The following is a 60,948-nucleotide window of genomic DNA, read 5'->3' on the forward strand; positions in this document are numbered from 1 at the left end:
CCCGGTCTTCATTCTGTGTCTGTCTCCAAGACTCCTCTTATTAAAGCACAAGCAAAAGGATGAGGGTCCACCCTGGTGACCTTTTTTAACCTTTATCACCAAATGAAAGATCCTATCTCTACACAACCATATTCCAAATCTTACTCCCAAGACTAAGATTTCAACTTGTGGATTTTAGGGAATCCAATCCAGCTGCTAATACCCAATGAACTATTATCAATCCTTGGATGTTAATGTTCCCTTACCGAGGAAAGAGTCAGATGACGCAAGTGTAGTTAAAACCTAAGGACACAGGAAGCTGGAGAGTGGAGACTGAACTCCACACATTCCCCTGCCCAGGTTCAGGGGCCACTTCAGCACCACAGGGGAAATAGAAACAAGAGGGTTTCTTCGTTCCTTTACACTCGTGGAGACAAAGTAGTCTACCCTAGATTCTGTGCCCAGTGGAAACATGTGTGAGTTATAAGGTCAAGTTAATCTTAACAATGGTAAGCATGTCCTAAAATCTATTATCTAAAGTGTAATTCACATCCCAGCTCTCTATGCTTCTTTAATTTTTGATAATGAGCATTTGGTGTTCAAGAGTATATAGCGTTGTAAATTGAGGCAGCTAATAACCCTAAGAGTCAGCTTTTCAAGACCAGTGACAGGAGTGCCCTCACAGGCATCCCTCCCCCAACACTCCTGACCTTGACGTTCCATAACTACAGAGACTGCTGATACATTTGATTTCCTAGATGATGGTTTTCCTTTAAGTGAGTCCCAAGAACAAAAGTCTGTCTCCGGGAATAGCCTCAGATGAAACACAGCACCTTCATCATCAATTCCTCAGAACCACTGCATCTCCCTCCTCTGCCTCCGATCCAAGAGCCTGGATCTACCTATGGGGTGGGCGGTAATGAAAGGGAGGAGAGGGAACTGTCCATTGCTAACATTACTTAACTGCACATTAATGGAATGGCCTCATCGCCAGTCCCTCAGCTTATCAAGGCTTTGCAGAAAAACTGGGTCCTCATAGATGCGTGCGTGCATATGTGTGTGTTTAACACCTGCGACCTCTCTGTTTTGCATTCACTCAGCAAATATGTATTGACCTAACAAAAGCCCTTGGATTAGCAGGAAGTAACAGAAGACTCTCCAGAGAGTGTAACCCAGCCGGGCAGTGGCGGCACATGCCTTTTATATCAGTACTTGAGAGGTAGAGGCCGGTGGATCTCTGTGAGTTTGAGGCCAGCCTGGTCTAAAAGAGCTAGTTCCAGGACAGTTTCCAAAGCTGCACAGAAAAACCCCTTCTCGAAAAACCAAGGGAGGGGGAGAGTAACCCAAAATGCAGTCAGTGACATCAGTCTTTTTTACTGTTAAGACTCCTAAGAAGTTGCCACCAGCCTTATGGGAGAGGGTGTCCACTCTGGCACAGGTAGAACCTGCTGTGCCCACCATGTCAGTATCGCTTTGAGCACTACCTTTTAAGTTCTTCAGGATCCTTCTCCAGGGCAGAACATGCTGTCTACAAACAAATGAATGCTTTCTTTATTCCAACTCTGCAAATGAAGTGTGTCTTCCCACTTCACTGTTTTGAGCCCCTGTTATGCCCCTAAAGTAATTTTGAGCCATTCCATTTAATTTCCATGACAGCAGATTTATGAATATTTACCAACAGCAATGGCTATAGGGAAGCCCCAGAAGAGGGCTCGACTCCCCTGAATTAGTTTTAACAATTATGAAAAGTTTCTCAGGAACCAGTGCACCTTCCTTACCTCATTATAAGTAACGTGGCCCAGCTTGAAAATTTCAAAGCAACTGACTGAAATAATAAGACATGAAAAAAAAAGTCGGTGGCGGGGGTGTCCTCTTCCTCTAGAAAAAAAATCATGAGTCCCAGAAGTTAGAAACATTGCCTACAGGTCAGAAAGCATGTGGGAGAGAGCAAAGATTGCAAGCCACTAGCGTCCCTTCCTGGAACCCCTTTAGTCCTTTGATCTGCGTCTTAATGTGGTTTTTCATTTATATGTAGATTTCTTTTGGTATGTAGATTTCTACTTCCAGTAGGTTTATAAGCAATCCCCAAATTTTCACTTACTTAGAATCCAAAACAGACTGTTGCTACTCTGCACATTTTGAGCACCTGCTTTTCCGTAACTCGGATGCAAACGCGCCCGAGAAGCTTGACTTCCCCAAACAACATCAAGATGCTATTTTTGTTGTCATACATTATCACCAAGAGTGAGTTTAAAAAGCTGAGAACTAAATAACCCACACACAATCGTGTGTGTGTGTGTGTGTGTGTGTGTGTGTGTGTGTGTGTGTGTGTGTTCGGTCCTGTCCATGTAGCACAGAGGACAGCCATAGGTGTCTTCCCTCAGGCACACTCACACACACACACACACACACACACACACACACACACATGCACGCACGCACGCACGCACACTCACACACCTTTCCTTTTTGTCTTGATTCTGAGTTTTTCACTGGCCTGGAACTTGTCAAGTAGGCTGGCTCCCCAGCAAATCCCAGGAATCCTCCTGTCTCTACAGAAATGAGATTGTATGCACAGGACCACAAACAGTGCTTTTTTTTTTTTTTTTTTTTTTTAATGTGTGTCCTAGGCCTCCAACTCAGGTCTCCATGTTTGTATAGCAAGCCCTTTGCTGACCAAGTTGTCTTTCTAGGCTCCAGTCAAGATCACTCTTAATTTAATGTTTACTTTATGAGTGTTGACTATATTCCAGGTACATTCCTAGATGCCAATGTACGGACGGAAATGAGTAGCCAACTAGAGATGACAGTCGGCACATTTTATACCCAATTGAAAGTCCAGACACTGAGACTACACCCAGGTATTATAAGACCTGAATGTAGCCTCAAGTGTCTCCAGAGCACAAGATTTTGGAAGCACAAACCACATCCTGACATCTCACTTGGCAACCGTAGGGAAGCTTCACAGAAGCAAAGAGTTTAACTGCAGCCAGTTAGCTGGAGGGGCTTCCACTCAAACAGGCAGTAAAAAAAGGCACTAAGATAAGTTAGCTGGGGTATCCTAACTTTGGGTTCCCAGAATAGAGTAATTTTCCACAGAATTCTCCATCAAGGAGATCAGATTCTTGTTAAACCTGAATTTTCAGTCCTCAATAAGAAGTCAAGATGGAGAAAACTTTGCACTGTCTTGCCCTGTCACGAGTCATTCTTTGGGCAGAGAAAAACTCTCACTTTTGAGAGCATACATTGGGAAGAGAGGGAGACGTGCTAAAATAAAAGCAAAGCAGGGGAAATGCCAGAAATGGGTTAAAAGAAAAAGAGCAGAAACACACAGAGATTCCCAAAGAACTGATCCATCCAGAACCCTGAACCTCTGAGTACAGCAATGACAAAACGCTGGTGTAGCAGAACCACATGGGTGGGCACTGCAGGAGCAAAAGAAACCAGAAGAACAAGAGGTCCGTATAGTTGGGCATTGCCACCACAGCTGAGGCTCTGTCTGGCCAGAACTCAGGGTCAGATGGAAGGCACTGGGGGTTGTGGAATGAGAAAATGCTCTGGCTGATCTTATAATTGAATTGTAAGCACTGGTCTCTTAGCATAGCTATGAAGCAATCCATCTACTTCCAACCTCAGGAAGAACAGGCTTCTAGAATATTCTCTGAACTCTCAAACAATACGTCACTGGTTACAGAACATGTCACTGTCACCAGATCTTGCTCTGGATTTCCTTCAGCTTTATGACCCTTGTGATCTCTATCCAAAGAATTTAACTGAGATACACAGAGCACGGGGTAGAAGATAGGCAACCTGTACCATTGAGGATGGGTTGGGGGAGCTCTCTCAAGGAGAGAGCGTGGACAATGGCTAAAGAGATCACTGTGGAGCAGAGCACACTCTCAAAGGTCATGGACAGTGACCAACGTGACAGTTGAACCTACCTCCATCTTTGATGGGTATTATACTACTTCTACCAACTCCAGAATACACAGTTTTCCTTGAGGGTCATTTTCTCTCCAGGAGATTAGCAGGTACATTTGGGTTAGCACTTATGGAAGAGAACAATGGCATGATTTTATTCCTTATCACAAGCCTCCAGTTCAATAGTAATCTTATAAGGTTTAGTGATCTATGAATGGCTCTCCGGGCAGTCCAGAACATCATATCTTTACCCAGGGCCAGAGATATCACTAGGCTCCCATTCTTTCAACCCGCCCTTGAGTCCTGCGGTTTGGATTTTCGGTTTTACAAGCTGCTGGTTATGAGTGAGTGATCCAACTGTCTCCAAGCCTGTTAATTTCTAACTAGCTACATAATAGCACCACTGGGGAACCGTGGCTGTGCCACCTCTGCAACTTCTCACAAGTCTATATCATTTTGTAATAAAGGGTTTACAATGAAATTCTTTCAAGAGCAATCACACAGCTGCCCTGAGCCCACTTTATTTTGTCCTAATGCCTTAAATCATCCCGAAGCAGCTATTTTTAGCCACCATTAGTCTTTGTAAGTGGTGGGGAGGCTTTGCGCCCTTTAAAACAAAACTGTTTCAAGACTCACTCTTTTTCCCCTTTATAAAATGAGATAGTGGATTTCATTGTGTTCCAGATGTCTCTCCATGGAAGTCCAAATTCTACACACTTATCTTCAAATAGGTTCGGACGCACTAAGAAACAGGATAGTACAGGCCTCCTGCATACACACACACACACACACTCTTCTCTGGCAGAAAGGTGGATGGATGAGATGGTTCATAAACACAGATAGAAAACCCATTAGCTGAATCACATTAGATTAGCCAAGCACTGTCATTGAGAGCATCCAAAAAGCCTCTAGTGCTAACGTCAGTGGACTATGCGTTAAGTGGAGGTGCAATACTAATGCCTAATAGGACAACTAAAAATTCTTTCATTATTTAAAACAAATCTATCCATATTTCTGCAGCAACTGCCTATTCTTCTGATCACACACAGGGAAAAAAAAACCTTTAGCTAAAGTAGCTGCTAAAGGTGAAGAGGCAGGTAGGCATGTGATAGTTTGGTGCCCAAGTCCCTGACTGAAATGACTCCCATTTGAGGATGCCCTGTGCTGAAAATTAGGTATTGCTTGGGGCGAAGTCATTATCTCTGTAAACGGCCTTTGCAAAGGCTAATAGCTTCGTTTAGCACATTAACTTCCCAAGCCCCGGTGCTGCACACTAGCTAGTAGAAACCTTGGCAAGCTGAGTCCTGAGGGAAAGTAATGGAAGCAGGCACCGACCCAGCAACACCAGTCTTTGGTAATTTTATTAATAATACCATTTATTGAGCTCTTACTTTGTGCCAGCTCCTAATCTTAGAACAGCCCAAAGGTAACTATTATTCTCTCATTAAAGAGGTTGAGTAAATCTCCCAAAGTCCAGAGCTTGTAAGTGCAGATCTGGAAGCAGACCCAGAATTAAGCATGGTGCTTGGCACTCCGAAGGTGCTCAAGAAATGATTCACAGATGAATGAATGACTCAATCAATCCAAGAAACTCAGACCCATCTGACTGTGAAGCTCAGACTCTTAGCCATGTGTATTTATGCTCTTCTTCACCGTTTTTAAGCATTTTCCCATTTTGTTGTGTTGGCTTCAGAGTTGGCCAACCCATGTATTATTGTCCCAAGAAAGTTGCCTTCTGTAAAACTTCCCCATTCCCATCTCGTTCTGTATGATTCTAGGATAGCATGGGGAGAGGATGAGAGGCATAAGCAATACCAGGACATGGCATTGCCTTGTGGAGCAGCATAAAGAAGGACAAGGGGCACCCATGCCACCATGAAAATCTGAAGCTGTGCTGACACCAGACTGGCACAGAAATGAAGGGTGCTCTAGTGATTAAATAGACAACCTCAAGAATCATTCAGCCCTGGGAGTATAGCTCAGTGGGAGTGCTTGTGCTTAGCCCATGCAGTTTCGGGGGTGTAGTCCCAGTACAAAAAAAAAAAAAAGAGTCACCCAAGTTTGGAATGTCACCAAGAGCTGTGTCTTACAAGCTGTGCAACTTAACCTCCCTGAACCTTGGGTGCTGCGTCTGTAAAGTGGAGATTGCTTGCCTCTAACACACTAATTAGTTGTATTTCTGTTTCCCTTTTACATCCTTAAGTCTGAGTAAGATTATGAAGATAAAATGTTCATTTGGATCACAGTTCTGCAGGCCCCAGAACATGGTATCGGATCCCCCAGCTTTGGCAAACAGCACCATAGGATTGGAGTGCATGAGAGGAAATAGTTACATCACTAGACCAGAAGCCAGAGCGTGAATGGGAACTAACTGAGGTCCTATGAGAACCACATTAATCCCTTCCAAGGACATGCCTCCACTGACCTAAGAACGTCCTGTTGGGCTGGACCTCTTAAAGTCCCCTCCCCTCAATGCTGTCATACTGAGGTCCAGACCTCCAATGGATGAACTGCAAGTGGTTTGCAGGACATACGACATCTAAACCACTGGTCATGAAATTGTATGAGCCAAAGTGTATAAAAAAACCAATGTTCGGTAAATAAAAATCTCAGTAAAAGCCACCATTAATATTGACTAGGAAGATGGCAAGTCTTGGGGACAAATTTGACCTGTGCTCCTCACCTGCAACCATAAACCACTGGAGTTACCACCCTTGAAGGTCTCTGTAGGAAATATCATCTTGACCTAAAAGACATGAAAATATTCACCATCCTGCAATCAGGAAGCAAATCAAATCTCTGCAGACATTACTACACCTTCCCGGGTGAACAAGTCCCAGTTTGCACAGCCCTGCTACTAAAGGAGGCAGACAGGTGACTGACTCCTCAGCCATCTCTCCTTCGGAGGGGTTTCATGCCACAGTTAATTCCACAGTCCTGAGTGCTCTTTCTATTATTCATGAACTCTCTGCAATTCAATTTTACAAAGCAAAGGAGGGCAAACACAAATATGGTTTCCCCTCTGAAAACAAAACAGTTTTGGCCCCCGTGGAACAGAAAGCCTATGTGTCAGATAAGTCTCATGTAGCCATAGCAGTTGGATTTCAGTACATTTCCTGAAGACAGCCAAAGCCAAGTGACGTGCCTATGTAGGAGAGGGGACATTTTCCATTGCACATCCATCCCTTTGTCAGCCTGTGCAATTCTCTAGAGTTTGCTCCACTTTTCTTTGTACTGTGGCCCTGCCCTGCTTCACGGGACAATCATAGGAGCTAGAGACACAAAGAAAGAAGAGGAGGTGCGCCAGGCAGTGGTGGCGCACGCCTTTAATCCCAGCACTTGGGAGGCAGAGGCAGGCGGATCTCTGAGTTCGAGGCCAGCCTAGTCCACAAGAGCTAGTTCGAGGACAGGCTCTAGAAACTACAGGGAAACCCTGTCTCGAAAAACCAAAAAAAAAAAAAAAAAGAGGAGGTGAGCCCCCTTCTCCATCTGTCAATGTGTCAGATTCCTTGAACCTTCCAACAACATGACTGCATTCCTTCATAACCAAGTGGGCCAAATATGTTGGTGCTAATGCGTGACTCGGTCATGTGGCTGCCATTTTGTTCTCTTTTTGTGACAGCCATGCAAAGTTCAATGGGACCCGTGCTCAACACAGAAAGGTCACATACACATTTGCTCTGGAGACAAACAGGAAGTCACCCCACACTGACTTTCACAGAGAAATAGCTTGACAATTGAAGAGGAAAACAGAAAGGGCCACCTCTTCCTCAAAGCTGATGCCATCTTGAGGCACAGGCTAGGTTTCAGCTCCACTCTTCCCGGTTAAACTGTGCAGGTTTCTCTGTCTTCAAGCCCACAAGATGACAATGACACTCTGTCACTCTTCCCCCAACATTTTCTCACCCAGACCTGGCCTCTGAGCCTGAAGCCACTGGTACATTTTAGGGACTGATTTGTGAGCACCTCATCTCATTCGGAAAACATAAACAGTGATTGAGCCCCCACACCCTTGCCTGCAAAGAGGTTGAATCACTGAAAACAAAAGGTATGACTTATGCCTGGGTGTCCATGTGGTCTGGTACATTTTTGTCACTGCAGAGTATGTGTAACATTCAGTACCTCAGCTCCCTTTCTGGGGTGTAAGCAGCAAAGACGTGTGGAGAATGTAGCTGCCATAATCACACACTTACATGAGCCAGAGTGTCTGGCTGAGTCACCTGGGAGCTGCCACAACCAGTTTATCATGTCTCACCTTGGAAACCAGACAAGCCATGGTAGCTGCATCCTCCCAGAGAATGTTGATAGGGATAAGTATTAGACCTGTCCCAAGAAAACCTTGCTGTTTGTTCCTTCAATATGATGGGAATCGTTTAAAATAAAGACAAGTTTCAGGAATAGGTGTGTCTGCCTCTAGCTGGTTAGGAAAAGTAAAAGGCTTTGGCCAAAATTAAGAGAAATAAGACCCATAGAAGTCTGTGGAAGGGTTGTCTTATTATGACCCAGAGACCTCTCCTCAGAAACTAGTGATAGACACTCCCCTATCACAGTCATATCTGAGGTAACCTGGGCTACATATGCCTGTTCAGTATTCCTGAGAAGCCAGATGGAATATCAGAATCAGTCAGCAGGAGCAAGCAGTGTCTTGCTACGGGGACAAGTCGCAGAGGGAACACTCCATCTTCAGAGACCTCCATTGACAGAAAAGGACACATCTTCCCAGTGGCGAACTTTCTTGACCAGTAACAGCCTTTAGCTTATTATAAAAGCTCAACAAAAGCCAACAGTGAACTGTTTGTCTGCTGTGGACAAAGCACAGCAGCAGGTGCTCTCCATCCTTAGCTCTGGAAGCCATTCTTCCCTTGCCCTGGCTTTCCACTCCCAAGGTGAGAGCTGTCAAGCCCCTTCTCCTTTCCCGAGACTCACTCCCTCCTCTCTCGGGCTGTGTCTGTTCTGTGCATTCCGCTGAAGTTGCTGAGTTAATAAATGACTCCATCGAGTTCTCCGCAAGGACCAAAACGTGCTGAGCATCATCCTGATGAGAGAGAGCAGCTCATGTTCAGCTGAACCCTCGGACAGAGGAGGCAAAATTAAGCTGAGTGTTTTAAAGAATTGAAATCCAGCCTTCAGAGTCAGGCATGCAACTCTGTTGATAGGAACTAACAACAATGGCTCCCTTGGGATCCCCTGCCTCGTTCATCATTCTCCTACCTTCTGGCCACCTCGCTTTCTCAGATCCCAGAGCTCCTAAACGACACCAAGAAAGAGAAATGAGAAGAAAAGCCCACAGACCAGGAAAGCAGCTGTGTTTATGTTCCTATCTCCCACAGAGCCCTCTTCCATCCCTTCACCACCTAGGTGAACACACACACAAATACACATGCATACAAATATACATATACACAAAGAGACAGAGACACACATATGCACATGTATACATAGACACATATACACAGAGATACCAAATACGTACATACATGGGTACACATTCACACACACACATATAATTAATTAGCACAAGCACGGTATTCAAGTCCTTTATCTCCCGGTCAGGGAAAATGGGGTCACTAACCCAAAATGCATTTTCAAATCTAGTTCCGTTCTATAGAAACAAATACTCGTTCCAGAAAAGCACCCTGTAATTCACCCAGCGTTATTACTATAGATAAATGAGAGGTTGTGATTTCAGCTCTCCCTCTGATTGCTCTATAAAGTGGCATCCCCACTGTTGCCCTGGCTACCCTGTTATTCTAACAATGTTTGAACCACCCTCTTTGCCCCTATTTTGGGGGCATTGAGATGCAAATGGCCATTGAGAAGCAAACAAAATAACTGTAAAACTTGACATTCCAAAATACGGTTGTTGTGCTTTGTGGGAATTAACTGCCTCATCGTGCAGGGAAACACCAGACAGCAAGAAAGAAAGCTTCTGTAACCGAGACACCCACTTCCAGTGGCATCCGAAAGGCTCCCATGGAAAGAGTCTCCCCACTCCCTTCAGCACCCCTCAAGGTCAGCAGTGTGCAGATGCCTCCAGGAAGGAGGGAATTCCTGGAACCTGGCCTCCTCACCTTTCACAGGGAGCCTCTGATTGGCACTAAAACATAATTGTGAGGAAAGGCAGAAATTAGAGTTATTCATTGGACTGGTGCCAAGCAAGCTATGAAAGGAAAGGGGGAAGCTGTTTTCCCCCTCAAATCATACCCCAGACTAAAGAATTAAAGCGCTTATTAATGCGCAAGTTATTTTCTAAAAAGAAAGCCGCGCCTGATGAAGAAACTGGGTCATTCCTGCCCATGCTGAGTGCAGCTCTGACTCCCCTATGGCCCAAAGCAATTGAGGATACCTCCCAGACGCAGACAACTCGGGGTTCTCTGGATCAGACCTGGGGACATGCAGGCTGAAAGCAGTGGCTCCAAAAGTCTGTGGCTGCATGTCCCCCTAAGCTGAAACCCAGGCACCTCTTCCTCCTGGGGAGGCGCTGCCCTCGGTTCCCCACAAACTGAGCTCTGCATAGAGAGGGACTAAAAGGTGCATACCTATAATTTGGCATAATAGTGGAGTGCCACAGCAAAGTCTGAATGCAACAACCACCTTAAATTCTCAAGTCAGGATCTAGCCACGCCTAGGCTGTTTGGAGCTTAAGACTGAAAGCTGGGCCCCCAGGGACAACTACCCTCCCACCCTTTCAGCCTGCTTTCACAAGTGGGAAAACACCAAAGGCTAGAAATATTTTCAGCAAGGATTCCCCTTGCCCTCCCCTCCTCACAGGTTGGCAAGAAGACCAGCCTGTGGCATCTTGACCTTGTGATCTTGGTGCCTGTTTGCTTCTCCTAAATGCCTGCCCTCAGCCTGGGTTCTCCTGCTGGGGGAAAAAGCAGAGCAGTAGGGAAGGGGACTTCTGATCTCCATCCTCCCTCTGCATCCCAGGGATGGAGGCAAAGTCAGTGACCAGGCCATCTTCAGAAGTCACACAATGCTAGGCAAATAGATGGGATGTTCGAGTCCCCTTTCAGGCTGACGAAAGCAGAAGCACTCAGAACCTGACTCTGTGTCCCCAGCCTCAGCTCCCCGAAACTGACCCCAGTTCATAGACCCCGGTGGGCTTAGAGAACTTACATTCAGCTAAAGATAGTTTCTAGATAACTTATGAATCTCAAGGGTGGGGATTAAGCCCAGACACTACTGTACCCCTCTTTCCAACACAATTGAGACCTAGAACCAAATCTGTTGGGGGGGGGGGAGGACAGAGAAAAAGAGATGAGCCAAAGAGAAAGAATATAGACATTAGACTTCTTCTCGGCAGAGAGAAGAATTTTTTCTAAGTTGCCCCCTGGCTTAAGTTTAAACTGTACAGCTTTCTCTAAAAATGTGCTCAGACCCCATCACCTTCATTCAAGCCCTCGCTAAAACTTTAAATGAGTTATTATGCACATTAAATTGTCATTTAATCGTAGCCAAGCACTGTCATAAAAGCAAATGGAGCAAGCCAAGCAGCACTGGGCTAAGAAATACTACACTGGTTACATTCTGAAAGCACAAGCTGAAAAATGCTTACTGTCATCCCCCACCAGGGCCTCCTGTCAGCACCAGGGAAATAAACAGCGGAGGAGATAGATGCTGCTCTTCCCTCCCTCTGGAGCGTGGGAGCCCCTGAGTGCCAACCAACAACAGGGTGGCTTGAAGCTGACTGGCCACAGCAGAACCTACTTTGATATCAGAGTGTTCTGTCCAGAGGACCCATTTAGAGAGAGGTCATAAGGTATGAAACCCAAAGCAAGCTCTCTCACATTCCTTCCCAATTAACAAGTAACAACAATCCCCTGGCTCAGAAATTCTTGGTAAAACACAGGTCCGGGATTGTCTTGAGTGTGTATTTAAATGCTCCCTAACCACCTCTGTGAGTGCGTTGAAAGATGAGAAAGACCAGAGACAAAAGTCACATCCCCCTATCTCCCAAAGGCTGAGTGGAGGTGAGAGAAAGTGGGAAACCTCTGGGATATTAAAGGCCTCCAGGGCCTTTGCAAAGAGGAAGTTTAGATGAGATGATTTTTACAAGATCATATACAAAAACAATCTCTTTTTCTTCAGCCTCGTGTTTTCATTGCCTTTGCTTATTTGTTTTGCTATAATTTTTGAGAACCTGCTCTCTTAAAGATTAATATTGCTTTTCAGATATTTTTAGAATTCCAAACAAGGGTACCGTGTTTTGCTTTGTCCTGTTTTTAATGTTACACCAGCCCATATAGTTGACTCCGCTTTTATGAGTGTGTTTGAGTTCTGTATCTGGTATTTCCTAAGAGTCATTTATTTGATTTACCTAATATCTGTTGAGTACAAAACACTCAGCCTCGCTTGTAGATACTTCAAAGATCACAAACAAAGGCACTGTGTCCAGGGAGCTAAACCCAGTATAACCATCATTTAAAGGCTGGCATAATTATAGTCAATTTAAAGCCAATACTCACTGAAAGGAAAACAGATTGAGTTGAACAAAAGCTCAAAATAGGGAGACTTCCAGCTAGAAAGTCTAAGAGATGGAGAACCACCAAGAATTAAGAAATGCTTCCTAAAGGTGGTAGCATGGGGAGTTTGTAGTGGCACTTCAACTGTATTAATAGAGACCGCCTGAAGATCTGAGACTAAAACAGTCTGGTCAGCCTTACAGACCAGGTTATGGTAACACACACCTTTAATCCCAGTAGCCACACTAGTTGCCATAGAAACCAGGTGGTGCATGCCTTTAACCCCAGCCCTGGAGAGGAATATTAGATGGGGGGGGGAGGGGGAGACAGCTCTCAGACACAGTCTCATTCCGAGATTCCTGGAGGCAGGAGAACAATTTCAGACTGAGGTCAGGGTAAGAGCCAGTGGCTGGCTATTTTGCTTTTTGGATATTCAGGTTAAACCCCAATTTCTGACCCTGGGTTTTTATTAATCATGCTTCAGGAATTGGACCTTATATGGTGGGTAGCTTTGGGACGGTAGTAAGGAAGGACCTTTGAGGTAGTTGGAAGGAAATTCCAAAACAAAAGGAAAATCCATACAAAGAAAGGGAGGAAGAAAAATATAGGCACTGTTTAAGTAAATGCTAAGAGGTCCTGTTTAATCAATACCACCTCTATGAGGGCAACTGTGGGTGGCAAGTGACATTAGAAGGGAGGATATGGGCCAAGGACTGAGGGCTGAAGATGCGGAGCTGGAAAACGGGATTTGACTACATCCGCATGGCAGGAAATACGGATAGAGAGTGGAGAATGGATTCCTAAGTCAACGCACTCTCCTGGCTTTGCGTTCAGGCCCAGCCTGTGCTTTGACACACTGCTGCACTGCTTTTCATGCGTGCTGCAGCTCTCTCAGCTTCTGCTGCTACTGAAACTGCCAGCCAGAACAAAGCCCTTCTCCCTTAAGTTGCTCTTGTCAGGGTGTTTTATCTCAGCCACAGGAAAAGAAAGGAAGGTGAAGTCGAAGCGCCGGACAGATGGCCTCCATTCACAAACGCGCACCAGTTAAGGGGCACCTAGGGCTCTAGAGCTATCTGCTAGGGCACATGAGGAAGGCCCATGGAGAACTCGTGCCTGTGCCGACATCATGGACTTCACCTTGGTAGAAGATAGCTTTCACCACTATGCCACTGCTCTCTAATTAGCAGCGTCTAGGAAGTTGCAGGTGCCACCGGCAACACTTTCTGAGCAGCTGTGTTATACTTGATCCTGGCTCTAGGGCAGGCAGAGATATCTCTTCTAGGTTGAGCAGAAAAGGCAACAATGACCTATCACAACATCCGGGAAGACTACTGTCTTCCTTTCTTTTCCTTTGGGTCAAGCGCAGTAGCAGAAGCTAAGGGAGCTGCTGCATGGCATAGTCATGTAGGTCAGGCAGCGAAGAAAGGGTGAATGCATTCCAGTGCTCAGCTTGCTTTCTCCATGTTATACGGTCTACAGTATGGCCTTGCCGGCGACTGTCATCAGTTGGCCCACAGAATCAGGTACTCAGGATCATCCTTCGCAGACACTGTCAGAGGCTAGCCTTTACCTAGATAACCCGTCATACCTGTGCCCCAAGCCTTACCTCCTGCACAGCTCGTGAACCATACCTACCACTGCAAATGGTTCATTTTCCAGAGGACAAGCTTGAGAGTGAAGACAGAGTCAGTAGTGGCTGGAAAATGATCACACCGAGAGTATCCCAATGAGAGCGAATATTAACATTGAAATAGCTCGCTTCCCAATACAAGACTGTATCTCTTGAATACACTAACATTTCACAGAAGGTGAAAGTTCATGATAAATACTCGTGGACAAACAGCCACCTGCACTGCCACAGCTGGTACGCATCCTTCTGGACAACTAAAAAGGAATTAGAAACCCTAAAGACCTCTGGTTCACCCACCTCCTTCCTTCCAGAACCTTTAGCACGGTAATGTGCAGATTCACCAGTGACCACCTCCCTAGAGCTCAGAGCTCTGCAGTTCCCATCCCACTGAGAAGGAGAGCAAGGAAGTTAAATTCCAGATGTAAAAAGATTTCGAAGGCAACTGATGGCCTGGCACGGTGGCATTTTAATCGAGTGGCTTATCTTTCGCTGCCTCCTGTGTATTCTTTTATTGAAGTTCATGAAAGAATCATAAGATCCCGAGGCTGGAAGGAAACCTGGAGCTCATCTAGCCCAACACCCAGAGGACCCTGCAGCCCACGGAGTTAAATAGCTTCTAGTTAGCAACACAGCAGAGATGGGAACTGTGCCTGTTCACCTTCAGCCAGAGTTGCAAACACCAACTGGCTCTTCTTTGAGCATTTGCATACTGATGACGTGTTCTGTGGATCTATAGAAGAGCTGAGGACTTAGTTCCACAATCCAGAAAGATTTAACCTGTCCTTCCTTCATTCTCCCAAGGAAACCAGTAGAGGCTGCTCAGTGGAAAACAGACGGCCACGGATCCAGGGAGCTCGGGCTCTAGACTGATCTCTATGAGGAGTTTTGCGGGATCTTTCTGTTTCAAGCCCTGCATCCGAGCTTCTTAGTGGAAAATGAAGGCGTTAAAGGAGAATCTGGTTTAGCAAACTCAGCAGAGTCCAGAAGGCCAAGTAGAACTGGGCAGCTGAGAGGCCAAGATCCCTTTAAAAAGGTATTCAAATCCAGCACTAAAAAAATAAAGCAAACAAGTGTGGAGGTGCACGTTCGTAACCCCGGCACTCAGGAGGCTGAGGGGGATCTATTGCCACAAGTCTGAGGCCATCCTGAGCTGTCTCAAAAATAAACAAATAAATTAATAGATAAAACTTTAAAATAAAAATGGGTATGTAGCTCAACACGGTCCACAGTTTGATGACATTATTCCTCTAAGACTTTGTTCTTTGATTCCCTGCTTCATGAAAAGTAAAATGTAGTGATCTAGAGTCAGCATTTTTATTAGAGTTTAAAGCATTCTGATTATCTTCAGATTATATATATATGTATATATATATATATATATATATATATATATGTATTAGTGCTTCTCTAATGCCAAAAATGCTTTGCAGCTCTACCAGCTTGCGGTGTAATTTCCACAGATTGCATGATTTCTCTACGCCACCATCTGTCAGGAGCTAAAGGAAAAGTGACTTGCTGGCCATTCTTATGCCGTGTGGCGTGAGCTCATTAGTTGATGCTGGGGTGTACCTGTTAAGGGTGTTCATTAGTAAACTCTATCTCGTGGGCATGTATCCTTCATGATGGTTGCCTCAATTGTTCTTCTTTTGGTATCAACTTTTATTGACTGGTCTACATAATTAAAACTCCAAGAAATTGATTTCAGAAGACCAGCAAGGGTGCGTGATACAGGTCTGCCAACACTAATGAAATAATTTAAGTCAGAACTAGACAAAGGGACAAATTAAACTCAGCAAATTACTCAAGGCCTAAGAAAGGCAGATTGTTCAAGTGTAATTAAAATATACAGCTGGAACAGTGGCAGCTAACAGAGTGAGCTGATCAATGAACACAGTAGCTGTAAAAATTTAATGCGGTGTGAGCAGCCTATTTTTTTTAAACGCAAATAATCAGCCCCGAATGCAGACGCCTCATAGGAGGCAGGCACGCAAACGGTAACAAGAACAGGGAAGTGGCGCTGATGGCTCAGAAGAAAGAGACCTAGCGTGAGAGATTATGAACGTTGCTCCCATCAGCAACACCAACAGGCAGAGAGCCTTGTTCATTTCCTTCCATCAGTTCTTCACTGGATAGCAGGCTGTGTGGTCACGTATGTAGTTACATACACCACCATGCTGTCCGTGTCACACCCCTGCCGGCACCCAGGCCACTTGCCACGGGCACCTGGATCTCCTCCTCTAACTTTGAAGTAGCAGAGGCACAAGCAACAGCTAGACTCAGAGTCCCAGACATGTCAACCCGAAGACCAGAAAAGACCAGTGGACTAGAGGGGGAACGGAATTTCAGGTCCTTCATTTCATTTCTGTAACATTTATTACAAATACGCAATCACCTTAATGACTGTCCCCAGACCTCACCAGGGAACAAGCGAGACCACATTGACCGTAACTGCCTACATTTCATTAGCTCCCAAGCCCTGCTTGCTAATAAAGAAACCCCAGGATTCCGCAGAATTTCCGTTCACTGCCCCCATCTCTGTCAGTTTCTTTGTGAGGCTAGATGGGCCACGATTGACGTGAAGATGCACCGGATGCCTCTTCAAAGCAAGGCTGAACAGCAATCGGTACCTGCAGAGTCTGTCCAGCATCACAGCCGTGTCACACAGGTGCCTGGCTTCCCAGCCCACAGCCAGTGACTAACAGATGGCAGGTGTCTATAAAGACCCCACCCTGGGATCCCACTGCAGACAACTCTGGCATTCTGCACCACACACAGAACTCCCAGAGGCCGGCTGACAGTGGGTTCCCCCCACTCCACATGGACATTTCACTTCTTGATCAGCCTGTTCCTGCTTTTTTCCCCTTCCTTCCACATGGACTGATAGCAAAAGAACATCCTGCACACCAAACTCCATCTTACCATCTGCTTCCAAACAATGCAGCGTGTGAGGAAAGTTCATCTTTCTGGTCACCGCTAGCAACAGACCCACGGGAGGGCTCTTTTGCTGGGCAAGATCTTCTTTGTCCTCCTCTGCACAACCCCACATCTCTGTGACTCACCCTGGAGGCCAGGCTTTCGATCCTCAACACCACGAGAGTCCTCAGCAGTTCCCTTTGATTCTGAAGGGGACTTCCTTCCTAACTGGGGGCTCCATTAGGGAACCCAGTACAGAATGTCTTTGGCCAGATATGACTCTCAGTTCACAAGCATCATGGTCACCATGACAGCAGTGCAGCCATTGTTACCAACCAGCACCCTGAACCTGGCACCCACTTCTCTCTAAACCTCAGGCATCCATCTTCTGTTCATGCCAGATTTGACTTCCCTTGTGGAAAATTTTCTCCCGACTCTCCCACTCTAAAAAAAATCCTCTAGGGATCTGGCATTTAGTTACACACGTATAACTACATCTACCCCACGAACTGCAACAGAACCCCACCATGGCAACTGCCAAGAGAATAGAAGGCTCCTGGTCTTCAATGAGTATAGTAAGTCCCTCTGTGAAACCCCACAAGAAAGGGGAACAATGGTTTTTCAATCCTAGAAATATGATTACTTGACAAATGTTTATACCTCAATTACCGCTGGCACCATTCTAAGTCCTTTTTCAACATATCCACTCCTGCAGTTCTGGAACAGCCCAGAGATAATCAAGTCCATGCCACACATAAGGAACTGAAGCACAAAGACACTTGGGGACATGAGATGATGAATAAGTTACGTGTTTAGAACCCATGGAGTAAGAGAAAATATTTGCCAACCACATATTTAATAAGGAATATTTGGCATGTACTTGGAAACATATTATCTAGAAGTAGACCTTATAGTCACTGAACAGCTTGGGGGAAATAAGGTATGCATGCAATAATGTCTCAAGCAAAATTAGTGGTTTAGAATTCATGTTGGGAATGACTAACGCAATAATAACTTCAGACAAAAGGACTTATGCCAGGAGATGATTATTTACAGTCACAGAAGGTAAAAACTGATCCATAATTACTGTGGATATTTTAATGGAACGTGATATTAACATTTGTGTGATAGGATTATGTTCTAAATGGATAATATTGTGTTGGCAATAGTTGACCTTTTGAAGAGTGTATAGTACTGTTGCAGGCTCCACAAGCCTCACAGCCAGCAGGAGACAATCCCCACAAGGCAAGGAATGAGTCAGGATCATCTTTGCAGGCACTGAGTCAAAATCTTCCAGAGACTGGCATGTATTTTATTCTTCTTACACGTGTGCACATAGTAAAACTTTAAGAAAAAGTTTCCTCTTGACAATTATCACAACAAAGCTTTAGGCATAGCTACAAAGAAACTAGCTATATAGCAAAGCCTCTGTGACCTTTTAATAAGAATGAATTCTATTGGCTGATAAGCAGAGATCAGGGCTAGGACCTAAAAGGAAAGATTCGTAACAAGAATGAGGATAGATTCTTTTGGTGGAGGATGGAAAACACATCATCTCATTCATAGAGATGAGTTCTGTTCACTGCGGGACAAAACCTAAATGATGCTCAGGATACTGGGGGGATTCAGGCAGAGGCTGGGTCCTAATAGAATAGCAAAGGATCGGCAGGTTAACAGACAACATTTACTCCATAATTCCAGGTAAAAAGGCATCTCTCATTTCCTTCTGTTGAAGAACATAGGCCTGGGTGTTTGACGAGCCTGTTTCTTTCAATGTTTTTATTAAGCTGAGCCTCCTATTTAGTACAAGTTATTTTTAAACCCAAATCAACCTCTTCTTTATCTCAATTCCCAATAAATGTAATAACACTTGAACTTAGCTCCTGCAAAAAAAAGGAGGGATCAATACCTAAAATGAATGTAAAAATTGGAAATTCCATAGCAAAAATGATGATACATGAATTTTTATTTTATATGTGGGATGTTTGCATGCATGCACGTATGTGTTCCATGTGTGTGCAGCGGAAGGCCTGTACAGGTGAAAAGAGGGCATCAGATCCCTTAGAACTGGAGATAAAGATGACTGTGAGCCACCATGTAAGTGCAAAGAACCGAACTGCAGTCCTCTGCAAGGAAAATAACCTCAATTTAATACCCTGATTAACTTAATACCTTCATACCCTGTTTTTTTTTTTTTTAAGTAATTGAAAGGACTAAACAGATATTTTTCCAGGCATACAAACAGCCTGTTGGAAGCTCCACCCCCAAGCCCGCCTCTAGAAACTCAGAGATAGCGGTTGCATCACCGTTAGCCTCCAAGCTCTCAGCACGTCTGCTGCCGCCACGAGCTCTCCCCATGCACACACACTGAACCCCTTTATAAAGCCAGTGCCTTCATGGCCTGCTGAAGCTGCTGTTTTTCTTTCTTTCTTTTTTTTTTCACCCTTACTCTTTGCTCTTTGGGTGACCTGCCTGCCGTCCAGCTCCCAAATAAATACACAGAGACTTATTGTTACTGAAAATTATCCAGCCTTAGCTTGGGTTGTTTCTAGCCAGCTTTTCTTAATTTAAATTTTCCCGTCTATCTTTTGCCTCTGGGCTTTTTCCTTTTTCTATTTCTGTATATCTTTTCTTTCCTTCTTATTCCATGTCTGGTTGTTTGACTGGGTGGATGGGCCCTGGCATCTTCCTCCTCCTTTTTTTACTTCCCCCTCTTTCTTCTTTTCCTTCTATTTATTCTCTCAGCCTGGTAGCCCCACCTACCCCTCTCTTCTTAAGTATTGGCCATTCAGCTCCTTTTTAGACCAATCGGATGTTTTAGGCAGGCACAGTAACACACACAGCTTCACAGAGTTAAACAAATGCAACATAAAAGAATGAGACACACCTTTGCATCATTAAACAAATACTCCACAGCATAAACAAATGTAACACATCTTCAACTAATATGCCACAGCAGCCTGTTTTCTTTCCTCCATCCTTACTGAGAGGCAGCCTTTCTAGACCCGCCCTACCTCACCCCCATAAATCTCACATGTGAGGCCTGATGCATGGTGTGACTTGTGGCATTCTTCGGCCCCAATCCATCAAGGTACCCTTCCTTCTGCCATGAAACTCTAACACAGCCAACATCCAGAACCACCAAATAAAAAATCAAAAGCACAGTGATATATTGTCTCACACGTGTTAGAAGGGTTATCGCCTAAGCAGAGGTAATAAGTATTGGTGAGAATGTGGCACAAAGGGCACCCTGGTCTGGTGGGACGATAAATGTGCAGGGCCATTAGGAAAATGAAAAGAAGGCTCAGAGAACTGAAGTCACAGCTACAATAAGATAGTCATTTCAATACTATCCAGCAAGGTCTCCTGTATCTATCCAACAGAAAGAGAACCAGTGTGTCAAAAAGGCCCCAGCATTCTCACACTCACTGTGTTATTTATTCACACGTTCTAAGACATGGGAGGCATCTGCGTGCCCACTGCTGGAGGGATAGGTAAGGAAAATTTGATGTATTATACACGGCACAATTTCTCATCTTTGCAAAGAAGGCATCTGGTCATTTTCAGCAACACTGATGAACCTGGAGGATATAATGTTAACAAGCCAGACACAAGAACTGCCTGATCTCACTAATGTGGGAAGTCCTAAACGGTCAAGTCACAGAGGCTGAGTGTGGGGGGAAGGGGAAGATGCTAGGCAAAGAATCTGAACCTTCAGTTAGATTAGATTCATGAATAGCATGGTGACTATATTTAATAACCATGTGTTTTATGTTTGGATGTTAATAGAGTAGACCTTGACTATTTTCTCTGACAAACACACAAAAATTGACATTGTGAAGTGATGGCTATGTTAATAGTTTGATCATGGTCATTTTTCTGTATATACATATATTAAAATATCACATGACACACACCTTAAATACATTTATTTTTATTTGTCAGTTATACCTCAAAGCTGAATGGGGGAGGGACATTGAGAGGATACTGTTTGAACCAAATGGCATGGCTCAAAACCCCTCCTGCTCTTAACCATGGTACTACGTCACTCTCCACCCACGGCCACCCCACTCTGGCACAGCAGTGGTATTATATGGGATGGGATGGTAGCGAATGGTGTGGAGACACAGGAACAATGACCCACTGAAAATGCCACATCCCTTTGTTCTCACGTCCCCCAGACAAATGGCCAAGGCTAAAGTCTTACTTTTCTGAGCACTGTCTGAACAAGTGTAGGCACCGGGATAAATCTAGACTGAGTAGATTGGGTTGTGACATATTTTAGACCATAAGGGAGGCTTAAGTAGGTCACTTGGGGGCAGCTGTGGTTTGAGGCCTGCCTGCTGCCTCTGGCCTTATCTGTAATGAAGCAGACGTTTCCTGGTGTAAAGTAATTCTCAGAGGTCCTTTCGAGGCAGCTGCAAGCTTGGCTGGAGCTAACACAATTCGTTAGGGAAGGAGGGGGGGTCCTCCAGAGCTGAGTAAATGCCTGCACAACTGGCACACTGATGCGATTCCAGCGGCCTCTTCTGCCCTGGCGCCTGCTTCCGAGGCTCTTTATTCCAGTTCATGCTCTGGACTTGGGCCTGTGCTGTTGTTGTACAGTGAAGAAAGGGACACAGAGGTAAAGTCAACTCTACTCCTTTAAAGCACCAAGGACGGGAAACAGTGCTGTAAACGAGACAGAAGACAACACAGCACCGGGGTTTATTGAGTACCTACTGTAGTCTGCAGGGAGACGGCAGGTGCTAACCCGGCTCACCCTTACGGCTATGTTATATACTGGTGTGCATTATGCAGAACTGTAACCGCTCTTCAGTTGAGGAAAACGAGTACAGTTCCATGACAAAGCTCATTTAAATCCAGGCCTTGTGATGATCCACTCTTGCTTTTCCCCACCACTTCAAACCGATTTCCTAAAGGACTGTAGCAAGTGACAAGGCCAAGGTGTAAAAGCTAACCAGAGCCCAAGGCAGAATTATACGCGGGGTGTAACAGAAAGTCGAAGTAGAAGGCAGAGGAAACAAGAAGTCATGACAACTAGCCTGGGACCGGGGACTGCCTTTTAACTAAAGCCTGAAAACCAAGTAGGCTGGGGAAGCTGGGTAAACAAAGAATGGAGTAATAGACGGGTGTGCAGCTGTTATAATCTATTTGCTGTTGCTGTAGCAGAAGAGACTAGCTAATTTAGAAAGAACAGAGGTTCGTTTGGGCTCATGCTATGAAGTACAGGTATGTGGTGAAGGTCTCGTATTGTAGCACAACATGGAAGCACAATGGAAAACCAAACAGTGCCACAGAAGAGAGAAAACACAAGACCCACCTTTACTTCATTTTATAACAACCCATTCTCACGGTAGCTAGTCTACCCCTATCAGAGCAAGAACTTAAGCTCCTTGATAATTAGCCTTATCCCTGGAACGTGACATTAGTCCTTTTCCCAAGCCTCTTAAATGTCTTATCTCCTTCCCACGTCATTGCACCAGAAATCAAGTTTCACTGTAGGATTTGGAGAGGAGTAGCACAGTCAAACCATTGCAGTGACAGAGTCTACCAACTGCTCCATCCTCCGCACTGTGACCAGATCCCAACCCCATCAACTCTTATTCAGTCAGCATGGCCACAGAGTGAACTATTCAAGCCATGGAAACAGCATCAGAAGTCCAGGACTGGAAACCTTACATGTAAGCTTGCTGAGCCTTTTTGGCCCTCTGTCTGTAACAAGGATGACTAGGTCAGATCTAGACAACGAGAGCATGAGTGGGTCTCAGGTTGCAGGGGAAGACGGTGCAGACAAGTATCTACAATAAAAGAGAGTAATATCATTAAAACCCTAGTCCTAGATAAAGACCTACAAGCAATTTATAGCTGCTGAGTGAGGTGGGTCAGTCTTCTCAGAGATTGAATTCCCTGATAGGTTGTTCAATCCCAAGGGGTTCATTTTAAACACATGTACATACTTGAGAGACATTAACTAGACTTATTAGGCTGTATTTACTTGTGGGGTGTGTGTGTGTGTGTGTATGTGTGTGTGTGTGTGTGTGTGTGTGTGTGTGTGCTAAAAGTTAAAGAAAAGGAGTGGAAAAGACATGGGAGAAGTTGGAGGGAGAAAGTGAGTGGTAAAGATAATGCAAATATAATAATACTTATACATGAAATTCTCAAAAACTGGTTTTAATTGAAAAAAAGGGAAACTTCATGCTCTATACTAGAGCAATCAGAAAGGTTCTCTGCATGTAGTAAAAGGAGCAGCGGGCTGCATCCCACCTGGCTCCCGGCTGCCCGGCTAGCTTAACCCCCAAAATAACCACACGGAATTCATTTAAACACTGCCTGGCCCATTAGCTCTAGCCTCTCATTGGCTAACTCTCACATCTTGATTCAACCCATTTTTAATAATCTGTATGTCACCACAAGGTCGTGGCTTACAGGGAAAGATTCAGCATGTCTGGAGTGTCAGCTTCATGGCGGGCAGCTCCCTGCCTTCCTCCTCCCAGCATCCAGTTCTCTTTTTCCCACCTGTCTAAGTTCTGCCCTATCAAAAGACCAAGGTAGTTTTCTTTATTCAACCAATGAAAGCAACACATAGAAAAAAGACCCTCCTACACCACCTGCAGGCCAGATGCCAACATTTGAAGACTCCAAATTATTAAATGCAAAGTAATTTGAATGGAGAGAGTATCTAAATATACCACCAAAGAGGTCCTCTGCCCTAAAGTGGCCACCTAGGCACTAAAAGGGCCTTGTAACTGCAGTCCAAAGAAGCCAGGCTATATCTCAAACTGGCAGGAGAATTTAGCAGGGTCATCCACATACTAATTTTGCAGGTATGAAAGATACAAGAATAAAGAGGGTTGCACCAATGTTCCAGGAAACTGCTGAATCCAGTATGTGACAGGCTCAGATTCCCTAAAAACAAAAAGAGAGAGAAAGAAACCACATGATGCTATTGAATGAAGCTGTGACGGTGAAGTCTAAATTGCAATGCAGATTTCAGGATGTTGGAGATGTCAGGACCATGATTCATCCATCTACTGATGAAAGATGCAGACACAGAGTGGAACCAGCTCAAGAAATGGTCACACACACTAAAAACTAGAACTGGAGGGCAGACTGCCCAAGGCTGTTGGTGCCCAGATGATTCCATCACAAGACCTAAATGCCAAACATGGAGCTGTAGTATTTGATTTTTTTCTCTGCTTTTAGAGTCTTAATTTGGCCCAATATTTCCTTTCTAGGCTTCTATTCTTCCCTTTTGAAACTGAATGTTTACTCTGTGCAGTGTATTTTAGAAAAAAAAGATAACTTGGTTTTTTCATTGTTGTTTAAAAAAAAAAAAAACCAGAGGCTCACAGTTAAAAGAGTGCCCAAATCTCAGTAGAATCTTTTCTTGAACTTTGCAATGATGCTATGAGATCATTAAGACTTTGGGAACTTTTATACATGGACTAAATATACTCTGCATTATGAGATAAACATAGGCTTTAGGAATAAAGGGTAAAAAGTTATGATTTAAAAGTGATGTTATTTGGGTATCAAAATGTCAAGAGGTAAAGTTGTGATGACTAATCTCGATTGTCAACTTACAGGTATTTAGAAACACCTAGGAAACAAACTTGAGCATGCCTGTAAGAGACGTCTAAGCACTCTGAGCACACCTGTGATTTAACTGAGACAAGAGCTACCCCAGGTATGGGTGGTGTCAGTCCATAAGTTAGAATCCCAAACTGAATAAAAAGAAGAAGGTAAACACCAATGCCACCATTCATCTCTCTCTGCTTCCTGACTGAAGATGTCATGTGACCAGCTGCCTCATGCTTCCACCACCATGCCTTCCCCCGTCATCTGCCTTTTACATTCCTTCGCAAATAATAAGCCAAATTAAATCCATCTTTCCTGAAGTTGCTTTTAACAGAAAATTTGTCACAAGAATAAAAAAAAAAAATTACTACACCAAGGTATCAGGACTTGTACCAGCTTGATTCTCTGATTGACCTTGTGGAGGAGACATCTGCCTCCCAAGATCTTGGACAGGCCAGAGTATGAAAAATCTCTGTAGTGTTGGAATGAGAGTACATTGTGGGGATTCTTGTTGTAGGAACTTCATTTTCCTAATTACTACAGGCAAAGGTTAAGAGGGAAAAGTGAAGGTGGGAGTGACCTTGACCTCTAAGCAGTAGCCAGAGGGGGCCAAGCTGAAGAACCGAGATTTCTTCCGGTAGTAGGAAGTTAAAATTCATTCATACTCCTACAAAACTAAGCTACACACTGGCAAATGTGTTTTGACAGCAATCCCTATGATCATCTGACATTAGCATAGACACCACCCTTGACAACCACTCCCTCATGTACAAAGGAGGGTCCTCTAGCAATGCAACCTGGGATCCTAGCTTTCTCTATTGTGTTAATTAACACTCATTTATTGCTTACATATTTTTGTTTCAGTTCTGACAATGAACACAAACATACTATAATGGGCATCTAATGACACAAAAGGATACCAGACTTAGAAATTCACAAATGCCCCAACTCTAAGGACAACTGAAGAATACACAGAAAAAAAATTTCAGTTGGCATTGTGCTATCAGAGAAAACAGAACGCTCCCTGAGATATTTCTATGTTCTTTCAAGCACACTTTTCTCAAAACTAGAAATGTGGCACACGGCCCAAGACAGACTGGAAATAAGAAGGATATAAAAACAATACAACAGGAAAAACAATAGGAAACTCATCTGAAACAAAAGGCGTGCTTGTTAGTCTGACCTTGCCTTTCTAAATCAACAGTTTCTCTCTCAGTGCAGCCTACAAGAAGAATGTTGGACATGGTCGAAATATTGTGACGGGGTGAGAAGAGGCAAGGGAGAAATGGCTTCTCAATTCAGAGGAGGCATGAAGCTGATTCCAAGAGCTCTAATGACAGAAGGCACCAAGAGAAGTGAGCCTGAACAGACAAACAACAGAGATAAATACATACACAGACTTTAGAAGGGCAAGCGATGTGAAGGGGTTCAGGAAGTAAATGAAGACAGTGAACGAGCAGGACAAATCAGGTACCCACACAGAGAGGGTAGGGAGTGTCGTCTGACTCTGTGTTCCAAGAAAAGTTGGACCTTTACGAATAAGCTGCAGCCCCTGCTGAATCCTAAGACTCTAACCCTTTGCTCACATCTGCGACAGCACGAAACCGTCTATCCCTTTCCTCCGTTTCTACACAAGCACTAGTCAACGCGTAGTACTGAATAAACAGGTGTGACTGCAAATGCCAGGCTTTCCGATGCAGAGAGGAAGCAGGAGACTTGATGCCAGCCCCAAAGCATATTATTATGTGTCATGTTACAGACACTAAACAAAGGAAAATAAGATCTAGGAAATCCAGACGCTACTGGCTGAACTTTTCTAAAAGGGCAACACTATGAGATCTGACATGAGACGGATGATTTCTCCGTAACGGGATTGCTAGAACACAGTTGCCGCAGTGAGTCTCTGGCAGACAGGAGAGAAAGGAGACAGAACACAGCTTTTTTTTTTTTTAATGCACAGCCCAAATTTGTGTAATGATTTCCTCTCTCATCCCATTGACCAAAACCAAGTCACATGATCGATTCTACCTACAAGAAGGCTAGAAAGTGTGACCTTTTCTTCACCAGTCAGAACTGATTATTATAATTTATTTATCACAATTTATGACTAGCCAGAGTTTATGACAATTAAAAGGAAGAAAATGAGTATTGGAATTTATTATGTGTGGACCTCAAAAGAACTCACAAAGTTTCCTTTTGTAAATAGTAATAGCTGGTCAGCCTGATGCATGGAAAATCATGGAAACTTTCTGGCTTGATGTTCTCCGAGGCAGAACTTCATGTTTAGCTGGTAAAACCCGGCCTCTAGAAATAACTGCACAGAAGAGCAATGCACCATACAAAACAATATTGGGACCATCCATGAAGCTTCTTTTTAAACATGAGCATGCTCCTGTTGTAGGGGCGCGTGCTGGTGGGATATGCTGAAGAAGTAAAAGCAGGAGGATCACATGTTCGGGGCCAGCCTGGGACTGGAGAGATGTCTCAGTGGTTAAAAGCTCTTGTTACTCTTCCAGAGAATACATGTCCCACTCCCGGCACCCACATGGTGCCTCACAACCATTCATAACTCCAGTTCCTAGTCCTCTTCTGACCTCCTCGGGCACCGGGCACACACATATACACAGACATACATTCAAGCAAAACCTCATACATGTAAAATAAAACAGATAATCCCTTTTTAAATTCCTAAATGTGAAATTACAAGTTCTAAACATTCTTGTTCAGTAATTCCCAGTGATAGGTTAAGCATTTGATTATTTTAATCCCCAAGAAAAATTGGGAAACAGTGTCAGGATTTGAGACCAATGATATAGAAGAATTTGAAGATAAACTTCACATTTTAATTTTATATATATATATATATATATATATATATATATATTGTATACAATATTCTGTCCGTCTGTATGCCTGCAGGCCAGAAGAGGGCACCAGACCCCATTACAGATGGTTGGGAGCCACCATGTGGTTGCTGGGAATTGACCTCAGGACCTTTGGAAGAGCAGGCAATTCTCTTAACCTCTGAGCCATCTCTCCAGCCCTAAACTTCACATTTTGATCCTCTCCTAAAAGGCTAAGCAAGAAGTCTGATGTTTTGTTTTGTTTGTTGTTTTCTGAGACCAGATGCAGCTCTGGCTGTTCTGGAACTCTCTATATAGACCAGGCTGGCCTTGAACTCTATTAATTCACTTGCCTCTACCTCCCGAGTGCTAGGATTGAAGGCGTGCACCATCTAAGAAGGCTGAGTTTAAACAACAGAATGCAGTTAGGCTTCTCGAAGAGCCTAAATCAGAATAGTGTTAAATTATGGAAAGACTAGGGTTCAAGGTACATGATGTTGCTTCACACTTGTCCTTTATTTGCAAGATGAAGGACTGGCCAAAATGACTGCTTCCGGCACTCCAGGATCCCACTTGTTGCTGGCCGATTCTCCTTATTCCTTAGCATGTGCTATACAGATCATAATTAAAGTAAAATATTTAATACTTGATGAATGTTTATAGCACTCTTACTCTGTATTAGGCATGCAGTCAGAGAAAAGATAAATGCAGGCAGCTCCTTGAGGGCCTTACAAAACATCCTACTGAACACCCTGTAGTTGACCAGGGCTCTGTGAGTACACACCTTGCCATGAGAAAATCATCCTCCATTCCCTCTTCCCTCCCTTCCCCTCTCCCTCTCCTTTCTATTTTCTGCTTTCTTTTATTTAAATTCCAGTTTTTCTAAGGTAGGTATGTAACACTCCAATCATGGTGGAAAATTGATCTTACAACAGGCTTTTTATAAAAGGTGTTTTTGAAAGGCACATTCCAATTCTTGGTCTTTTGTGAGATCAGAAATGAGCATTATACAGACAGAGGCCTTTGACAGGTGGAGTTCCCCTCAAGCAGAGAGCAGCTGGGAAAGCTGTGCCCTCTGAAACTGCCTGGGTTCCGGGGCGGGAAATGTGGTCACAGAGATTTCACTCTGTGTGTGTGTGTGCACTTGAGGGCAAGGAGGACACGCGAGTGTGTGCATGTCCAATACGGAAAAGAACAATTTTTTTTAAAAAAAAAATGGGTTTGAAAGATGGTGAAGGACCAAGAAAATAAGAAAACAGTTCTCAGAAAATAATTAGCTCTTTTGTCTGTAAGCCAAACAGCCTTGATAATTGAGGTTTTGGAGGCAAAACCTACATTATTTTTCTCGGCTTTCTCTGGTAACCTTCACCTTGCCGAGGCTATTAAATGCTGAGAGGGTAACCACTGTTTGTTCCTTGGATACAAAGGCATTTCCTCTCTCTGAGTGCTTCTGTGTTTCAGCTACAGCCCTCCTCCCTGCCGGTGCTTGACAGCCCTGTGTGGAGGGCATCCTGACAGAGAGCATTCAGAGAACCAAGAGTCCGCGAGCTCAGGGACGTGATTATTATTATTTTCCCAGTTTCTTCTCTTTCCTCCACTATGTTTTGTTTAGGCTAAAGTACTTTGCATTTCCCAGCATGCACTGGATGAAGGGTGGAAGAAGCAGAGCCAAGAACAGGGGAAGGGACGGGCAAGGGGATGCTAAATCCAGAGTGTGTGCTTCCTTTCTGTAAAGGTCTTGCTGTGGACTCGTTAGCACCATTGACCTTGGAAACCCCTGAGAGATCTTAATATACTACTGTTGATTCTTGCTTATCAAAATGCCATGGAGATCATCATGGGATTTATTATTGAAACCTTTCTCTCTAGTAAATATTCAACGAAATCTGCATTCACCTCACCTGGTAAATCCGCATTCTCGCTGGTGACCTTACCCAACTAAGAAGGGGGAGAGTGCGTCTCCTCAGGTGCTGGGCTTTGTTGTCTTCCCTTCGTTCTTAATGGCCGTTGTGAACATGTGTCTAGCTCCTTATGTAGGAATGCGGTGTTCGTGTGCATCAAAAATAGGAATGTCATTAAATGTTTTGACATTATTATGTGTTGAAAGTGGAAATGCTTGACCCTGTGACAGACAGACAACAGAATGATGTAGTCACAGGGGAACAGAGTGATCTAAATCCTGGGTCCTCAAATGGAAATGATGCTGTCACTCAGAACATTTGTCCACAAGACAGAGACATTTTAATTTTCACAGATAGGGGAGGGGAGGTAAAGTGTCTGTGCCGAGCCAGAGACAATGCTAAATGTGGACCGTGAACAGATCCTCAGTCACCTGGCCCTAAAGTCACCAGTGCTAGAGTTGAGACCTATGCTCTCTAGGTCCCTTAGCATACGATTAAAGGATATAGGGACTATGTTTCATGTGTGTGGTCAGACAGTTCGCATATTCCAAATTAAGTTTAGTCATTATTCACCCTTCTATTTTCCTCGCTCACCCCCTGCCCTCTCCCTCGCCTCTCAAGTCTGCTGAATGTCCTCTTCGGCTATGTCTGTGCGCAGGCTGTCCAAGAGAGGCCATCAACACCACCCTCTCCTAACTGTTGCCTAACACGGCAGCACTTTTACCGGTCTCCAGTAATTTAGTGATTCTGAACTTGACAGTTTCTTCATCATTCCAACCATCAGCTGTTCTCATGACCTGCCTGTAACCACTTGGTAGACACACCAGAGAGAAGCATCTCCCCACCTCTCTGGGTGGCTTTGCTCTTCATGTCCGCCACAGATAAGAGGGCAAGAGGTTCTTAGATGTTTTATTTCATAGATGAGATCTGGTTTGGATTCTACAGCATCTGCCATACATGAGCTCCCCATGAAATCCACTCTGGGCTCCACATTCCTACTGTCTCGGCAAAGCGGTGTGTTCTGCCCGTGCGAGGAAACTTCTGCTTGTCACCCTCCCCCATGTGCTTGGATCGACAACTTAATATTCATGTGTCCCAGTTTCATCTGAAAAAAATGAAAACAATAGCCATTTTGTGGGATTCTGGCCCCCTCAAGATTATGTAGTCCTTGACACAGAAGCACCCCTAACGTGCTTTCTGTTAAGGATGGTGATACCGTTGCTACATGTGGTTGGATTTTTGCTCCCAAATCTCCCTCTTCCTTACCTTAAAAAAAAAATCATTTTGAAGTTAGATACCACTGGGCACAAATGATGGCAATGTCCCCACAAGCACAGACGTACAGAGAACCTCATCTGAGGACTGTGGCCCAATCTTTATCTCAGGCTCACGCTGCTGCCAGCACACTTCACTTCCCTCTCCTGCCACGCCAAGTGTGATTCCTTGAGGCAAGCTTCGAGAGCCTTCCTTGTGAATACTTGAAGCACTCCAGGGCTCACTCCAGGACTGTATGAATCTAAATAATTCATGAGAGTTATGCCTGCAATTGACAAGGACAAGGGAAATTGCATAAGAGCCGCTTATTCCGCACATGCCTTTATGCGGGCTCTGATAAGGCAGGCAGCTGGCAGAGAATTCTGTAATGAAAATGAGAACAAAACAAAGTTTTGGGGAAAAAAAAAAAACTCCAGAAAAGATTTTTAATGGACAGTTAAGTCCGAAGGGGTCGCAAAAGAAATAAGCACCCGGATAATAAAATAGGTGATGCCCTCCTCTTATTTAGTCTGGGTTGGAAATGGTCCCATTTCCTCTGATTTGAGTACTAGGGCATTTTCATGTTCAGGGTGTATGCTAAACAGAGAGTGGTCTTATGCACATAGACGCCAGAACGGTTTTTCAGTGCTGCCGATATGAGTGCTGATCAGCGCTTGCCGCCATGACGTGGTGAAGATATTCAACATTTCCGAATGCAATTTGAAAGCATTGTACCACAGAGAGAAGGGCCTTGCAACCACACTGGGTCTGTGCAGAAGACCAGACAGGTTGCAGTGACTCTTGTCTCCTTCAAATGCATCATATTGGCTTATGAAGGAAACAAGCTTGTGTCATAGGGCCAGCATGCTGTGTAAGCCAAATGCCTAGTCGCGTAACCTATTGGGACAGCCAAAACTGTGTTGCTGTTAAGCCATAAGCTCATTGCCTGCCCCACCCCCACCAGTGTGTGCGTCTGCGCGCGCCATCTGTCTGTCCATATAATGCACGTGTGAAGGCTAGACGTCAATGTTGGGACGTCTTGCTCAATCGTTCTCAACTTTATGTGAGGGGAGAGCACTCTATGATCATAGGCAGGCCCCACCATGCCCAGGTTAGTTCCCCGGATCCTGGAAGTCCAATCTCAGATCCTCATTTGAGTATCACAAACACCTTACCAACTGACTCATCTTGCCAGCCCCCATTGCCTAGTTCAAATTTACTTCAAATGGCTACATTTTCTTATCTCTAAGCATAGTGTTTCTGCTTTTGTTTACCCCAAACTATGTTCCCTCCATTTTTATCAAGCAAACACCTCTCTATCCGTTAAAGTTCAAGTCAAGTGTCATCTTTTAATGAAGGCTTTTTCGGAACCTTCCTCTCTAAACTCATATAATCATCCTGAGGAAATTCTAATAACACCTATTTTAACCTTTCCAGTGGTAATAATCACTCATACCTTGCCTGTAGTTATTTCTCAGGATTTTTTCATCAATTCTTACTTTCCTTGTATCCTATGAGCCTTCCTGAGACAGAGACTGTATCTTAATCCTCTCTACACCTCTTTTAATACCGGGCAGTGCTCCCTGTACTTAAAGATACTCAATAAAGATAGCGAAATTTATCAATAACACATTACCTCTGACCCTTGGGGACTTGCTATTCATCTTCATCTCATTCCTGCACTTCCTCTGTCATCCCAGCTCACAGGAGTCAACACAAAGTGACCTCAAATATCCCCTGAAAATACCAGGAGATCAGAGGTTAGAAATTTGACACTTTGTTTGTAAAAAGGTTGCCACCTTTCTTTCTCCTTAGGAGTTACGGGATTGGAAATCTCAGAAAGCACTTTCTATAATGCTTGAGTCTGGGGTTAAGTGAACTCCTCAAGGTCACATATCAAGTAAGGGACATCATAAGACCGAAAATTTAAGATGACGGTGAACTAGCTCTTGTGTTGATCAATCTGCCATTATAGGTAACGTTAAAGTTTTTCTCTTTGGGAGGTCTTCGGTTGGTTTACTCTAGAAATGTGACATCTTTTAAAGTATAAGCCTAAAATATCAATCTCTCCAAACAGTAATATTTATAAGAAATCTCAGATCCACTTACACATTTGCTTAAACAGCCTACACCTTCTACCTATGGTAACCCAAACACCCCATGATGAGTGGATCAGATTCCAACACACACAAACCCAGCCTTTTTCATAACAAAAACTCTCCAGGTTCTGTTAGTGCTGTCGCAGATATCCTTAGGAAAAAAAAAAAAAAAAACTGGAGTTCAAGAAGAAAAAAGCAGTGTTTTGCTGATTTTATTCTCAGTAGAACTCAAACCATAAGCCAAAGTCATAGATGAATAATACTTCAAATGAACCGAAAGTAATGAATCAATAACGTGACCGCAAATCCTGGGGAAGGAAGCGGAGTTCTGAAAACTCCTCACAGAGGCTTTCCTTCCGGGGAGCCATCTCAGCATCAAAATGTATTTATTACGGACTCACTGCAATTTCTGTGGAGTAGAAACTAAGCAAGACCCTTTCAGCTCAGTTCCATTTTTCATGTGGCTGGGTCTGCTCTCCTATCCTCTAGTTAAAGTACAACCGAAAGCGTATGTTCTGCGGGGTAAATGAAGAGATTTCTATACCCTATCATTTGCTGATTAATACAGCATCCCTAAACTCCAAAGTCACGACGACCTTATGCTTCAGGGAATTTATTTACTAAGTTGAATCTCTTGGTGATGCCTTGAGACGTGCGGCACTCTCTCTCCTAAAGGTGACTGCCAGGCGGGTGAGCATGACTTAGCACTGTACCTCACTCCTCCCATTTTATGAAGTTCAATACCAAATGCTGACTATTGTACTTGATTTTAATAAAAGCCATTGGAACTTCTTAACACAAGCTCCCATAGACCTACACAGTCAAAGAGAAGTGAAAGCCCTTCTGTTGTGTGCTCAATCCAGAAGCCTGACTCCACAAAGTCAAGGAGAGTCAAGTGACGGCGGGCTTATCTTTCCAGACATCTGTAGAGAATGAGAGGCCATGCAAAAAACTCTCCCCATTTTGGAATAGATGAAATTCGATGATGAAATTGTGCAACTATCTTCAGTGTCAGTGTAAAGAGATGTAAATGCTGGTTGAAGCATATATTATTCCCACAAAGTGGATCTGCTTATCCTAATATATATATATATATATATATATATATGTATATGTGTGTGTGTGTATATATATATATATATATATATATATCTTCATTTATGATTGGTTTCAGGAGCAAACCCTGTCAAATCCATGAACTTTTTAAGGTGGCCTGCTTCTTGACAGGTAAAAGCACACAGAGCAGGAACTAAGGCATTCCTCATGCCCTCTCATTATCTAAGAGATCTTTTTCAGAAAAAGGATTACATGGACATGACCAAGTCACAGAATCAACCATCTTTCTGCTCGGCTCTTGTCCTTGTTTGAGGGAGCAAGCAGTCACCCTGGGAAGGCTGACTAGCAAGGAGCCAACGGTAGCCTGTAACTCACAGGCCATGCTTGAGAAAAGCCATCCCGATAAAGGTCTGAGCAATGTTCCTGATAACTGTAAGAGCTCTAAGCATTCCAATGAGACCCAGAGCTAAAGAGAACCTAATGAAGCCAAGTGCAGACTCCTGACTCACAGGAACTGAGATAGGAAGCGTGTGGCTTTATTCAGGAGATGTTAGGGTCATGTTTATTATGCGGTAATCCTCCTCAAAGCCATGACTCCAATAATCCAAAGACTTCCCCTGAGCCCCACATCTCAAAGTTTCTACCACCTCCAATAGCACCAAGGCTAAGGATCAAACCCTAAACATGTGAGTCTTTGGAAGATATTTAAATCCAAATTATAGTCTATTCCCTCTCTGAAGGGAAAGAGAATAAAATGATTTCCCCAAAGCAAGGTAATTTATAGGAACTGCACAGTCAACCTCAGTTTTATAAAGCATATTTACATACATAAACTAATGCAAACAGTAACTAGGAGACAGCTATTTGGGGTCAAGGCAGGGACTGAGACAGGGCCTCACTCTTTACTAGACCAGGCTGGCTTCAAACTTATAACCCTTCTATCTCAGCCTCCCCAGTGCTGAGATTACAGGCACAAACACCACACCCGGCCCAGAAAAGTAGCTGTTCTAATGACCAAACTCACATGAAGAGACTGGGATGTAAGAGTTTCAAAACTCGTTGCTGTGAGGATCAAATGGAAACCAAAGTTTCTCAGGTGCCCACATCTACTGCTCTTACTCAGTTGTCACTCTGCAGTCCCTGGCTGGCTATGCCATGTGGCTGTCTGGCAACCTGAATGAAGCAATATCCAAGAGAAACTCTGAAATGGTTGTGAATACCGCCACCATCGCCAAGACTGCGCATGCCGTCACGAGCCCCACTGGGAAAGACAGAGCTCCTCTCCATGTGGGCTTTCCATGATCATACAATGACAGTTTAGATCCGCTCATCTCCGTGTGGTCTTTCCATGCTCATACAATCACAGTCTAGATCCCTTTGCATTCACACTTCACAGGCAGATACAGAGCTAAGAGGCGGGATACAAGCAAATAACAGTGTTACAGGAGATCACTGTTTCTGAAAATATGCTCCAGAGAATGCCCTCTCCATCAGATTAGGAAGTGTCCAGGTGGAGGACACTTATAGAATCAAATAATTTCTCAGTGTCTGCCGTGTTCCAGGTGGCCCACAGTCGACACCAACACAGTAGAGCTCCTGAAAAGTAAGACGTTCTGCCAACCCCAGTGCTGTCCAAACATTTTAACCACATATGCAATTTTTTTTTCTGGAGGCACTTATTAGTGTTTGCTAGAGCTCTAATTTCTACTTAGGAAATTCTACGAATTTGTCTCAAGGCTAATTTTCATTTCAGAGGAGGTTAAAAATTAAGTTTGACCTATAAAGTAAGTTAGAAGTAGTTTGTTTAAATTACACAGAACATGGAAGGCAGCTGCAGGTGTCCCCAAGAGCACACACTTTTCTCTCTGCTTCTAATTCATCAATTTCACCCATCCATTATAAACTCATTCTTCTCAAGGCACCTTGAATAGATGATGTTGATGAATCTGAGAATGTGAAATCACATTTGGAGACAATCGGCTGATTTCCAGAATATCTCTTCAGGGTGGTTCCATGAACCAGCTTGCCTCATGCAACCACACGTTCACGACAAAAGAAGAGAAAAGGGCAAATACATTAGGCTTCTATTCTACAAGGAGTCGCTAACGTTTCCCCCATGTTGTTCCCTTATTTCAGCTAAATAACCATGTTCAAGGGGTATATTAATCCCATTGACCTTTGCGGAGCTTTGTGGAGGAATCTTGATGTTTTCCTTTTTTTCTCTTTTTTCCATATCGAAGTCTTTGGTGCAGTTTCCCCCAGTCAGCTTTGTGGTTGTTAAGAGGAGACGATAAAGGAAGCTTAATGATTCCGTTCGTTTTCCCTTTATCAAGTCGCTGCCTACGCAGCTAACTCATTAGTACCAGAGAGAACAGAAAAGCCTTGAGGAAAATTGTGGGGGCTACTTTCACGCAGTTCTTTTGAACTGTGAGTCATCCTGACTCCAGCTCCAGCTTTAGACAAAACATTTAACTGTTGTTAAGCTTTGGGCTGTTTTGATTGGGCTTGGGAGGGTGGGTGTTTATTTGGTACATTGCTTGGTTTCTTTTGTTTGCTTGCTTGCTTCCTGTCTTTAGCTTTGTCTTACTCTTTTAAAACAGCATCCCAAGTCACCCAGGCTATATAACTAAGGATGGCCTTAAACTCCTCACCCCCTCACCTCTCTCTCTCTCTCTCTCTTCCCTAAGTTCTGTGATCACAGGTGTGTAGTGTGATGCTCAGCTCGCAAAACCTACCTATGAGCGTGCCACCTCACATCCGTGTTGAGAGGAACATGTGAGACAAGGCATGGGAAGTATTGCTGGATCCATTTATTTAAACATCCCTGTTTTTCTCTTAGAACTCTGTTTTTTGGATATGATGTCACACCTAATTGCTATAATAACACGTATATACTACCACCTTCTAACATTCAGATTTCTACAAATGAAGGAAGAGAAAAGTTATTTACCCAAGATCCCCCAGGTTATCGGGGAGAAGCATGGATCTGAACTCGTTTAGATTTGACTCTGTTCTCCCACTGCAGCAGTGTGGCATGCCCCAGCCAATGTACTGAAGTAAGCCCCCAAAATAAATATATTAAAAGTGATAATATTTAAAACTTAAGTCCTGCCCTTAAACAGCACTTCAAGTAGTATAACTGACCTTAACCTTCCTACCCATTTCCCAAGAACAATGTTCATGTTGTTGTGACAAGCTCGGGGGTCTCCTCGCTGTCTCCCAAAGACCCCCTGGTCAGTAGCATCCCACTTCCTACACACCAATGTTATGCAGCTCCATGGGCTGCAGCAGTGCCGAAAACAGAACAGAAATCGGCGCGCGCGTGCGCACACACACACACACACACACACACACACACACACGTTTCCAGATCACACTTTGTGTGAAAATATTCTAATACCTTCTTGTTCTAGAACATTCACAGCCCTTTCTTGTTTCGCCTTCCTTGATAGAATATGCCCATTTCCTAGTTCTAATTTCTATCACAGATCTAAGAAATTAATTAGGGTAAAGTAGTGGTGTCCCTAATAGCTAATGTTTAGTGTCTCTAAGTGAAAAATTTCTCATTTGGAATAGGTCTATGATACCTCAACTCGGATAATTATCCCCATGGCAGGGATGTTAGGCGCCACATGAAGATGGGCAAAATATATGTTAGAGAAACCAATGAAAATGTAGGTGCTACAAGCATCACTCCACAGCGCCCAGCGTGCGTGTCCAAGTATGTGCGCAATTGAAGGGTCGATGCCAGGGTCGTGAGGCATAGGATGTAAGGGTCACAGACAGAAGCAAATGGCTCTTTAGTTTACAGAGTCCCTCTGGATCTTCCAGGAACAGGCAGGAAGAATTTAAATATTGATTTAATTCAGAGGGGCTCAGTTTCTGTGGGCCTCTAAGCCAAAGGTTTACACTCAGTCGAACCAAAATCAGTAATGAGATTATCCCCATTTTATGGATGGAGAAAACGCAGTTCCGAGGGGATGACTGACTTGCCCAAAGTCACACAGCTGAAAGGAAAGAAAACTAAAAGACAAACCTAAATTTATCTCATCCACAAGTGGCGTTCTCCCTGCTGTCAAGAAAGCATGTGAATGGAGCCTAACACAAATTTGGGGTCCAGGGTCTCACTCTGTCTTGTCCTGTCCTTTCTTCTGTACCTGAGGCCCTGCACCCACTTAGCTACTGACCCTACTACCCAGACATGAAGAAGAACAAGATTGCTGCTCTCAGAAACCCAAACTGTGTGCAGAATTGGGGTTGTAGTGTGGAGCTGCGGGCAGGCCTGCTTTTCATCCTGCCCAGCTCCCGGCCACCGGCTAGCTTATACCTCGAAATAACAACACACAAACTGTATTCTTTTAAATACTGCCTGGCCCATTATTTTCAGCCTTTTACTCACATCTTGACTAACCCATATCTAATAATCTGTGTAACACCACAAAGTGGTGCCTTACCAGGTAGATTCTAGCGTACGTCCATCTTGGGCTGGAGCTTCATCGCATCTGGCATCTCTCTGAGGAGAGGCACGGTGGTCTGCCTCAGAGAGGAGAGGCGTAGCATCTGACTGAGCCATCTACCTCACTTCCTTCTTCCTGTTCTGTCTACTCCGCCCACCTAAGGGCTGGCCAATCAAATGGGCCAGGCAGTTTCTTTATTAGCCAATGGGAAGCCTCCATCATTTCCCCTTTTTCTGTTTAAACAAAAAAGAAAGGCTTTAACTTTAACATAGTAAAATTACATATAACAAAACAGTTATCATGCAAAAATTACAGTTACAATATTTATATCTACTTTATCTTTTATCATAACAAAGGAAAACAACTATAACTATCTATTCTTCTTCAGCTCCATCAAAGACTCCAGAAGGACACAATATTACCTAAGTAAATAAGAAATATGCAATTTCCGAACTCTAGAAATGATAGAGACATCTCGCTGCCTGAACAGTCACCCAAAGTTCTTTTGTACTTTTGGGGCATCCATCTTCAGCCTTCAGGCCCATAGTATCCAGAGACATTTCCATGAAGCAGGAAATTTCAAAGGCAGTTCAGTCAGTATCTGCTGTGTCCTGCAGAATGTCTCGCAGACTCTTTCATGAGTCAGGAACCCCAAAGAATCATCTCACATTTAGGCAAGTTCAGCAGTCCTCTCTGTGTCCAGTTTATGCAAGAGTCCAAGCAAGAGCAGTTTCTTGCCCAATGGCTATCAAACTCCATAAGTAGCCTCTTAGATGCCCATCTTCCTCTTGAAGTAGCTTGTGCTGCCAGGAGCAGATGTGTCTCATTGTCATGAAAAGTCCTAAGTTATTAAGACATTTAAGTGGAATATTCTGTAGTCTTTGAAAGATATGAAGAATGTCTATCTAACTGAAATATATCTCTATATATCTAGAAAATCTAACTAACATGACTATAAGCTTTACTATTATCGATGATTATCCATTAACAACCTATATTTCTTAATTATACATTACATTTTTAAAATGAACTACACAATCACAATACCTTAATCAGTATCAAAAATACATATACATATAACAAAATTCACCTTAAATGTCTATCAATAAAGCAAAATATATACCAATGCAAATTATTCATATCTATATCATATCCCCCTTTAAATGTAAAAGAACATTTATAAACAATATTTGGGAACATGGGCGCAGTTATTTCTCTCCAAACTGCTTCCTGCTGAATGGGGATGCTGTTAATCAGATCTTTCATGGTGTAACCTGTGTGCCAGGTTCATCTCAGTCATCAGTTGGGTGAAGTAATTTTCTGAAGGTGTTCACAACAACCTTTCAGGAGGGCGTGGTCTATCATACCACATTGGGATAGAAGCAATCCACAGTGTCTCATCCTCTGTGAAAACAAAAGGAGAATCTCTTTTCCAAAGTATCATATCCTTAGATCCAAATTCTGAAGTCAAGGTATTTTCAAAATGTCTATGGTGGATTAGTTCAGCAGCATTTATAAACAAATATCTTTTAGCAGCTGTTGCTTCTTCCTCAGCATTCAAACAATTCAAAGAGAGCATAATAACATACAGTATCAAGATTCTCCATATATTTTCCATCTTTATGTGGCTTTATTTTTACCTCTATTTCATTTATTTTTACTTTTACTTTTTGAGACACATTCTCTGTATATCTCTGTCCTGGAATAACTCTGTAGACCAGGTTGTCCTTGAACTCTCAGAACTGTCTCTGCTTCCCAAGTGCTGGGATTAAAGGTGTACGCTACCACACCTTGAACTCACAGAGATCTGTCTGTCTCTGCCTCCCAGGCATTTGGATTAAAGGTGTGTGCTACCACACCTTGAAGTCACAGAGGTCAATCCACCTCTGCCTCCCACGTGTTGGGATTAAAGGTGTGTACCACCACAACAAACTACTCTTTCTATTTTTACTTTTAAGAACTTTAACTTTAGTCTACATATATTTTCAACACATTGTAAACCATTTTGACGTTTTCTTCAACTTTGAATCTTTCTTTTACTGTATATCTCTTTTTCTGACTACATGAGTCTTTAATTTACCAAACAATATCGGTAGGACTAAAGCTGTGAGTTTGACAGCTAGATACAGCCCATTCCTTAGCTTTCTAGCCTCATGGCAGAGGTACCAGCTGTAGCCATGTTCATCACACAACTCTGTGTCGGTTCAAGGTCCCTGCCAGCAAGCAAGCTGCAGCATTCTTCTCAAAGACCACATTCAAATGCTCTGTACGTAGTCGGACCGCCTGCCTGAAAGAGTCAGAGTTTGCCCTGGCAGTACGGACCAGAATGCCAGCATTTTAAATGGCCCAGCTTTTTTCCTGCTATGGCTAAAAACCGAAAAGCATGCGTTCAGCTCTTCATCAACACCATTTAAGTGTTTCGTGGCAGGACCTCTTAAAAGAGCTCCAGGGTTTTGCAGCTAAAGCTGAGTCAGGAAGTCTCTCTCAGATGAGAGTGTTTGCTTGCCTCTTGCAAACAGAGCCAGACAGCTTTCTCAAGCTTTCTGTGGATTCAGTTATCCACGTTGGGCGCCATTCTGTAGTGTGGAGCTGCGGGCAGGCCTGCTTTTCATCCTGCCCAGCTCCCGGCCACCGGCTAGCTTATACCTCGAAATAACAACACACAAACTGTATTCTTTTAAATACTGCCTGGCCCATTATTTTCAGCCTTTTACTCACATCTTGACTAACCCATATCTAATAATCTGTGTAACACCACAAAGTGGTGCCTTACCAGGTAGATTCTAGCGTACGTCCATCTTGGGCTGGAGCTTCATCGCATCTGGCATCTCTCTGAGGAGAGGCACGGTGGTCTGCCTCAGAGAGGAGAGGCGTAGCATCTGACTGAGCCATCTACCTCACTTCCTTCTTCCTGTTCTGTCTACTCCGCCCACCTAAGGGCTGGCCAATCAAATGGGCCAGGCAGTTTCTTTATTAGCCAATGGGAAGCCTCCATCATGGGGTGAAGGGCAAGGGAGAGCAGAAGGAAGTGGTCAGCAAGAGGGTGGGAGCCATCCCACTTGGGGACAGTCTGGAAGGAGTGGCCAGAAGAGAGGCATTCAAGCAGATGCATGCTAGCCTGCTTCTTGCCCAGCTCAGTGGCCTCCCTGATAAAAGTCAGATTGTGAGGCGCAGCGGGTAACTATACATTCAGCCACATGCACACATTTTTTAAATACGTGAAGGAGCAGAATGTGGTCTGAAGCAGACCATTTGTTTAAAGAAATCTATGACAAAATAGACCTGTTTCAGAAAAACTCATAAAATGGAAAAATACGCCTCCTGTGTTAGAATGATTGCCGGTTGAAGAGGAAAGGTGGGGCGTGGGAGGGAAGAGGCACTCATCTTGTTTGGGATTCAGGACCTCATGCGGTACACAAGCCCTAGAGAGTAACAGCACAACTTCCCGGAGAAACCTAAAGAGCACCTTTAGAGCGAAGGCACACCCTTGCCTCTCCCACCCACACACCAGCTCTGGCTGCGCCTCCAGAAGTCTCCTAAAAGCACTTTGCGAGTCCCTTTGTCTTCCTGTGGAGTGTATTTGCACAGCAGATCTTTTCAGTGTTGCCAGCTTAGCACACGCCAGGGCTGCCTCATCTTTCTCAGAGGACATGCCATGCAATGTGTTTCCACGTGTCCTGCTCCCATTCCATTGTATAATTGCATGTCCAACCCCCCACCCTTGCCCCTGACCCCCTGCGCGTGCACATGCGCGCGCGCGCACACACACACACACACACTGCACACAACAGCCCCTTCCCTGCCCCTCTAGCACTCTGAGGCTGCTGCTGACTTGGAGAATTTGCATTTATTATATCTGTTGGTGGAATGCTCTTCTGTCAGATCCTCCACGAGAAAACTGTCTGCCCACGAGGGCTTCCTCATCACACCAGCTGAAGTTCCGAGTGTATATTCCTGTCATCCCCTTTCTTTCTGCCCAATCCCTTCTATTCTCATTTTACTTGCCTCTGTCCTCATTCTCTCTTCTGTTGGAAGCATGCTTCAAGATCACAAGGATTTCTGTCTCTCACACTTACTGCTGTCTCTCCAGAACCCAAACAAAATAGAAACATAGTGTACATTAGCCTGGTCTACACAGTGACCTCCAGAACAACCAGGGCTACAAAGAAAAAAGACTTATCTTAAATAAACAACAACCAAAAAAATATAAATGCTCAACAAAGGTGTTTGAGGAGCTGGGAAATAATTCAGTCATTAAAGCACTTGCCGTACAAGCATGAGGAACTCAATTGGGTCCCACCAACTACATAAAATGCTGAGCATGGTGACATCCTTAGGATCCCAGCACTGTGGAGGAAGAGACAAGAGAATCCCTAAGGCTTGCTAGCCAGCCAGCCCAGCCTTATGGGTGATCACCAGGTTCTAATGAGAGAGCGCCTGTCTTTAAAACAAAACAGACAGCTCCCAAAATAATTGTGTGGGAAGTCCTTCTGTATATGTGTTGCTTTTATTAATTAATGAATAAAGCTGCTTTCAGCCAATGGCTTAGTGGAGTAAAGCCAAGCTGGAAATCCAAACAGGGATGTAGAGAGAGAAAAGGCAGAATCAGAGAAGCCAGGTAGCTGCCAGATGAGACAGATGCCTCCACCAGAGCCCGCCAAAACTTTGCCAGTAGGCCACGTCCTCGTGGTGATGCACAGATTAATGGAGATGGGTTAGATTAGGATATAAGAGCAGCTAGAAATACGCTTAAGCTATTGGCCAAACCATATTGCAAATAATATAGTTTCTGTGTGATTATTTTGATTCTGGGCAGCAGGGAACAAACAAGCAGCCTCCCCCAACTAAGAATGATCCTCTGGTTTCCACATATATGCCAATGAACCTGCAAACACATGAGCATAATACACAAACCTCCCTGAGTACATAAACACACGTACTACACACACACACACACACACAACATTTACCACATACACACACATACAACTAATATTTGAATTTCCTTATATTCGGTGTAAAAGGCTTTCTACAGAGCTGTCTACAGATGACATGACATTTTTGAGGGGGTAGTAAGCTCTGTGAGCCTTAAACATCCAAGCAGAGGCAGGCTAACCTTTGTAGTAGAGATACTGACAAGTAAGTACTGGATAATTGACTAGACAAGATATTAGGCTGGCCTCCCACCAACCCTGACAGAGTTCTGAGACTCACTACAAGGAAGCTAACCAAAATGCTGAAACTCTAGGACCTAGGTCCATGAAAGCCAGCAAAGAAACCAGGATGGCAGGGCCAGTCTCACAGGCATGCTGAACTGGGGCGCTGTTAGCTTGGGTTTGGGGAAAATACTTTCACTTGATTTTTATTTCCAAAGTAAGTCCTTTAAAACCTCACTGTCTATTTGGAACATTATCTCCTGAATACAAAACCAGTTTTTTTTTTATAAAAAAAAAAAAAAGCAACCCATATATAATTGCAAATGAGAAATTTCAGGACAAGCTCATGCTATCAAATAACTGTATCATCTGGAAAGAATTCATCATCTCATGTAATTTAAATTCTTGCCCTTTGCTCTTGTGTGTTTCTTGTTTTTCTTTTTTCTTTTTCTTTTTTTTTTCATTAAAAAGTCTGCTTATAATTAGTTCAACTCTTCCCTCTGGGATAGATTTTAAAACAAAAACATGGGCAAATTGATTCTAAAGAGGAAGAGACGGACCGATAGCTGTGACTTCTGGAGAGTCTCTTGATTTCTATGTGGTAAGAAGCCTACCATGCCTGTGTGGAAGGATCAATGTCCTAGGGCCAAGGCAATTAGAGGTGCCAGGGAAGAAAACGCTGACGAAGGGTTTGGGGGAATTTTGTTTGGTTTTGTTTCTTACAGTAATGAGAAAATTGCTGGAGCCCAGGACCGGGAAGATGTGTTTACACTCCTTAAGGGCGGGCTGCAGTGAGGTACAGAGCTGAGAATGGGACTCTTGGCTGTGGCAGCAAGAGGTCTGCAAAGATGACCCTGTCTCTGGCCCTCCTGAGCGCAGAAAGTAGGGACATTCAATAATGACCCTTCTACTCAAAAGGAAGAGAGGTCCCTCCTAGGGCTTTCATAGAATTCACTCTCTTTCTAAACAAGGGGTCACTCCCTGTCGCCAGATTGCCAGGCTGGTCTGTTTCTGGAAAGTAGCAGGTAGGCACAAAAGAGGCAACTGTGCATAGCAGGGGCCCTGCTGGCGTGGGGACATTGGGACAAAGTGGGGAGGGAAGACTTTAAGGAATCCCCTAACACTGGGCTCCACAGTGGCTCTCTGAGGCCACTGTTCCTCCGAGGTCTCCTCTTTCAAGATCCCCGCATGTGCTTTGTTCCCAGTAGTGAAACTGCTCTCCATCCTCCAGAATCTATGCCTCATCATAGAAAGCCAGCACAGTAATAATGTTCTCTTCTGTCTCTCAAGGCAGTCAGTGTCAGCGATCTGGGGAGGCAGGAGCAAAACAAAGGGTAGCAAAATAGGTTGCTTGATGCCGTAAAAACATAGTGTATGTGGTATTAAAAGAAAAGGTCATGTGTTTAACTTGCAAGAAATCTTGAATGACACAAAGAAGAGAGGATGTAAGAAGCAGGGAGGGAGAAAAACCAGAGGCAGACTCAGTGCCCATGCAAGCCTGGCCCAAGTAAGTGGGGATAGCCAGGCTGTCTGGGGAGCTGTCTCCCCTCCTCCTGTGCCCCAGCCACAGAATGCAGAGGGCACCCCACATAACCTCCGTGGGAGTCCAACAGGCCCAGATTTTTGGTCCCACCCTGATGTCTGTCTCCCACACCACTCAACACTTCAAAAACAATTCTCAGAAAACACAGAGAAACAAGATTCTTTGGGGGATCTGTGAGCAATAGCTTTTTTCTTCAAAGAGAAATTTCCAGAAGGCAACAATCAAGAAGAAATTTTGGAAGTGGGTCCAGATTAGAAGAAAAAGACCCAGTCCTAGACAAGCAAGAAACACAGGTATTCAAATCCCCAGCCAGAGGAATCCAGGACAATCTGTTGGAGCTGATTGCCAGGCTTCTTATATCAGAGACCTTAGATTCACCTGGGTGTTACCTGCAGACCCAGGAGAGAGGCCTGGCCTAAGACAGGCCTCAGGCTGTGGTTTGGATGTGACTTGAGTGTGTCCCCAAGTTTTTGAGTCTCAGTCTCCCAAATTCTCCCTCCCTCCCTGCTGTGATGCCCTGCATGGCCTTAGGGCTGTGATGCCCTGCATAGCCCTGAGACTTTGTCAGTAGAAAGGCAGAAGTCAGATGTTTGACCTTGTTCCTCCAGAATCATGAGTCTAACTAAACCTCCTTCCTTTATAGCTGGCCAAGCCTTGAATATTGTGTTGTTGGCAAGAGAAAACAGACTCATACACCGCTTGTGGGTAGCATAGCAATCCTGTGTACCTTGAAGGGTTTGGATATTAGGGATCCTAAAACAAAGACTTAGTGGAGAGCTGCAGAAAGAAACCACTCAAATGCCACTGGTCGTTGCCATTTTTTAATCAAAGACATTTAAAGAGCATCTCTACTCTCCATCCAAGCTGCTTCTTACTTACTTACTTTTTCTGATACGCTTCCACAACAGGGAAGTTACAAACTCAGATCCCCAGGGTTTGCTCTCCTGTTGGTACATCGGGTCATCCTGGCTTAATCAGTCCTTTTAAAGAATCACCAGCCATTCTTCTGGCTGACATTTTAATCAGGTTTTCCCACGAATCCCAAAGGAGAGGAGAAATGGGATTGGAATGAAAAAAAGAAAATTCACCTCTCTCTATGTGCCAGTAAATTATAACTCCACAGCTGCCTCGGAGAAAGAACAAAGACACGTGGTGGAACATTTTTCTGACTGTGAAGATTGACAAAGCAGTAGAACCAGATTCTTTGCAGTATTGATGAGGAGTGGGGAGGGTGGAGCGGGGACAAGGGCAGCCCAGAGGAATGACGCCCTTGTGCTTACTCTCAGGCAACACTGCAAGCATCTCAGGAGAGGGACAGGAGCAGGGAGAGGCCTCTCAATGTCACTTTACAAAGATGGGGAAAGGACACACCTCGGTGCCTTCAATCAAAGATTCTATTTGAATAATTAATGTAGAGCTCTGGCTTCTGATGACGCACAACATTCTGTTGCTCACAGTGCTTCTTCTTCAAGGCCCTTTCTTAGCTTCTAGAAGGGCCTCAGGCCTCCCCTGCAACATCTTGACTTGTCAACAAGAGCTCTAGAAAGGAGTCTCTCAGGAGGACAGAGGATATGCGTCAGCCTGGAGAACCAGCGTGAGTCAGGCAGCCTGAGTTCACACCTATGCTGTGTCCTTTTCTCTACAACAAATACCAATTGTCCCTTCCAGTCACGCTGTGTGGGATGAAGGAGAAAAATGGGTGTGAAGAGGTAGGCCCACTGCACTGTTCACAGAACATGCTGAATGCACCGTGGTGGTAGGAATGCTGAGGGAGTGGGAGGAGATAGCAAAGAGGAAAGGAGCCCGATCATGACATCCTGACTGTTCTTGCCAGCATCCAGCTCCTCCCACTCCCTCACACTGTTCATCTGGTTTGGAGCTGGAATCTATAGGCATTGAATGATGCCATATGAACTAGGTTACTAAGGCCTCTGAAATAAAGTCTGTAAACTAGGTGTCTCCAACAGCAAAAGTATACAGCCCCACAGTCACAGAGACAGGAAGCCCATGGTCAAAGGACCTGAAGGGCTGGCTCCTTCTGAAGGCTGTGGTGAAGCCTCTGGTCCATGCCTCTCCGCTAGCTTCTAGGGGTCTGCTGCCCTGCTTCTGGGTCTCTTCACATAGATCTTTCCACATGGCCTCTAGCTCCATCTCCACATGGCATTCTCAGTGTGTTAGGGAACAAAATCTTCTCTTTTCATAGGGACAACAGCCACGCTGGGTTCAAACTAGCCTACATAGCCTCATCTTAGCTAATTATAACTACAACGATCCAATTTCCAAAGAGGATCCAAAGACATTTTGAAGTCTTCAAAGTATAAATTATAGGGAGGAGAGGATATAGGTCAATCCACAACCCCCACTAAGTGACCCAAGACAAGCCACTAAGCTTTCTAGAAGCCTTCGTTCTCTAGGCTGAGTATAAGAACAGGAGCACAACACGGAGGAAATCCAGAGAATCATCAGGTCATATTTTAAAAACCTGTACTCCACAAAATTGGAAAACTTAAAGGAAATGGACAACTTTCTAGATAAATATCACTTACCAAAATTAAATCAAGACCAGATAAGCAAATTAGATAGACCTATAACTGCTAAAGAAGTAGAAACAGGCCGGGCGGTGGTGGCGCACGCCTTTAATCCCAGCACTCGGGAGGCAGAGGCAGGCGGATCTCTGTGAGTTCGAGGCCAGCCTGGTGATAGAGGAGAGTTATCTGTCTATGTTACTTTCATTGGTTAATTAATAAAGAAAACTGCCTTGGCCCTTTAAGAGACAGAAAGTTAGGTAGGTGGAGTAGACAGAACAGAATTGTGGGAACAAGGAAGTAGAGTTGGGGAGATGCTTCAGGTAGTCTCCATGATTCTCCTCTCTGAGATGGACACAGGTTAAGATCTCTCCTGGTAAGCCACACCTCGTGGTGCTACACGGATTACTAAATATGGGTTAAAGGAAGATGTGAGAATTAACCAATAAGAGGCTACAGATAATGGGCCAGGCAGTATTTTAAAAGAATACAGTTTCCGTGTAATTATTTCGGGTGTAAAGCTAGCCGGCGGCCGGGTGGTGGGACGCAGCCCGCCGTTCCTTCTACAGCCTGGTCTACAAGAGCTAGTTCCAGGACAGGCTTAAAAAAAAAAGCTACAGAGAAACCCTGTCTCGAAAAACCAAAAAAAGAAAAAAGAAAGAAAAAAGAAGTAGAAACAGTCATCAAATATCTCCTAACCAAAAAAGACCCAAGACCAGATGGTTTCAGATCAAAATTCTACAAGATTTTGAAAGAATAATACCAATACTCCTCAAATTGTTCCACACAATAGAAACAGAAGAAACATTGTCAAACTCTTTTTATGAAGCTACAATTACCCTGATACCCAAACTAGGTATCACTAGGAAAGAGAATTACAGACCAATCTCACTCATGAACATTAATGCAAAAATACTAAATAAAATACTGGCAAATCGAATCCAAGAACACATCAGAACCATCATCCACCATGATCAAGTTGGCTTCATCCCAGAGATGTAGGGATGGTTCAACATACAAAAATATGTCAATGTAATCCACCACATAAACAAACTGGAAAATAAAAACCACATGGTCAACCCATTAGATGCTGAAAAAACTTTCGCTATAATAAAACATTCCTTCATGATAAAGATCTTGGAGAGAGCAGGAATACAAGGAACACACCAAAACATAATAAAGGCAATATAGAGCAAGCCAACAGCCAGCATCAAACTAAATGGAGAAAAACTCACAGCAATCCCACTGAAATCAGGAACAAGACAAGGTTGTTCACTCTCCCCATATCTATTCAATATAGTTCTTGAGGTCCTAGCTAGAGCAATAAGACACCAAAAGGAGATCAATGGGATACAAATCAGAAAAGAAGTCAAACTCTCACTATTTGCTGATAGTATGATAGTTTACATAAGCAATCCCAAAAAATTCTACCAAGAAACTTCTACAACTCATAAACACTTTCAGTAATATAGTAGGATACAAGATTTACTCAAAAATATCAGTAGCCCTCCTGTACACAGATGATAAATGGGCTGAGAAAGAAATCAGAGAAACATTACCCTTCACAACAGCCACATAAAATATCTCAGAGTAACTCTAACCAAACAAGTGGAAGACTTGTATGACAAGAACTTTAAATCTTTGAAGAAAGAAATTGAAGAAGACACCAGAAAGTGGAAAGATCTTCCATACTCTTGGGTAGGTAGAATTAACATGGTAAAAATGGCAATCTTACCAAAAGCAATCTACATATTCAATGCAACACCCATCAAAATCCCAGCAAAATTCTTCACAGACCTCGAAAGAACAGTACTTAACTTCATATGGAAAAGCAAAAAACTCAGGATAGCTAAAACAATCCTGTACAATAAAAGAACTTCTGGAGGCATCACAATCCCTGACTTCAAAGTCTGCTACAGAGCCACAGTACTGAAAACAGCCTGGTATTGGCATAAAAACAGACAGGAGGACCATTGAAACCAAACTGAAGTCCCAGATGTGAATCCACACTCCTTCAAACACCTGATTTTTGACAAAGAAGCAAAAAATATCAAATGGGAAAAACAAAGCATATTTAACAAATGGTGCTGGCATAACTGGGCATCAACATGTAGAAGGATAAAAATGATCCATAGCTATCACTATGCACAAAACTCAAGTCCAAATGGATCAAAGACCTCAACATAAAGCCAGTCACACTGAACACACTGAATCTCATAGAAGAGAAAGTGGGAAGTACACTTGAACGCACTGGCACAGAAAACCACTTCCTAAATATAACCCCAGTAGCACAGACACTAAGAGAACCAATTAATAATTGGGACCTCCTGAAACTGAAAAGCTTCTGTAAAGCAAAGGACACAGTCAACAAGACAAAACAACAGCCTACAGAATGGGAAAAGATCTTCACCAACCCCACATTAGACAGGGGTCTGATCTCCAAAATATACAAAGAACTCAAGAAATTTGTCATCAAAAGAACAAATAATCCAATTTTAAAAAATGGAGTACAGACCTAAACAGAGAACTCTCAAGAGAAGAATCAAAAATGGCTAAAAGACACTTAAGGAAATGCCCAACATACTTAGTCATCAGAGAAATGCAAATCAAAACAACTCTGAGATTCCATCTTACACCTGTAAGAATGGCCAAGATCAAAAACACTGATGACAACTTATGCTGGAGAGGTTGTGGGGTAAAGGGAACACTTCTGCATTGCTGGTGGGAATGCAAGCTGGTAAAGCCCCTTTGGATGTCAGTGTGGTGATTTCTCAGAAAATTAGGAAACAACCTTCCTCAAGACCCAGTAAAACCACTTTTGGGTATATATCCAAAGGATGCTCAGTCATATCACAAGGACATGTGCTCAACTATGTTCATAGCAGCATTGTTTGTCATAGCCAGAACCTGGAAACAACCTAAATGCCCCTTGACCAAAGAATAGATAAGGAAAATATGGTACATTTACACAATGGAGTATTACACAGGAGAAAAAATTATGACATCTTGAAATTTGCAGGCAAATGGATGGAGCTAGAAAACATCATATTGGGTGATGTAACCCAGACCCAGAAAGACAAATATAATATGTACTCACTCATAAGTGGCTTTTAGACATAAAGCAAAGAAAACCAGTTTACATTCACAATCCCTGAGAACCTAGACACCAATGAGGACCCTAAGAGAGACATACATGGATCTAATCTACATGGGAAGTAGATAAAGACAAGATCTCCTGAGTAATCTGGGAGCATGGGGACCATGGGAGAGGGTTGGAGGGGAGAGGAGAGGCAGGAAAGGGAGGAGAGAAAAATGCCTAGAGCTCAATAAAATCAATTTTAAAGAAAGAAAACAAGAATAGGAGCACAGCTCTTGGATAGACCCTGTGTCTCTTTGGATCTTGCCAATGTGGTTCTGGACGTCTAAACTTCAACCCCCATCCAATTCACTCTACCTGTGCCACGCCTATTGGGAAGTTCCAAAGAAACAATGACAGGGGAAAGATGTCGAAGCCGTGCCTCATATGATGTGGTATATAAGTGTCCCAGCCCTCCACAATCTCTAGGGCAAAATAACTCTGAGGCACGTGGTCTTCTCTGATCCTGAGTCTTCCAGAAGCACAGGTGCTCAGTCCTGATTTCACCGGTGGGCTTGTCTTATCAGTCTCAGTTGTTATCGTTGCTCCAAGGATTCAAAGTGGGTAAAACTAGTGATTACTTTTCTCCCCTGAAATATGCATAGAGCCTTCCTTCCAGTATTATCAGTAGGGCTAAAGCTTCTAGGTCAGTACAAGCTTGATTTCTCCACATCCTCTGACTCATGTATCTTCAGCAATAAGATCTTACCATGAAGTTCTAGAAGGTAACCAAGAGCAATAGCAATAACCTACCATGTTTGAGGAATCTATGGGATCCCAGAGACAATCAGCTGCAAAAGAAGCATTAGGCTTTTTAATCTGATAGCCTATGGCATCTGGGGAAAAAGTTGCCATCCTGTTATAGTGTAATGATTTGAACTCTTTTTACATATGTATATGTGTATATTTTAACATTGTTAACATTGGATCTTAGTGAACACTTTTGACTGGGAATTGTCAATCATGAGTAGCCAGGGCACTGCCAGAGTGGCTGCTGTATTACAAACCTCATTAGCCAGAGAGTGAATGAAGAAGTATCTAGAGCTTGGGCATTTTGTATCTGGTATGGCTGTCCTATCACTACAGAGACAAAGGAACCAGTGTGACTTGGCAGCAGCTCATTTTCCCTGGGAGCTAGCTCCTCAGATCCCTCACACTGACTTTGCTGCTCGGCTGGAAGACTGGGTTGGAGAGGCAGCCGAGTCTGGGTTGAGGAGCACACTTCCTGAATCCTCATTATGCTTCTTCCACTTCAGCAAATAAAATCTAGAGTATATTGCTCCCTCTAGAAGAGCTTCCGGTTCCACTTCTAGAAAACAGACATGATAACAGCCATGTGTTGAGAACCGCATAAGAGAAAACACGTGTATGCAAAACTAAGGATTCCGTGCCAGCTCTTAGTGACTCTTCTTTGTTACTCTTTTGTGGGTGGTGGAGACCCGTGGGGTACCACTGTGACAACTTTCTCTTCTTTGTGGGCTTCTCTTTGTCATCTCTGCTTCCCTCCCACATGTCTGCTATGCGGTAGACACTCCAAAGTGCTCCAAAGAGTGAACACATCAATGACTAACACAGGGAAGACCACCATCTCATTGTCATACCTGGCAATTTGCAGGAAGGATTTGAGGAGGTTCAGGAGTTAAGTGAATCAGACTTCATAGGTTCTGACAACCACCACAGAGAGGAAAACACACAAAGATTTCGAAACGCCCCGGACTAGGAGCTCTCGTTAATGAATGCTAACTCTTCCTGCCAGAGCAAAGACCCTAGGCTAATAACATTTTGTGATTGCTTAAAAGCCGTTATAACCACAAACCCGAGGTGCTCCAGGAGTCCGCTGGGAGCCTTAATGGCATTACACCTGAGCTCTTGATGCCAGGGGAGCTCCAGAGACCATTCACAGACTGAGGCAAGATGGGAAGGCCTCACTCAGCAAATAGCATGCCATTAACTTAGTGTGCGTGAGTGGTGCCCAGGGAGGCTATGCCTGAGTCAATAAAAAACCAGAGTGGATAAACAGGCCAGAGTCAGGGAGGGGCGTGCCAAATGACTGGTGGCTGAGGAAATCCTGACAGTCAGCTGGAATCTCTGGGCTCCTCTAGAGGAATGTTAGAGGCAGGACCCACGGAGCCTGTTGAAGGGTCATTCACCAGCGATGTAACAGGGTAAACACTGAATAAAAACACTTGCTGTGTTGTGCAAGTACTGGGTTCACAGTGCTGTCCTAAGTACTTTCCCTGTTTACTCTGGGTTAATCCCTACAATAGCCCCGCAAAGCTGTCTGCATGACCTTCCTTGTTTTCCATTAAAGGGAAGGGAGAGACAACTGGTTTCTTCTCAGTGTGTTATCTGATCAGGGAATTAGCACTCCTTGTCTCCATTTCTCTGTTTAATAGATGAGAGAACTGAACAATAGAGAGGCTAATAATTTGGCCATGGTCACACATTGACAAAGTACTAACTCAGGTTTAGGGTCCACCAATTGTCTTGAGAGCTAGTATCATTCCTGAATGAAAAATATTTAGAGTCACCTCCAAGAGCATCTAGCATTGAATGTATTGTGCATTATTAATCAAAGCAGACTTTAATACATGGTTTACAATGAACTGGAAATATTCTCTCTCTCTCTCTCTCTATCTATCTATCTATCTATCTTTCTATCTATATCTATCTATCTGTCTGTCTCTCTCTGTGTGTGTACGTACACAATGCTGAAAATCAAACCTGGGACCTTGACCATGCTAGGCAAATGCCTTATAACTGAACTACATTCCAGAATCTTCCAGCACTCTGGTTGTTTAATCTATCCTGGCCACAGCCCTCTGAGACAGACTGTGTATTGTGCTCATTTTGCCGATGAGAAAAGCTAAAGGAGAGTTAAAGAGCCTGGTCAACAGGCATACAGTAAATAAACTGTGAAGCTGGAGTGTTACAATAGCATCTGGGCCTCAAACCTTGGTGGTAACTACAGCTAAGGACATCAGGGTATGTATGGAACAGTGTGGCAACCAGTAAGAATAAACACGGAATCCGTAGGAAGGATGGATTTCCTCAAAGCCTCTGTCACAGACAAGCATTGACGTCATCACCATCTGTTAGGGCTGGTTTCTCTAAGAACTGACAGTCTAGCTGGGGGTGTAGCTCAGTTGGTAGCATGCCCACTGAGCATCCTTGAAGCCCTGAATTCACTCCCTCAAACCACATAATCTGGATGTGGTAGGAGGTGCCTTCAATATTCACGCTCAGGGGGTAGAGGCAGAATCAGAAGTTCAAAGTCATCCTTGGCTACATAGTGCATTCAAAGCCAGATAGGATACATGAAATCCTATTAATTAGACTGTATCTAACCAAGGAAAGATTTGCCTTGTTCCTAAGAGAGACACACACTGAACTTCAGGCTGTACTGAGATGCAGGCATGAGATGGGACGTGTTACATCGGCCCTCCTGTCGTTTCTCTCTCTGGCAGGAAGGCCCTCTTCCAACTTCAAGCAAGCACGACTGTGCTGCCATCTGATCAGAAGGAGTTAGACTCCTGGGTCTACTTCAGTCTTTAGAGAACACACCAGCACTTTGTGTTTTCTATACACTCGTGTTTCTTCTCTATAAACGCTATAATGAGGGCTCTCGCAGGGATGGTGGGGCCGAGGAACACTGGCCCTTTGAAACAGCTCTCTGTAAAACGTGGCATGCTTAGCGCTACTCACTGAGCGGATGGGCAGCCCTGCTCATTTTGCTCCCTTTCAAAGCACTACAGTGTGCAGTGCATGGCAAGGTGCAGCTGTCACAAAAGATCAGACGTGGTGGCCGCAAAGAATTCACCTGCTTTTTGTTAATGTTCTAAGTGCCAGGAAGGCTGGGTGGCCCATCCAGCAGTGTGGTCCAGCATGGAGTCTGTCCCACAAGGAAAGGCTTTTGACCTAACTGAGGAGTGAAAGCCACACTTCTGAGACCATCTTCTGAGACCATCTTCTCCAATAGTTCAAAAGTGTCCTAAATGTCACGGGCCCCCGTCCTCCAAGTGTTAACTTCTAGAACATACACTCAGGTGTGCTAGAAAAGAATTCACCTCAGCCACTCAGCAGCCCTCAAGGTCCAGAAGCTTTGTGCCTGAAATTCATGTGCAGTACCAACACTACCAACCCCCTGCAGATCCAAGCTATAAGCCCAGTCTAAACAAGTGATGGCAATGTTTCCCTCAGCTTTAGGTTAACAAGTGGGGCCTGTCTGGTGGTGTGAGCATTGCTCCTTATGCCCTTATGACCCCACCCCCAGATCCACAGTTCCTGGCTACCACACTGATCATCTTCGAGCTGCTTTTGTTCTGTTTTCATTTCATATCAGGTCATTATGGTTCGGAAGCAGTACTGGGGAAAGAACCTAAAGTGTATGCATCCAGGTAAAGTGCTCTGCCGCTGAGCTATAGCTCCCGCCCTCAAGAGCTGTTTGCTCTATCCACCACTCTTTTAATCCTCTCTAGATGCCTGTGTTAAAGCACATGGCTTGAATAGCCTATGCCTTGTTAATTCTTGCATCGTAGTGTACCAGCCATGTATATCTCATTCTCACTGTCCTGCTGATGGGAAAGGCAAGACTCAGGGAAATCCACAGCCCACCTCTTCATGGTGGTAGATACCACAGACACCACACGGATGACCTCATATTAGCCTCCGCTCTCAGCTATGCACTGATGACCAGTTACCCTCAAGTTAGAGATACAGAACTGAAGGCGTAAGTCACAAACAATCCCACACCAGTTTGGAATTATGATTAATAGAATGGTTATTTATTTAAAGGGGGAAAACTTACAGATCACGGTCCCAGAGAACAGCCCACTGCGGCAATCAGGAAGGGAGCCTAGTCGCAGGAAGCGAGCCTAGTCACAGGAGCGGAGCCGGAAGTTTTTTAAAGAGAGAGACCACGCCCCAATGGGCTGGTATCTCAGCGGCTATTGGCTGAAAGAGCGGAAGGAGCTCCAGCAACACAGAACTAAGACCCAGCGAGCCTGATGGTTCAAGAATAGTCATGTCACCTCAGGGAGCCAAGCCAGGACTTGAGACCTTGACACCACACGCTGCCAAGTCATACAGATCTTCTCCCATTGACTTCTCAAGAATTTCGTGTGTAGAGTTGCTTGAAAGCCGATAAAAGCCAATAGTGGGAAAATAAGTTCGTGCTGGCCAGTAAAAGCTTGGCGAGGAAAATTCAAGCGCCTTCATTTGTCTACGGTGAGCAATTTCTTTGAGTTACACCTCCCCTTTCTGTGCCCTCAATAAAATGAGAGTGCTGATACCTACCCCAATAGTACTGGCTAGTTACAGAAGAGTTTCTAAGAGATCCAAAATCTACTTGCAGGAGAACCCTTAGTACAAGTGTCCTGAACAGCGAAAATTGCTTTTCTAAGTGAAACTGGACTCAAGTGGTTTGTTCTGCGCTGTTATGGTCATCCAGTTAAGAGAAGTGTTTGCGTAATTTTTTTTCTAAGTTTCAAAAACAACCCGGGGAGATAATAAAATACCATCCTCTTTATTGAAGTCTGAGATTCCCTGAAGCTGAAGACGGTAGATTGTGGTGTTTGCTTGTCCTAAATGAACATGTTGGAAGATAAAGAATCCCCTTGGCTCTGACCTTCAAGGAACAAACCATGCCTAGAAGCAAGGAAACACAACTAGTCTAATATATTCTCCCTCTGCTAAATTCCACATTCTGCAAAAATTCTCTCTGCTCCCTCACTGCATTAGTGGAGAATCAATCAATATGAAAACTCCAGGTTCGTCCTGAGGGACCTCGGTTGTTAAACAAAACCAGCTTAGTTCCCGAGTTTAAATGTTTGACCCCAAAGTCTCTGTGTGCTGCCCTCTCTCAGCTACTCATGCATCTTGATGCTCAAAGTAAAAGCTTGTTCTATTAAACCAAGGACTGTGCTGTTAGCCTGATGTCCGACAAGCCTTTGTAACCTCTTCCAATAGGAAGATACTCATTTCCGGAACCTTTGGTTCAAGAACCTTTATTTCAGGAGGGTTCCTTTGGTTTGTAGCACCCTCTGATTAAAAACCCACCATCTCCCTACAGCAGTGACTCTTGCATCTTTCCTCCTAGCTACACTGTTTATGCTCTGATCTTATTATAGATGCCCTCACACTTACTCCAGAGCCTGCCAGAACCAGCCGCTGTGCAGGAATCACCATGAGCAGAGAGCCTTGCTCATCCCACACCCTGCCCATGGCTGTCATAGAATGTTCGAAGAAAACAGGTCAGTGGGAAAAGCTTGCTTAATGTGGCTCCACTCTCCTAGGAAACAAAGTCAAGGTGCAGATCAGAGTGGACAGGGAGGGTTGGATTATGGCTTCATGTGGAAAAGGTACCTCTCATTCATGCATGAATTAGAAGAACGTGCGTTATATCTCATGTTAACACAGTAGGCGCTCTGGACATCTTCCAATACTGAGTCTAAATGACAGATGTGGTGTGTTCTAGTCACTTTCTCTAAAAGGAATTGAATGGCAACCCAACTTAACATCGTTCACTTCACATTTGATTTTAAGAGAACAATAATATAGAATTATTTCAACTAAGCATGGTGGCTCATGCCTGTAATCCTAGCACTCGGGAGGCTAAGGCAGGAGCACTGCTATGCGTTGAAAACCAGCCTAGGACACACAATGAAACCCTGCCTCAAAAATAATTTTTATACAAATATCAAAGGTCTCTTCCATTTTCTCTCAGTTGTTCTTTTGATAGTCATATCCTTCTTCTCGGGAGCACTGTCTCAGAAATAATAGCTAGCCAACCAATTTCACCAAAGCCCAGGGTCTTAAAGTTACAATGCCTGCTGCATACAGTGGCACTTACCTTTAATCCCAGTTCTTGGGAGGCAGAGGCACATGACTCTATGTGGATTTAAGGCTAACCTGTGCTACATAGCAAGTTACAGGCCAGCCAAAGCTACACAGTGAGACCTAATCTCAAAAAGGATGGGCAATCTGAATAGGCACAGGGCCCCCTCACCCCCATCACCAGCAAGAAGAATCAGTGTAAAAGCTGGGTGACCAGTAACACAGACACTGAAAGAAACAATTAATAAATGGGACCACCTGAAACTGAAAAACTTCTGTAAAGCCAAGGGCACAGTGAAGAAGACAAAACGACACCAACAGAATGGGAAAAGATCTTCACCAACCCCACACCAGACAGAGAGCTGATCTCCAAAATACAAAGAACTCAAGAAAATGATCATCAAAAGAACAAAAAATCTAGTAAAAAAATGGGGTACAAACAGAGGACTCTCAACAGATGAATCTAAAATGACTGAAAGACATTTAAGGAAATTCTCAACATACTTAGCCATCAGAGAAATGCAAATCTAAACAACTCTGAGATTCCATCTTACACCTGTAAGAATGGCCAAGATCAAAAACACTGATGGCAACTTATGCTGGAGAGATTGTGGGGTAAAGGGAACACTCCTGCATTGCTGGTGGGAGTACAAGCTGGTACAACCCCTTTAGATATCAGTATGGAGATTTCTCAGAAAATTGAGAAACAACCTTCCTCAAGACCTAGCAATACCACTTTGGGGTATATACCCAAAGGATGCTCAATTGTGCCACAAGAACACGTGCTCAACTATGTCCATAGCAGCATTGTTTGTCAGAACCTGGAAACAACCTAAATGCCCCTCAACCAAAGACTGAATAAGGAAGATGTGGTACATTTATGGAACACTACACAGCGTAAAAAAAATAATGGCATCTTGAAATTTGCAGACAAATGGATGACAAGCTAGAAAACATCATAGTCAGTGAAGTAACCCAGACCCAGAAAGACAAATATCATATGTGCTCACTCATAAGTGGCTTTTAGACATAAAGAGGGAAAAAACAGTCTACAGTCCACAACCGCATGGTAAGTAGACAAAGACAAGATTTCCTGAGTAAATTGGGAGCATGGGAATTATGGGAGAGGGCAGAAGGGGAGGGGAGAGAAAAGGAGGGGAGCGGAGAAAAATATATAGCTCAGTAAAAACAATTTTAAAAAAGAGCTGGGGTGATTGGCCAACTTGCCCACTTGTACATCTGACACTCTGGAGTGGGGAGGGGTTCAGTAGCTGAGGGACCCAAACAGCAAAAGCTCCCCCCAGCCGGCTTCTTTTATAGTCCTCTCCAGCCCACTATGTCAGCTCTCACAGAGCATGACAGCTTCAGATACCTGGATTTTCACATGGCTACTCAGGGCCCCTTACAGAGAAGGGAGAGGCAAATCACGTTTTATGACCTAGTTGGTGAAGGCCTACAGAATCACTTCTGTCACTCTCTCCCTCTTAGAAGGAAATGGATAACCTATTTTCAACGATGAATTAAGCTTTACTGTCATGCACGTAGTGTACACAAACTCATGCAGCCAAGTACACACACAAATAAAATAAAAAAGGAACCCATCATGGAAAATCATAATTACATAGACCCAGGTAATGAAATCTTAGACAGCAAGAGCTCCCTGAATATCTTTGAGCAAATCAAAAGTCTCTTTGATTTAAGCTTTCTAGCTACAGAAGTATTGTACCCCCCAAAGTTCTGACTCCTGTTTATTCTAGAACTTATACCTTCAGAGTGGGATTATAGATCTAGGGTAGATAGAAACACAGAATCCTGTTGACGCAGATTTGTCCCTCCTAGTCCCACAGGCTTTCAGTCTCAAAGACACACACAGATGTCTTCATTAATTATAAACTGGTTGGCCTATTAGCTCAGGCTTCTTATTAACTCTAATAACTTACATTAGCCCATAACTCTTGTCTGTGTTAGCCATGTGGGTTAGTATCTTTTATTAGTGAGGCATTCTCATCTATGTCCTCTACATCTGAGTGATGACTGCAGGCTGCATCTTTCCTCTTCCCAGAATTCTCCTGTTCTCATTGCCCCACCTCTACTTCCCGCCTGGTTCCCCCACCTATACTTCCTGCCTGGCTACTGGCCAACCAGCATTTTGTTAAACAAGTACAAGAAACAAATCTTGACAGGGTAAAACCATTGTCCCACAGCAGAAGCCATGATAGCCAACTTAACAGCTAACAGCAATAAACACAGGTAGTGTTTCTATGGGCCCATATTTCATACAAAATATTTACAGGCAGGCTCACTGGCCATACTTAATTTCCTAGGCAGCTGTAATCCTGCCAAACAAGCTAGCCACCTGACAAAGGCCAGGATGTGCTGCTCCTTCTCCTTTGTTAGAATGTAGATTGCCTGGGGAGAGGTGTTGTTTCCAAAGCTGGTGACTTAAGTTGCAGGTGTTTCCCTAGCCCAGTGTCCCCCAGAAAGAGAATATTAATGAGTATCCACCTTGGTTTACCTGGGGGATAAAAGGTGTTTTGTATAGTAAACGCTGGTAGATCTTCAGGAATGGATGAAGCCTGAGATGCCCTTCCAAGATGACTGTGTGAACTCGCACCTCCCTACCAGCCCAGTTAGGGAAAATAGTTTCTATGTTGGAGCATACAGGCCCTGACATGTTTCAAACAACTAGTGTCTCAGGATCATTTATTGTGTATCAGGCACTGTCTTGTGCACTTTGCATGTCTCATCTCATGTAATCTTTGTAGCCTTCCCCTTGAGATGTGCGTTATTATTTCCATTCTTCAAATGTCAGAAATGAATTACAGAATTCCCCTTAATGATGTGACAGAAAGGGGCCAAACTCAAGGCTAAAAGCACAGCCCTTGCAGCTGAGGGCCACAGCCTTTGTGCTCCCTGATACTAAAAATGGCTACATCAAGCCTGGGCTTGAAACTCATGGGAATAGAAGAAGGAACCCACAGGAAAAGTCTGCCTCCATGCCCAGCAAAGGATCTTTCATTAAAAGAAATAAAAAAGAGCCAACTTAGAACCCAGTCACATCCCTCTTTTTGCAGATGTGGCCACACATTCCACCTCCTCCTGACCCAGCTTGCTAAATAACTCTAGGTTAAACATTGCTCTAACCAATTAATGACAACACATTTGTTTAACTGCTTTAACTGTTGAAGTTTTTTTTATCTACTTCCATGTTATCCAAACATCACACAAAAATGAAGACCAGTGTGTTTAGAAGCATGCTAGACATTGAACACACTGAAAACCTTTGTCCCTAAAGCCATTGTCTAAAGGCTCAAAATAGTTTATAGACATTACCTGACATGTGGTCACAACAGACCTGGCATCACCTCCCCTGTCCTGCTCATGGAGAGCCTGCAATGATGAGACTCTGGCGCAGTTGTGACACTGGGCAGAGCTGTTGACTCCGTCACAGGAGCTGCCTAGGGAGGTCAGGTGAGGGAGATTGGCCATGGCCTAGCCCCGTTTTCAAACCGACTTCCTCAAGTATGTTTTAATACCTTGAAGATGAAAGAGTAGAGCGATGTGCCTGACCCTCCTCACCTGGAGGAGGTCAGTCCTCTTTAGATGTTTCTCGGCTTGCTCCAGATGGAGCTTGTGAAAGCATTCTTTTTGACAA

General features: G+C 43.9%; 1 long non-coding RNA gene across 1 annotated transcript; it reads right to left on the minus strand.

Moving 5' to 3' along the window:
- Positions 1-30,508: 30,508 nt before the first annotated feature.
- LOC119799725 lies at positions 30,509-60,725 on the minus strand. The gene is made up of 3 exons (XR_005282934.1): positions 60,627-60,725; positions 32,124-32,224; positions 30,509-30,773 (listed from the first exon to the last, which is right to left on the minus strand). It is a non-coding gene; the product is annotated as an uncharacterized LOC119799725 (long non-coding RNA).
- Positions 60,726-60,948: the final 223 nt, after the last annotated feature.

This window comes from Arvicola amphibius, chromosome 1 (assembly GCF_903992535.2).
Source record: "Arvicola amphibius chromosome 1, mArvAmp1.2, whole genome shotgun sequence".
Lineage (NCBI taxonomy): Eukaryota > Metazoa > Chordata > Mammalia > Rodentia > Cricetidae > Arvicola > Arvicola amphibius.